The 72,089-nt window shown below is 44.0% G+C and overlaps 1 protein-coding gene and 1 long non-coding RNA gene across 2 annotated transcripts; one reads left to right on the top strand and one right to left on the bottom strand.

The window, feature by feature from the left end:
- The first annotated feature begins 49,286 nt into the window (after positions 1-49,286).
- On the top strand, positions 49,287-52,802 carry LOC125543364 (uncharacterized). Its single transcript, XM_048706690.2, has 7 exons — positions 49,287-49,924; positions 50,069-50,400; positions 50,685-51,024; positions 51,697-51,845; positions 51,925-52,018; positions 52,341-52,412; positions 52,514-52,802. Exons 1-7 carry the CDS (start codon positions 49,388-49,390, stop codon positions 52,556-52,558), a joined length of 1,569 nt encoding a protein of 522 aa, XP_048562647.1. The 5' UTR covers positions 49,287-49,387; the 3' UTR covers positions 52,559-52,802.
- A 1,369-nt stretch (positions 52,803-54,171) lies between these two features.
- Positions 54,172-57,391, bottom strand: LOC147978996 (uncharacterized). Its single transcript, XR_015618444.1, has 2 exons — positions 54,689-57,391; positions 54,172-54,569 (listed from the first exon to the last, which is right to left on the bottom strand). It is a non-coding gene; the product is annotated as an uncharacterized LOC147978996 (long non-coding RNA).
- Between the last annotated feature and the right edge of the window lie 14,698 nt (positions 57,392-72,089).

Raw genomic sequence — 72,089 nt, 5'->3', positions numbered from 1 at the left:
CAATCGAGCTCTACTTTTGCTATAAAATGTTCCTGGCAGAATGTTTACGTGTTAAGCATTTTTGCCGAGGTTGTTGTAGTTGATCCATGCATGCTATGAGGGTGTTCTTGCCATGTTTAGTTTTTGTGCCATGTCTACTTGCTGGGTGTATGCTTAGTTTGTCAAGCAATGCCTCGTGGTGAGTGCATCGAGCTCGTAAACATGCCTACTTAATATCTGTTTTGCCATGTTCCAGTTTTCTACTAAGTCTGAATCTGTTAACGAAGTTGCTATGTTCACATGGTTGCCATTGTATTTTCTGATCCTTTCTGGCTTACGGTCAGTAAGGGACTTTTGTTGTATGCTTTGAGTAGCTTCATGTCATGCCTTGCTTTGCCATGATATGTTCCTGTAGCATGTTGTTATCGTGCTCTAAACATTGCTTCCTGATGTTAAATTCCTGACATGTTGTTATTTCCACCAAGTATGTAACCTGATATCTTTTGCACTTTTGCCATGCTTGTTTGAACCTTCTATTGAGTGAATTAGCCATAGCTCAGTGTTCATATTTTGTCAAGCATCCTGAGTGGATCCCTGCCCTGTGCTTTGTTGTTATGTTAGAGTGTAGTAGCTTGTTGTTTTTAATGCATTTAGATGGCCTTGTGCTGTTAATCGCAGATCGGTGTCATATTTGTTTTGCTTGTCATTTGCAAACCGTGCATCTGTTTCCGGTGATCTTTATATCGATTTCGACCGAAATCAACTCATCTTTCCAGTGGAACTCTTGGTTTTCCAAGTTGAGGCCAGGTTCAATCTTTCATTTCCGAAACGTGCATATGCATTGCATATCACATCCCGCATATCATGACATGTTTTGCATCATGTTGCTTGTGCATTGCGCGTGGTTGATTGTGTCTCCCTTTGCTTGTGTAGAGCCGGGAGATGAGTACGTAATCGAGGAGCCCGTTGAGTACGCTTACAAGGATCAAGCTAACGTCAACTTGGAGAACTTTGCAGGCAAGATGACCATACCCTCGAAATCACTTCTATCTTTGCTTTCTAGATGCTCGCTCTTTTGCTATGCCTATGCTATGATACCTACCACCTGCTATCATGCCTCCCATATTGCCATGTCGAGCCTCTAACCCACCTTGTCCTAGCAAACCGTTGTTTGGCTATGTTACCGCTTTGCTCAGCCCCTCTTATAGTGTTGCTAGTTGAAGGTGAAGATTGGAGTTTGTTCCTTGTTGGAACATGTTTATTGTTGGGATATCATTATTATACCTTGTCTACTTTAATGCACCTATATACTTGGTAAAGGGTGGAAGGCTCCGCCTTATGCCCGGTGTTTTGTTCCACTCTTGCCGCCCTAGTTTCCGTCATACCGGTGTTATGTTCCTTGATTTTGCGTTCCTTACATGGTTGGGTTATAATGGGAACCCCTTGACAGTTCGCCTTGAATAAAACTCCTCCAGCAAGGCCCAACCTTGGTTTTACCATTTGCCACCTAGCCTTTTTCCCTTGGGTTTCACGGACTCAAGGGTCATCTTTATTTTAACCCCCCCCCCCCCGGGCCAGTGCTTCTCTAACTGTTGGTCCAACCTGAGCGATGTCCGGCGCCCCCTGGGCAACCAGGGTCTATGCCAACCCAACATCTGGCTCATCCAATGTGCCCTGAGAACGAGATATGTGCAGCTCCTATCGGGATTTGTCGGCACATTCGGGCGGCTTTGCTGGTTTAGTTTTACCATTGTCGACATGTCTTGTAACCGGGATTCCAAGTCGGATCGGATTGTCTTGGGAGAAGGAATATCCTTCATTGACCATGAGAGCTTGTGATGGGCTAAGTTGGGACACCCCTGCAGGGTTTTGAACTTTCGAAAGCCGTGCCCGCGGTTATGAGCAGATGGGAATTTGTTAATGTCCGGTTGTAGAAAACCTGAATCCTAACTTAATTAAAATGAATCAACAAAGTGTGTGGCCGTGATGGTCTCTTTTCGGCGGAGTCCGGGAAGAGAACACAGTCTCGTGTTATGCTTGAACGTAAGTTGTTCTAGGATCACTTCTTGATCTTAGTTTCTCGATCATGCCTTTCCCTATCTTCTCGCTCTCATTTGCGTATGTTAGCCACCATATATGCTAGTGCTTGCTGCAGCTCCACCTCATACCTTTTCCCTACCTATAAGCTTAAATAGTCTTGATCGCGAGGGTGTGAGATTGCTGAGTCCCCGTGACTCACAGATTACTTCAAAACCAGATGTAGGGACCGATGATTCCGCTCCAGGAGATTCGACTGAGCTCAAGTGGGAGTTCAATGAGGACTCGGGACGATACTACGTTTCCTTTCCAGACGATCAGTAGTGGAGCCCAGTTGGGTCGATCGGGGACATTATGCATTTGGGGTTGTCTTTATTTTGGTTCCGTAATCGGACCTTGATTGTATCTGGATGAATGTAATGATATTTATGCTATTGTGTGACATGGCGATTGTAAGCCAACTACGTACCTCTTTTTCCTTATTCATTACATGGGTTGTGTGAAGATTACCCCACTTGCGACATTGCTTACAATGTGGTTATGCCTCTAAGTCATGCTTCGACACGTGGGAGATATAGCCGCATCGTGGGCGTTATAAGTTGGTAATCAGAGCCTTCCCCGACTTAGGAGCCCCCTGCTTGATCGAATCGCTGGCGTTGTTGAGTCTAGAAAAATGTTTTGAGTCATTTAGGATTATATATATCGGAGAGTAGGATTCTTTTTACTCCTCAGTCCCTTCGTCGCTCTGGTGAGGCATCCTGACGTAGAATTTTGACTCTTCTCTTCTCAAATTTCACAAAAAAAATTAGGATCATGCGGGTATCTTGGAATCGTTTCGATGAATTTGTGACCGAAAAGATTCCTTTCCCGTTGAAGATTGTGTCCTCGGGCAAGCAAATGACTTCTAACAATTGCGTCCCGGATGTTACTATCACGTTGGGCGACTATAAATTTCTGTCCTCTCCAGTGGTTCTTGGTAACTTGGATATTGATCTTATTCTCGAATGGACTGGCTTTCTAAGCACAAGGCTCAACTTGATTGTGCTGCCAGGCAGATTCAATTGACACATTCGTCTGAGGATGTAATCGTCTTTGCCGCTCGTGATGATACCATTCGACTGTTTTCTCTCAACGAGAAGGGCGAGCTGGATGCCATCTCTCAGATTCCAGTCGTTTGCGAATATCAAGACGTCTTTCTAGGAGAGCTTCCAGGAATGCCTCCTCACCGGCTAGTTGAATTCGTCATCGATCTTGAGCCTGGCACGGAACCTATTTGCAAACGTCCTTACAAGCTTGGACCTAAAGAGTTGAAGGAGCTGAAGAAACAACTCGATATTCAAGAGCATATGGGTCTCATCTGACCAAGTCTTTCTCCATGGGGTTGTGGTGTTCTTTTCGTCAAGAAGAAGGATGGAACAGACCGACTTTGTGTCGACTACCATCCATTGAACAAGAAGACCATAAAGAACAAGTACCCACTTCCCAACATCAATGAGCTTTTCGAACAACTCAAAGGTGCTCAAGTATTCTCCAAGCTTGATCTTTGTATGGGCTATCATCAGATTCGCATTCGTGAAGAAGATATCCCCAAGACAGCATTCAGAACAAGCTATGGTTCATATGAATACACTGTCATGTCTTTCGGCCTTGTCAACGCTCCTCCAACATTCTCTCGCATGATGAACTTCATCTTCAACACCTACACAAACGACTTCATCTTGGTCTACCTCGATGACATTTTGGTCTTTTCCAAGAACAAGGAGGATCATGCCAAGCACTTGAGATTGGTGCTGGATAAACTCAGAGAACATCAATTCTATGCAAAGTTTTCAAAGTGCGAGTTTTGGCTCGATGAGGTTCTCTACCTTGGGCATATCATCTCCTCCAAGGGCATAGCTGTTAATCCTGAGAAGGTGTCTGCAATTGTGAATTGGGAACCACCTCAGAATGTGAAGCAACTCCGCAGCTTCCTTGGGCTCGCGAGCTATTGTCGAAGGTTCATTGAGAACTTCTCTAAGATCGTGAAGCCTCTTTCCAAGCTCCTCCAGAAGCATGTGAAGTATGTCTGGTCACCTGAATGTGACATCGCTTTCAACACCCTGAAAGAGAAGTTAGTCACTGCTCCAGTTCTGACTCCTCCTGATGAATCCAAACCGTTCGAGGTTTTCTGTGATGCTTCCCTTCAAGGTCTCGGTGCAGTGTTGATGCAAGAGAAGAAAGTTGTGGCCTATAGCTCTCACCAGTTGAAGCCCAACGAAAAGAACTACCCCACTCATGACCTTGAGTTGGCGGCAGTTGTCCATGCTCTTTTAACATGGAGACATCTCTTGTTGGGAAGGAAAGTGGACATCTTCACCGATCATAAGAGTCTCAAGTACATCTTCACTCAGCCAAACCTCAACCTCAGGCAGACTCGTTGGGTCGAAATGATTCAAGAGTATAATCCGAGTATCGAATATACTCCAGGAAAGGCCAATGTGATTGCTGATGCACTGAGCAGGAAGGCTTACTGCAACAGTTTGATTATAAAGCCCTACCAACCCGAGCTTTGTGAAGCTTTCCGCAAACTCAATCTCCAAGTTGTTCCTCAAGGATTCCTTGCCAACCTTCAAATCTCTCCTACTTTGGAAGATCAGATTCGTGAGGCTCAACTTCTTGATGCTATGGTGAAGAAGGTGAAGATTGGGATTGCCAAGAGTCAACCCAAGTACAAGTGTTATCGTCTTGATGACAAGGATACTCTATTCTTCGAGGATCGCATTGTTGTTCCTAAAGGTGACCTTCGTAAAGTCATTATGAATGAGGCTCACAATTCGCTCCTCTCTATTCACCCTAGAAGTACAAAGATGTACCATGACCTCAAGCAGTCGTATTGGTGGACTCGAATGAAGCGCGAGATTGCTCAGTTCGTGAATGAATGTGATGTCTACAGAAGAGTGAAAGTAGAACACCAACGACCAGCTGGTCTCCTCCAACCTCTTGCCATTCTAGAATGGAAGTTTGACCACATTGAGATGGACTTCATGACTGGATTTCCAAAGTCCAAGCGTGGCAATGATGCTATCTTTGTTGTCATCGACAAGCTCACCAAAGTGGCTCATTTTCTTCCTATCAAAGAATCTATCACAGCAGCTCAGTTGGCAGAGCTATATACCTCCAGGATTGTCTCTCTGCATGGCATTCCGCAGTTGATATCTTCAGATCATGGTAGCATCTTTACCTCCAAGTTTTGGGATTCTTTTCAGAAGGCCATGGGCACCAACATTCGCTTCAGCACAGCCTTTCATCCTCAAACCAGTGGCCAAGTCAAGCGAGTAAATCAGATTCTTGAAGATATGCTCAGGGCATGTGTCATTTCTTTCGGTATGAAGTGGGAAGATTGTCTTCCATATGCCGAGTTCTCCTACAACAACAGCTTCCAAGCGAGTTCGGGCAAGGCCCCATTCGAGATTCTCTATGGCAGGAAGTGCCGTACTCCTCTTAATTGGTCAGAGACTGGTGAACGCCAACTTCTTGGCAATGACTTGATCACAGAGGCGGAAGAAATGTGCAAAGTCATTCGTGAAAATCTCAAAGCCGCGCAATCGCGCCAGAAGAGTTACTATGATAGCAAGCATCATGACTTGGCTTTCGAGATCGGAGACCATGTCTACCTCCGCATCTCTCCAATGAAAGGTACTCATCGCTTCGGTATCAAAGGGAAGCTTGCCTCTAGATACGTGGGTCCTTTCAAGATTATTGGCAAAAGAGGCAATCTAGCCTATCAACTTGAGCTTCCATCCAACTTTGCTAATGTGCACGACGTGTTCCACGTATCTCAGCTCCGCAAGTGTTTCAAGACTCCTAACCGCACCGTCAACTTTGAAGAGATTGACCTCCAAGAAGACATGTCTTATCATGAGCACCCCGTTGCTATTCTTGAAGAAACTGAGCGCAAGACTCGCAACAAGTCTATCAAATTCCTGAAAGTCAAGTGATCACATCATTCCGCCCGTGAAGCCACCTGGGAACGCGAGGATCACCTCTGTTCTGAATACCCGTAGTTTTTCCAGTCCTAGATCTCGAGACGAGATCCTTTCGTAGTGGTGGAGTGTTGTAACACCCCGTATGTAACCTGCCATATTTGTATTCCAACTCTTGCCATTTCCGGCACTAAGTTATGTTATTTCCTCGTAGTCGGGTTTTTGTCTTTGTGTTGCTTTTGTATTGTCATGCATCTCATATCATGTCATCATGTGCATCTCATTTGCATACATGTTCGTCTCATGCATCCGAGCATTTTCCCCGTTGTCTGTTTTGCATTTCGGCGCTCCTATGTCCCCCGGTGTCCCTTTCTACCTCTTTTCATGTGCAGGTGTTAAACGTTCTCGGATTGGACCAAGACTTGCCAAGCGGCCTTGGTTTACTACCGGTAGACCGCCTGTTAAGTTTCATGCCATTTGGACTTCGTTTGATACTCCAACGGTTAACCGAGGAGCCGTGAAGGCCTCGTGTGTGTTGCAGCCCAACACCCCTCCAAAGTGGCCCAAAACCCACCTAAGCCCCCTCCATCACCTAGGCTGTTCGATCACGATCGCGTGGCCGCAAACCGTGCTCAATTTGGAGCCTCCTAGCTCCCTCTACCTATAAAAAGGTCCCTCCATCAAAAATCCCGGATCAAACCACCCTAACCCTAGCTCCCCTCTCCTCCACGCGGCCGGACATGTCCGTTTTCCGCCGGACGAACCGCGCCGCCGCCCCACGCTAGTGACATCGCGCCACGTGGCATGCCGGCCGCCTCCCGTGCCGCGGCCCGCCGAGCCCAGGGAGGGCCCCCGAGGCCCGGTCGCCGCCGCCACTCGCCCGAGGGACGCCGCCCCGATCCGCCTTCGCCGCCGCGCCACCGCACTATCCGGCGCCTCCGCGCGTGCCGCGCCTCGCCGCCGCTTCCCCTACGCCGGCGAGCGGAGCCTCGCCGCCCTCCGTCTCTGCTCTCCTTCCCCAGCTCCGGCCGACCTCCTCCTCGACGCTGGTGTCAACACCGGCGAGCTCCCCGGCAATCCTCGATCTGCGTGCATGAACCCTAGATCCGGATCTGAGAGGGTTGACTTTTTCCCTAGCTCCAGTATTTTTTTTGCATTCTTCATCGCATCATAACTCATCAACCGTGGCTCCATTTTGGGCGTGTAGCATGTCAAATTGTTTGTCTCGACGAGTATTTCATTTCATTCCATTGCACCATGCTCATTTGAGTTCATCTTAATGCCCTAAATGTTGTTGCAAGAGTGCTATGCAATGTTAGTTTCAGATTCTTATCAGAGATTGGACATTTGTCATTTTTGCCATGTTTAATGTGTGCCTCCTATGAACTTGAGCCCTACATGTGTTTTGAAGTATGCCATGCCATCTTTACAGGGGTGTATGCCATGTATTTTTGTGATCTCTGTGGTGACTAGCACAAGCATGCAAACTAGCTCTCGTAATGTTGCTGATTTCAGGGACCTAGAATTCTTCTAAGTCTTTGCCCTGTTAATATTTTTATGCCATGTATCCTTGTTGCTACAGAGTGATTCATGCCTCTTTCGAGCATGTTCAGTAAGGATCATTTTGAGATATTGTTGTGCTCTATCCATCAATGTCTTTGTTTGCAATTATGGAGCACCCTAGCTTGACTCAATCGAGCTCTAGTTTTGCTATAAAATGTTCCTGGCAGAATGTTTACGTGTTAAGCATTTTTGCCGAGGTTGTTGTAGTTGATCCATGCATGCTATGAGGGTGTTCTTGCCATGTTTAGCTTCTATGCCATGTCTACTTGATGGGTGTATGCTTAGTTTGTCAAGCAATGCCTCGTGGTGAGTGCATCGAGCTCGTAAACATGCCTACTTAATATCTGTTTTGCCATGTTCCAGTTTTCTACTAAGTCTGAATCTGTTAACGAAAGTTGCTATGTTCACATGGTTGCCATTGTATTTTCTGATCCTTTTTGGCTTATGGTCAGTAAGGGACTTTTGTTGTATGCTTTGAGAAGCTTCATGCCATTCCTTGCTTTGCCATGATATGTTCCTGTAGCATGTTGTTATCGTGCTCTAAATATTGCTTCCTGATGTTAAATTCCTGACATGTTATTTCCACTAAGTCTGTAACCTGATATCTTTTGCACTTTTGCCATGCTTCTTTGAACCTGCTATTGAGTGAATTAGCCGTAGCTCAGTGTTCATCTTTTGTCAAGCATCTTGAGTGGATCCCTGGCATGTTCTTTGTTGTTATGTTAGAGTGCCGTAGCTTGTTGTTTTTTATGCATTTAGATGGCCTCGTGCTATTAATCGCAGATCGGTGCCATATTTGTTTTGCTTGTCATTTGCAAACCGTGCATCCGTTTCCGGTGATCTTTATATCGATTTCGACCGAAATCAACTCATCTTTCCAGTGGCACTCTTGGTTTTCCAAGTTGAGGCCAGGTTCAATCTTTCCTTTCCGGAACATGCATATGCATTGCATATCGCATCCCGTATATCATGCCATGTTTTGCATCATGTTGCTTGTGCATTGCACGTGGTTGATTGTGTCTCCCTTTGCTTGTGTTCTTGCTTGGGTAGAGCCGGGAGACGAGTACGTAATCGAGGAGCCCGTTGAGTATGCTTACGAGGATCAATCTAACGTCAACTCGGAGAACTTTGCAGGCAAGGTGACCATACCCTCGAAATCACTTCTATCTTTGCTTGCTAGATGCTCGCTCTTTTGCTATGCCTATGCTACGATACCTACCACTAGCTATCATGCCTCCCATATTACCATGAAAAGCCTCTAACCCACCTTGTCCTAGCAAACCGTTGTTTGGCTATGTTACCGCTTTGCTCAGCCCCTCTTATAGCGTTGCTAGTTGCAGGTGAAGATTGGAGTTTGTTCCTTGTTGGAACATGTTTATTGTTGGGATATCATTATTATACCTTGTCTACGTTAATGCACATATATACTTGGTAAAGGGTGGAAGGCTCGGCCTTATGCCCGGTGTTTTGTTCCACTCTTGCCGCCCTAGTTTCCGTCATACCGGTGTTATGTTCCTTGATTTTGCGTTCCTTACACGATTGGGTTATAATGGGGACCCCTTGACAGTTAGCCTTGAATAAAACTCCTCCAGCAAGGCCCAACCTTGGTTTTACCATTTGCCACCTAGCCTTTTTCCCTTGGGTTTCGCAGACTCAAGGGTCATCTTTATTTTAACACCCCCCCCCCCCGAGCCAGTGCCTCTCTAAGTGTTGGTTCAACCTGAGCGATGTCCGGCGCCCCCTGGGCAACCAGGGTCTATGCCAACCCGATGTCTGGCTCATCTGATGTGCTCTGAGAACGAGATATGTGCAGCTCCTATCAGGATTTGTCGGCACATTCGGGCGGCTTTGCTGGTTTAGTTTTACCATTGTCGAGATGTCTTGTAACCGGGATTCTGAGTCTGATCGGATTGTCTTAGGAGAATGAATATCCTTCGTTGACCGTGAGAGCTTGTGATGGGCTAAGTTGGGACACCCCTGCAGGGTTTTGAACTTCCGAAAGCCGTGCCCGCGGTTATGGGAAGATGGGAATTTGTTAATGTCCGGCTGTAGAAAACCTGAACCCTAACTTAATTAAAATGAATCAACGGAGTGTGTGGCCGTGATGGTCTCTTTTCGGCGGAGTCCGGGAAGAGAACACGGTCTTGTGTTATGCTTGAACATAGGTTGTTCTAGGATCACTTCTTGATCTTAGTTTATCGATCGTGTCTTGCCCTCTCTTCTCGCTCTCATTTGCGTATGTTAGCCACCATATATGCTAGTGCTTGCTGCAGCTCCACCTCATACCTTTTCCCTACCTATAAGCTTAAATAGTCTTGATCACGAGGGTGTGAGATTGCTGAGTCCCCGTGACTCACAGATTACTTCAAAACCAGATGTAGGGACCGATGATTCCGCTCCAGGAGATTCGACTGAGCTCAAGTGGGAGTTCGATGAGGACTCGGGACGATACTACGTTTCCTTTCCAGATAATCAGTAATGGAGCCCAGTTGGGTCAATCGGGGACATTATGCATTTGGGGTTGTCTTTATTTTGGTTCTGTAGTCGGACCTTGATTGTATCTGGGTGAATGTAATGATATTTATGCTATTGTGTGACGTGGCGATTGTAAGCCAACTATGTACCTCTTTTTCCTTATTCATTACATGGGTTGTGTGAAGATTACCCCACTTGCGACATTGCTTACAATGCGGTTATGCCTCTAAGTCATGCTTCGACACGTGGGAGATATAGCCGCATCATGGGCGTTACATGAGGCCAAGATATTCCATTCTTACCATATGAATCTTGATCTCTAGCCTTTCCCAAGTTGCTTTCCACTCAAATCTTCTTTCCACCAAATCCATATCCTGTGAGAGAGAGTTGAGTGTTGGGGAGACTATCATTTGAAGCACAAGAGCAAGGAGTTCATCATCAACACACCATTTGTTACTTCTTGGAGAGTGGTGTCTCCTAGATTGGCTAGGTGTCACTTGGGAGCCTCTGACAAGATTGTGGAGTTGAACCAAGGAGTTTGTAAGGGCAAGGAGATCGCCTACTTCGTGAAGATATACCGCTAGTGAGGCAAGTCCTTTGTGGGCGACGGCCATGGTGGGATAGACAAAGTTGCTTCTTCATGGACCCTTCGTGGGTGGAGCCCTCCGTGGACTCACACAACCATTACCCTTCGTGGGTTGAAGTCTCCATCAATGTGGATGTACGATAGCACCACCTATCGGAACCACGACAAAAATATCTGTGTCTCCTATTGCGTTTGAATCCTCCAAACCCTGCCCTTTACATTCTTGCAAGTTGCATGCTTTACTTTCTGCTGCTCATATACTCTTTGCATGCTTGCTTGAATTGTGTTAAGATTGCTTAACTTGTCCAAAGTTGCTAAAATCTGTCAAGAACTAAAATTGGGAAAAGGATAAGTTTTTATTTGGTCAAGTAGTCTAATCACCCCCCCCCCTCTAGACATACTTTCAATCCTACAAGTGGTATCAAAGCTTTGGTCTCCATTTGCCTTGATTTTCATAGCTTTTGGAAGTCATAGCCTTGGTTCCACAACCTAGGAGAGTATGGCGTCTAGCGAGGGAAACTACCACCATAGAGGTCCTTACTTTGATGGTACTAATTTTGCTAGTTGGAAGCATAAGATGAAAATGCATATTCTTGGACATAACCCCGCCGTATGGGCTATTGTGTGTATTGGCTTGCAAGGTGAATTATTTGATGGGAGAGAACCGAATCGTGAAGCTACCGCGGAAGAGTTGAAGATGCTGCAATACAATGTTCAAGCTTGTGATATCCTCTTCAACGGATTGTGCCCCGAAGAATTCAAGAAAATCAGCCGTCTTGAGAATGCAAAGGAAATTTGGGATACTTTGATTGATATGCACGAAGGTACCGACTCCGTCAAGGAATCCAAGTTGGATGTGCTTCAAAGTCAGCTTGACAAGTTCAAAATGAAGGATGGTGAAGTGTACTCTAGGCTTGCTCTTATCACAAATGAGATCGCCGGCTTAGGAAGTGAAGAGATGACCGACAAATTCATCATCAAGAAGATCCTAAGAGCTTTGGACGGAAAATATGATACCGTTTGCACATTGATCCAAATGATGCCCAATTACAAAGATCTAAAGCCAACGGAAGTCATTGGAAGAATTGTTGCTCATGAGATGTCACTCAAGGATAAGGAGGAGCTCCATAACAAGTCAAGTGGTGCTTACAAAGCCTCATGTGAAGCTCCCACATCATCAAGTGAGAAACAAACCTTTAATGAAGAATTGAGCCTAATGGTGAAAAACTTCAACAAGTTCTACAAGAGTAGAAGCAAAGAGAGAAGTTCCAAGTCAAGGTCCTACAATGACAAAAGATCTTCTAGTTGAGAGCGAAATTGCTACAATTGTGGAAGACCCGGACACTATTCCAATGAGTGTATGGCACCCTACAAGAGAAGAGAAGATTCTCCAAAAAGAAGAAGTAGAAGAGAAGAATCACCATCAAGAGAGAGAAGGAGTAGAGATGATCGTTATGAACGAAGAACATCCCGAAGAAGCAAAGATTCGGAAAGGAAGGACAAGTCATCAAGGAGCTACACAAAATGAAGACATCAAGCTCATGTTGGTGAATGGGTATCCGGCTCCGACTCCGACAATCACTCCGAGAGAAGCTATCACTCCGACTCCGAATATACTCAAGCTGAAGGTGTTGCCGGTCTAGCACTTGTGTCAACCAACTCCTACGACATATTTGATTCACCAAATGAAGGACTTGGAAGATGCTTCATGGCTAAAGGCCCAAAGGTATCACACCCCGATTATGTTGATTTCAATAGTGATGAAGATGACTTGTTAGGTGATGATGATTTACTTGTTGACAACTGTCGGTGTCAAAACTGGCAGATCTTGGGTAGGGGGTCCCGAACTATGCGTCTAAGGCGGATGGTAACAGGAGGCAGGGGACACGATGTTTACCCAGGTCCGGGCCCTCTTGATGGAGGTAATACCCTACGTCCTACTTGATTGATATTGATGATATGAGTATTACAAGAGTTGATCTACCACGAGATCTTAGAGGCTAAACCCTAGAAGCTAGCCTATGGTATGATTGTATGTATATATCTATCGACTAGCCTGGCCTCGGTTTATATAATGCACCAGAGGCCTAGGATAACAAGAGTCCTAGACGAATACGCCAGTGGGGAGAAGTCCTTGTCTTGATCGTCAGGTCTTGTGGAATCTTCCTTGTATGCGGCAGTTGTCCGAACTGGCCCACGAGTATACGGCCATGGGGGTCCTCGGCCCAATCTAACAGATCGGGAGATGATGTGGTGAGTACCCCCTAGTCCAGGACACCGTCAGTAGCCCCCTGAACCGGTCTTCAAGTTAGGGACGCTCCTCGATTCTTCCAAACTATTCTTCATCTTCGTTCGTCGGTCTTGAAAACTGGTTCAACAAATCTTCTCATCTTCGATCTTGAGGATCGCCGAAGTGCATCCGAAGAGTTTACACGTCGGGTATCCGAGGAGCCCCTTTAAGTTTCCGGCCTTTATCAATGCCTTGTTATTTTTATGCCACACCTCGGGTTTTGAAGTTGTTCTCGGGAGGCAGTGTCCTCTTGCGTCCGAGCTCCAACGCCGGACTGCATTCGAGGTATCTTTTACAGCCGAGCACCAATGTCGGACTGCTTCTGAGCTCCAACGCCGAAATGTATCCGAGCTCCAACGTCGGACTGTGTCCAAGCTCCAACGCCGGACTATATCCAAGATGTCATATCATCTTGGTCCAAAAAAGTTGAAGGAGTTTAGCCGAGCTTAATGCCGTAAATGCCCTCTATGGAGCTAGCCGCTAGCGCCTGAGCTTTATGCCGGCTGCTTCCAAGGTGGTGCACCACCCCGATCGTGGGCTGATTTTTTGTGAATATTTTTAACTGGTGCAGTTTATTCTCTGCCGATGTATATCTAGTAGCCCTCAAGGTGTGTATCAGTCTAAAACCCGAGATGCACCTGAAGGTAAGCATAAAACCGTTGTTCCCAGTAGCCCCTGAGACTCAGTTCGATGCACGAAATCGGCCTGAGGATCAACTCCTAGCTCGGCAGCATATATAGGAATAAAAATGCAGTGTAATATATTAGAGATAATAGTGATCGGCGAACGGGCCCCTGAGGGAGGGTCGTGAGAAGTCGCCGTGATATATTAGCTTGATGCCAGATAGGTCCAGATGGTACTTATTATTGTCCGAAGACGCGCTTTCCCATAGTTCGATCAAGCCGAACACTGAGCCCTTTGAATTTTCTACATTGAATAGGCAATGCAGTAGCCCCCGAGACACTGATCGGGTGGCAACACCAGATCAGGGGATTGATGTGCCCCTTTAATATTTGTAAATAATGAGCGCAAAGCCCAGTAGCCCCCGAGCCTTAATGTGGGCACGGGTGGCCGAATTAAGGATCGATATCCAGAGTAAAATCACAGATTATGTGTAATGATTCTATGTATCCAAGTACTTTACATCATTATTTTGACTCCATTGCGACCGTTTATCAGTTGAAAGTGGCCCATCGTCGGCCTCTACCCCTTAGATACTACGCAGGGTGTTTCCGCAATAACAAAACAACCCTTAGCCGACGTCTCGGTGCCCGAAGGTGATTGTGTTAGCAGAAACGAGGCAATCAGATATGCGGGGTTTATAACTTTTGCTTAGTCATAGGATCTTTAAACTGGGGAAGCTAGCTATGAGCCCCCGGTTAGTGTTCGGCGACATCCAAGGTCAAGCCATAAACACTTCGACCAATGTTATGAACGGCCCGTCATTTAACATAATCATCGGATCGCTGACCAGTTTACGCTTATTGTGACAGTCAGTTTTCGGCTTTCTCCACTGAGGTGCTTAACCATGTGAGCTGGAAGCACAATCGCAGTGGGTCTCCCTTTGCACATCTAGCCGAACAAAGCGGAACGTAGGAGGCAAGCGCAGGAGCCGAGCAACCCAACTATTGACCGAAGACACAATTCGAAACCGATGCATATATAGCAATATCCGAGAATGTTTTTGCCGAATCTCTAAAAGTGTCTGGCGTTGCACTATGAGACTAATGCTGGAAACACACAAATAGATTAAAAGTGTCATAGGCTTGGAAAACCAAAAAACGTCAGTGAAAACCTGACGTCCGAATAAGATCAAGTGTTCGATGCCAATCTGAAAATTGGACTTTAGAAAAAAAAAGTGCTTATGTCGTGCTTTAACATGACACATCCTATCTCAAGACTTCAAGCGGGTCAGCCTACGGCTTCAACCTCCTATCCTGAAGGCGGACTACTTCTCATTAGGCCAGTTTAGCAAACTAAACTCTAGCAGCTTTGAGAGAGAAATTAGGCTCCCCGGCTAGTGACCACACACTCGTGTCGAAAAAGAGAGTGGTAAATAATAATAAAAAAACTTTGCAACGACTAAGAAGAAGAACACTTATTATAAAACGGCTCATATAAATTTAAGAGCCCCAAGTGACTTGGGTAAAAGAATTTTATGTATAATGATTCTATGTACCGAAGTACTAGTATCATATCTGTGTTCACCCGAACTTTAAATGCGTCTTAACCGACCGTCGGCTTCTCCCTCTTCGGTCAAGGACCGAAAAGTGTTATGTACTCCACCTGTCGAGAATATCAACGGTGTTTCCGATAACCAGGCAATCAGGCCATATGGCTATAACAGACAAAGCGCGCTCAGGGAACTTATGCTATATTACTAACAAAGTGTAAGAAGCATCTTCGAAGAAAATAGTACCCCCACCGATACCTTTCTTTGGTGCTCATTGTTACTATGAGACTTGTGCAATAGATTTTTTGTACTCATGAGTTCCGTTGTGTGCCGACCATAATTGAAAATAAGAGCGCTAGCTTTCGGCTTCACCCAGTCTGAGGTCCGGCTCGGATGACCCGATCGTGACAATCGCAGAGGTGCTCCCTTTACTCCCTAGCCGAACAATCGGGAACGTAGGGGTAAACACAGGAGCGAGGCAACCCAGCTTGCAAATTTCTTAAGTCAACATGGTGCATATTGTGGCGTAATAGACAAACAAGGAACGAAGCCATACAAGTATAATCATATGCAAGAGGAAAAGCTTCATAAAGGAAGCCCCCAAGTAAATGGGTTATTTGAATTTGTGTGTCACAAAAAAGTCTTGATAAGGAAATTTTTTACAAGCAACTTTTTTCCAAAAAAGTATAATGCTTGGTCGAACCGAACACAAGTTAAAATTTTAAAACTTTGAGCATGAAGGCAACTTAGCTGGTTAATGTGTTTGGTATTGATGACGCGGTCCGAGCTTGATGCGGGACAAGGTTCCATCCCCCAAGCCGGTCCCGAGGTGGCGGAGCAAAGAGCTCGGCACTTCGAAGTGGTGACATAGCACGGTCAATGCAGGCCGGCAGAGTGATGCCGAAGTCCCTGGCATGGGATAATGATGTGTTGACGAAGCCCCCCGTCCAGTCGAGGTGACGTGGTATGTCAGTACGCCGAGTTGACGATACTGCCCAACCCGGATCATTTTCATGTGCACAAAAAATAGTGCAAACCGGAGATAGTAGTAGTAATAAATTTTTTTAAAAATCGTTGCATAATAAATAATTTATGCAAAGTGAGTAATAAAAGAAATATGGCCTGGCGCCGAAGTCAATGTCGATGCAGGGCATCGGCGTGATGCGCGTGGCAAAGCCTGAATTCACAGGTCGGTCTGAGTTTTGGATGCGGCGCTCGCCGGACCATGTACGGAAAGACCGAACCACCATGCGGCCGTCGTTAATGTGGCCACCATTTGATCGACCTGTGTACATATGATGGACAAACCATAGTAATAATTCCTTAGGAACAATGAACCCAAACAAGCAAAAAATACTAGGATAATAGCACCTGGTTTATTTGTTGTAGCAATCCGAAGAAAGGTGATTCCCAAAATTGGGACTTGATCCGCACACCCATTGCCTGATGGGCGATAAAGCGATGGCATGGCGATGCTGGCAAAGGTTGGCTCGCCGAGGCAAAGCCCTCGGTCCAGCTAACATGACGGAGCTGGTCGGCTAGTGATGCCGAAGTCTCCGGAGTAGGTTGATGACGAAATAGCCAAGTCCCCGGCCTAGCCGAGGTGACGGAGTAGGCCGGCGAGGAGTTGTTGTAGTTGCCATGTCAGCCGAGGTGTTGAAGTAGTTCGGCGTGATGGACATTGGCTCAAAGAAGCAACAGTGTGGCCTTGCCAATGCAGGTCGTGACGTGGTCAATGCCGGCTTGATGAAGTGATCGTGCGGCGATGCCGGTGTGCCCGCTCCGTGTAATCCGTGGGGCGGCGATGTTGGTGATGATTTATCCTTCGCGGTGCCAAACTCTTGTTCGGCTTGCCGAGATGATGATCCGAAGAAGTTGAGCTTGGCTCAACAAAGTGACGACGTGTCTAGCGCAGGTCGGCATCCTTGGAGCAATATTGCCGGACTGGTTTGACATCAGCATGATGATGAAGATGACCTCAGGGGAGGCTTAAAATTTTACGGGCACATGTTTAGAAACGACGCACAATACCCTAGAAGAGAATTCCTCTAAAAAGGTTGTCCAATATCACGTTCGTAAAGAAATATGAATTCGGGTCGGATCCGTATTCGCGCAGAAAACATATCCGAAAATTGTTCCACTTATCGGAAGGTTCCCGGAGTTTGAACCGTCGGATCGAGCTGAAATTTGGAGGGGTGGTAGATATGGGAATTCTGCAGTAGATGAACGGTTGGATCTTCCAAAGGACCTCCGAGCTGGGCTCTGGAGACCACTCCCTAAACTCATCCAGATTCCTGTCTAGATTTGACAGGGCTCCGGTATATCGTAGATTGTCGGAGATTCCTCCATCAGAAATCGACGAAATTTTGCATGGCTGTTGTAGACGTAATTCCGCACTATTCCACCAAAGCAATCGTCAAACCGACCCTCGAGGAGGCGGTGACAGCGGATACAAGTTCGCTATCCATAAAAACAGCACGGCTGCCCGAGGGCAATGTTGACGTTGAGCCCTCGAGCTCCATGGATGATTCCTCTATGATCATGATAGAGATAGGAGTTGATGTTGAAGAAGGCCCTCATCCGAACATGATGATCGGAGATGGAGCATGGTCCTCGGTCGAGTCAAGGTGACCAGTCGAGCCGGCGACGAAGATGTCGGCGTCGCAGTTGACCTGCGGGCGAGCCATTGATCCTTTTGCCGATCACACAGCGGAACTCTCAATGAAAGCACCAATGTCGGTGTCAAAACCGGCAGATCTCGGGTAGGGGGTCCCGAACTGTGCGTCTAAGGTGGATGGTAACAGGAGGTAGGGGACACGATGTTTACCCAGGTTCGGGCCCTCTTGATGGAGGTAATACCCTACGTCCTTCTTGATTGATATTGATGATATGAGTATTACAAGAGTTGATCTACCATGAGATCTTAGAGGCTAAATCCTAGAAGCTAGCCTATGGTATGATTGTATGTATACATCTATCGACTAGCCTGGCCTCGGTTTATATAATGCACCAGAGGCCTAGGATAACAAGAGTCCTAGCCGAATACGCCGGTGGGGAGAAGTCCTTGTCTTAATCGCCAAGTCTTGTGGAATCTTCCTTGTATGCGGCAGTTGTCCGAACTAGCCCACGAGTATACGGCCATGGGGGTCCTCGGCCCAATCTAATAGATCGGGAGATGACGTGGTGAGTACCCCCTAGTCCAGGACACCGTCAACAACTCTAGTGATGAATACTATGATGAAACATCAATTAATCATGCTAATCAAGATAAAACGAATGACAATGATAAGGAGAAGATTGAGTTTCTAACTAAAGAACTAAACACTCTTAAGTTAGCTCATGAAACTATCTTAGGAGATCATTAAGAACTTTTAAGGACTCATGAGAAATTACGTTTTGAAAAGCTCAACCTTGAGAAAGAGCATGAGTTCTTAAAGGCAATCAATGATGATCTTCGCAAGAAAGTTTACTCTTATCCACTTACATGCCTCAAGTCAAGTCTAGTAACAAGAATAAGAAAGATTCTTCCTTTAGTGGTAACAATAATCATGCTAAATCTAATGTTGTTGCTTCTAGTAGTTCTCTTGATTCCACTAATGATTCTCTTAGCCAAGTTACACTTGAGCAAGAAAATAGCTTATTGAAGGGAATTATAGAGAAAGATGTTTACAAGAGCCTTGCCGGGCGTAAGCAATTCGAGGAAATTGTACGCAAGCAAGGAAGGCACCGGAAGAACCAAGGTGTTGGTTTTGAACGAAAGTCAATGCCAATGGAGTTGAGTGGGAAGAAGATCAATACCCCAAGACGAAGTTTGTTCCTCAACAATAGAAGTATGACCCTACTTCCTTCAAAGGGACACAAGCTCAAGATGATCTTCCACCACAAGACCACAAGCAAAAAGGCAAGGATAAGCTTCAAGAGGAAATTGATGCATTTGAAGAAGCACCCAAGGCCTTGGTCAAGTGGGTTCCCAAGACTACATCAAGTTCTACTTCATCAAGTATGACTACAACTCCAAGGATTCCCATCAAGATGATGTGGATCCCGAAGAAGAAGAACTAGAGAGTTCTTGAGGGTGACTCCGTCAACATACCTCACTCTTATCATTTTGGCAAGAACAAGTGCAATCAACTTGCACATCTTGCACTAGTTCAAGGAGTCACAAACCATCTTGTTGGTAAGACAAGGGACAAGGTAACCTAATGCTTTCATATACATCATCTTGTGTGTGCATCACTCTATGTCTATGGATATCCTTGTTTGTTCCTTGTGGGACTAACCCGTGTAGGTATTGAAAGTGCAACTCACTCCAAAGGATTGCTCCAAATGATCTACATCCACATTGAGCATCCACATCTTCAACACCTACATGAAGTCATCATCGACAAAACCCAAGGTTCGTTCATCCCTCTTAAGGGGGATCTCACATCTAGGGGGAGCTTTGCTCTAAAATTGAGTTAAAGCAACTCTAAAGGTGTGAACACAACAACGCTTTATGTAAAAATGGTAACCCCATTTGTGCTTAAACGATGAGTATGACCTATGATCAAATGTTCTCATATGACTCCTAAGTCAATATACTCATATATAGATGACCTAATCATCGCCAACTGCTTGATAGATGCTAGAATTGGTTGTGCATGCTTTGCCACATATTTCAATTTGCCATTTTATTGTGTGAGCATGTTGGTTGCATAATTTACTCATTTGAGGACATCCACTTGTTGTTTTAATTATTTGGTTCCTTTTTCTTTTGCCAGGTGAATGGACAAGAATGCCTAAGAACCTTCTCTAGCTATCTATACTTTTCTCGTCTCAAACTCTATTCATGCTACATCACAAAGTTTGATCAAGTCAGATTCAAACCACTCTGTGTGAGGAGCACTCGGAGTCCCCGATTCGTCATAGACTTAAAAATCCAAAACTTCTTTGTTCGTTTCGGTCTGACCCATTCATCCATTTCGGTCATACCGAGATCACTAAGTCGATCTAGGTTTTCAATCTCGGTGCAACCGATTTGAAATTTTCGGTCACACCGAGTTTCAGTAACTGCTTGCAGTTATGAATCTCGGTGCCACCGAGTTGTTCCACTCGGTCACACTGACAGAGTCAGGCTATATATATCTGCGGCCCAAAATTTGGAAAAATTTCCGAACCTCTTCACCCGCGCTCAGCCTGCTCTACCTCCCTGGGTCTCCGGATCGTCCTCCTCATCGCCAGCTGCCTCCTGTCGCTGGTCTCCGCCGCCGTCAACGGGAATCATCTCCGCCGTTGCCGCCGTAGCAAGTCCATCGCCGCACTAGGGTATGGACTTGATCCTTGTGCTATTCCCCTCCGATTCTTAGCACATTGTTTTACCATGTATCTTGCCACGATTGAGATCACTCTATCCAGCAAAATCACTCCATAGTTTAGTCGTGGATTGAAAATATAGGGTTAGGTTTCCGTCGAAACCATCTCGGACCGACCGAGTTGTTGAAATCGGTTCCACCGATTTGTCTAAGGACATTGCACATGTGATTCTCGGTCTGACCGCGAATTGCAAATCGGTGTGACCAAGTTCAATACTTTGTGAAACCCTAGCAGTCTCGATGCCACCGAACTGTGACTCGGTCTGACTGAGTTCACTAGTTTGGCTTCCAAAAGCTGCTTCGGTATCACCAAGTTTGCAAATAGGTAGATCTGAAATGCTTTCTGTGGAAAACTAAAACTAAGTTTTTAACTTATTCTTTTGCAAAAACCTCTGTACTTTGTGATGCTTATCAAATGTACCTCATCTATAATCTATTCACAGGGTCTGCTATCAGTGTTTGCATCATGTCAGATCAGAGTGACAGTCAGAACAAGTCTGAGGAGCAAGTGAACATGAGGGAGGACACTAGTCCCTCTAGCAGCTTTGATGAAGGAAGCAGGAGTACACCCAGCAACTTGCCGAAGGCAGCCACCAGGACCAGAAAGAAGAAAACCTCAATTCTGAGGATGAGGACTATGTGGTTGTTGAGGAAGAGGCCACCTCAAAGAGGAAAGTCGTGAAAAAAGGAATATGGCACAGCTGCTGCCACTAAGCCAGGAATGAAGCAAAAGGTTCCTGCCAAGAGAGTTCCCATGTCAAAAGACAGAACATCCACTCAAGAGACTTTGGGATGTGCACCCAAAGAACAGGTTGTGGCAGAAAATAAAAGGAAGGAAAGGGTCAAGAAGACCACTGCCAGAGTGCTTGGGAGATCTTCAATAATGAAATATTCTGAAGAAGAGGAAGAGGAAGAGGATGCAGCACCAGCACCCAAAGCTCAAAAGCTTATGGGAGATGCTATAAGGGCAGGGGGCTACTCCATCTAAGCCTAAGACTGCTCCTAAGACTACTGCTCCAGCTCCAAAGCCAAAACCCAAGAGGAGCACCAGGAACATCCCTGCTGGGGAGAAGAACAAGGCTCTAGTGCCTCAAGCTGCTGAAGAAGAAGATGATTATGTCGTGTTGAGAAAGTTGAAGCCCAAAATTCTAGATCACAATGATGCTCACCCAGTTGCAGAGAACATGAAAATCAGGAAGGATTCAGGTTTAAGGCTATGGAGAGAGTCTGATCCATATGCCACCAGGAGAAGGAGTGTTGTGGACTACAGGTTCCATACAAAGGAACAGCAGGACTTCTATGAGACCATCTTACTCGACAAGAAGCCCATAGTGTGTGACATGAGATAGGTTGATTGGAAATTCATTGAGGAAAATGAAGATCACTTCCCTGGTGTATATGACAGCTTCAAGGCATGTGGAGTCGATGAGTTTGTGGCTCAGAAGCTCACAAAGTGGAATAATGAGCTCATTATACAGTTCTACTCCACAGCTCATTTCTACCCAAATGGAAGGATTGTCTGGATGTCTGAAGGTACTAGGTACCAGTCAACGGTTGCAGAATGGGCAAAATTGATCAATGCTCCTGAGGAGAGTGAAGATGACTTGGATGTCTATGCCAAGAAGAAGAAGGATCACAACACCATGGCACATATGTACAAAGAGATCTCAGATGCTGCTCTTGAGACACACAAGTTTGGATCTGTACATTACCTTCTGTCAGGCTTGCCAACAATCAACTGGATCCTCAGGCACACTCTCTTGCCAAAGTCAGGTGATCACAAGATGATCAGAGGCCATGCAATTAACTTGCTTCACATATTTGATGTGCCTCAAAAGTTCAAGGTCATGAGCCTAATTGTGGAAACCATTAAGAGAACATCTGCAGATCAGAAGAGAAGTTGTGGGTATGCCCCACAGATTCAGGAGCTAATCAACTCCAAGATAGGCACTGGCACATATCTCCTGGACAAGGAACACATGCCCATCTACCTAGACTTTGAGGACAACACTGTGGTGATGGATGAAAATGAACCATCTTCTGTGCAAGCACAAGCCAAGAGGGAGAAGGCAAAGGGCTGAAAAGGCTGCAAAGATGCCAACCACTGAAGAGGCATCTCAGTATCTTCTGAAAAGCAAGCAAGATCAGCTTGGCTACTTGATTGCCTCCACTCTGAGGATTGAGAAAGGATTGGCTACCCTGACTCAAAACCAGGAGAGCTTGGAGAGGATCATGGAGTAGAAGTTCTATGACTTAGATGTGAAGGTCACTGAGATCCAGTCAGTTGTTGAGCAACTTCAGGATGAAGTGCAGAAGAAGAAGGGCAAGTCTACCACTGATGCTTTTGCTAGAGTGCCCAGAGCACAGAGATCTGCTGCAGTGTCTGTCACAGACACCAGAGAAACTTCATCTGCACCAGCTACAGCTTCAGTGCCACTAGCTCCAGCACCCACTCCACCAGCTCCATCTACATCAACTGATGCCTTCGTCCTTGGCGTGTTATCTACACCACCACCTGAAGACCAAGCCTGAGAGTCGATCTAGCACTATGCATTTTTTATGAACTTTTTGGTAACTTGTTGCCAAAGGGGGAGAAAATGTATAGATCATAGGCTTCGAGAGAGAGTGTTGCTTTTTATTCTCTCTTTTTGTTTGGTGGTTAAACTTTGTTTATTTGCTTGTTTGTGATACTTTATGCTTGTGTGTGATACTTGGATGATCATGTGTTTGATCATATGCTACCTTAATGCTTGTGGGATGACATTATCCTTTTATATCCCCATATATGATCATTCACTTTGCTTGGTATGAGTGCATGTATTTCATTATTATCATTTTGAGCGCTCCACCAAGATGTATGTGACGTGGAAGAGTAACCCATGTTCCTAACTCATTGTGCATTTGCAGTCCAAAGCAAATCTTAAACTATGCACAAATTTAGGGGGAGCTCTTGCTTTTCACATACTTATCAAAGCGACAATGTTTTTCACACTTATTATCATTTGTCGAAGCTTTGATCTATATGTTGTCATCAATTACCAAAAGGGGGAGATTGAAAGTGCAACTATCCCTAGGTGGTTTTGGTAATTCCTAACAACATATAGCTCATTGAGCTAATGCTATTTCAAGATTAATATCTCAGGAAAGCTCAATGATTGGCATGGCATGGATGAGAAAAGTGGACCCCTCAAAATGCTAAGGACAAAGGATTGGCTCAAGCTCAAAGCTCAAGACTCTGCATTTTCTATTTTAGTGATCCAAGATCACATTGAGTCTATAGGAAAAGCCAATACTATCAAGGAGGGATGAGGTGTTGCTTAATGAGGCTCTTGCTCAAAATGCTTAGTAATATGCTCCAAAACCCTCAACTACTTTCTCACATCCACATATGACCTAAACCAAAAGTCAAACTCGGCCCCACCGATTATTTCTATCCGGCGCCACCGAGTTTCAAATGTCATAGCCACTTCCACAAACCCTACGCAAATCAGTCTCACCGATAGGGATCTCGGTCTCACCGAGATGGGATTGTAATCTCTCTATTTCCCTTCATAATATTTCGGTCTTACCAAGATGAGCGATCGGTCCCACCGAGATTGCAATGTAAACTCTCTGTTTTCCCTTCGTAATGTTTTGGTCTCACCGAAATGAGCGATCGGTCCCACCGAGTTTACCTGACCAACTCTCTGGTTAGCTTATTACCAAAATCGGTCTCACCGAGTTTGTGTAATCGGTCTCACCGAGATTACGTTATGCCCTAACCCTAATCATATCGGTCCTACCAAGTTGCATGTCGGTCCCACCGAAAAACCCTAACGGTTACTAGCTTTGCTGAATCGGTCCGACCGAATTTAACAATTCGGTCCCACCGAGATTGGCAAGTTGTGTAACTGTTAGATTTTGTGTGGAGGCTATATATACCCCTCCACCACCTCTTCATTCATGGAGAGAGCCATCAGAACAAACCTACACTTCCAACTTACTTTTTCTGAGAGAGAGAACCACCTACACTTGTGTTGAGGCCAAGATATTCCATTCTTACCATATGAATCTTGATCTCTAGCCTTTCCCAAGTTGCTTTCCACTCAAATCTTCTTTCCACCAAATCCATATCCTGTGAGAGAGAGTTGAGTGTTGGGGAGACTATCATTTGAAGCACAAGAGCAAGGAGTTCATCATCAACACACCATTTTTTACTTCTTGGAGAGTGGTGTCTCCTAGATTGGCTAGGTGTCACTTGGGAGCCTCTGACAAGATTGTGTAGTTGAACCAAGGAGTTTGTAAGGGCAAGGAGATCGCCTACTTCGTGAAGATCTACCGCTAGTGAGGCAAGTCCTTCGTGGGCGACGGCCATGGTGGGATAGACAAGGTTGCTTCTTCGTGGACCCTTCGTGGGTGGAGCCCTCCGTGGACTCGCTCAACCATTAGCCTTCGTGGGTTGAAGTCTCCATCAATGTGGATGTACGATAGCACCACCTATCGGAACCATGACAAAAACATCCGTGTCTCCTGTTGCGTTTGAATCCTCCAAACCCTTCCCTTTACATTCTTGCAAGATGCATGCTTTACTTTCCGCTGCTCATATACTCTTTGCATGCTTGCTTGAATTGTTTTAAGATTGCTTGACTTGTCCAAAGTTGCTAAAATCTATCAAGAACTAAAATTGGGAAAAGGATAAGTTTTTGTTTGGTCAAGTAGTCTAATCACCCCCCCCCCCCCTCTAGACATACTTTTGATCCTACAGGGGGCTGAATCGTACTTGGACCGGGAGTCCAAGTAGGACTCCCCCCTTTGGCGCGCCCCCCTTGGGCCGGCCTTCTCTTCTCCCCTCCTTTATATACGTGGGAGGGGGCACACCAAAGGCACACCAAGTCTTCTCTTAGCCGTGTGCGGTGCCCCCTCCATAATTACACACATCGGTCATATCGTCGTAGTACTTAGGCGAAGTCCTGCGCCGGTAACTTCATCATCACCGTCAACACGCTGTCGTGCTGATGGAACTCTCCCTCGTCCTCAACTGGATCAAGAGCTCGAGGGACGTCATCGTGCTGAACATGTGCTGAACACGGAGGTGTCGTACGTTCGGTGCTAGGATCGCGAAGATGTTCGACTACATCAACCGCATTACTAAACGCTTACGCTTTCGGTCTACGAGGGTATGTGGACACACTCTCCCCTCTCGTTCCTATGCATCTCCTAGATAGATCTTGCGTGATCGTAGAAATTTTTTTTTGAAATACTGTGTTCCCCAACAAGATATAGGTTTTTGTAATCTGAACATATAAAACATCAAGGTAAATAGTAACAAAAGTGAGCAAAAACGGTATTGGAATGCTTGGAACCAAGGCCTAGGGTTCATACTTTCACTAGTTCAAGTTCTATCAACAATGATAACATAATTACATCATATAACAATCCCTCAATGTGCAACAAAGAGTCACTCCAAAGTTCCTATCGCGGAGAACATAAGATGAAATTGCTTGTAGGGTACGAAACCACCTCAAAGTTATTCTTTCCGATCAATCCATTGGGCTATTCCCATAAGTGTCACAAACAGCCCTAGAGTTTGTAGTAAAATAACACCATATGATACACATCAATCAACCCTAATGTCACCTAGATACTCCAATTTCACCACAAGTATCCGTGGGTCAATTATACGATATGCATCAAACAACTTCAGATTCATAATATTCAATCCAACACAAAGTACTTCAAAGAGTGCCCCAAAGATTTCTACCAGAGAAACAAGGACGAAAACGTGCATCAACACCTATGCATAGATTACCCCAATGTCACCTCGGGAATCCGCGAGTTGAGTGCCAAAACATACATCAAGAGAATCAATAGAACACCCCATTGTCACCACGGGTATCACACACAAGACATACATCAAGTGTTCTCAGATCCATAATAGTATTCAATACGATAATAGTGAAACCTCAAAGGTAAAACTCAAATTCATCACAAGAAAATAGAGGGGGAGAAACACCATATGATTAAACTATAGTAATAAAGCTCGCAGTACATCAAGATCGTGCCAAATCAAGAACACGAGAGAGAGAGAGAAAGATCAAACACATAACTACTGGTACATACCCTCACCCCCGAGGGTGAACTACTCCCTCCTCATCATGGAGAGCGTCGGGATGATGAAAATGGCCACCGGTGATGGTTTCCCCCTCTGGCAGGGTGACAGAGTGGGCTTCCAATTGGTTTTTCGTGGCTACAGAGGCTTGAGGTGGCGGAACTCCCGGTCTAGGTTTATTTCTGGGGGTTTCTATGTTTATAGGAATTTTTTGGCGTCGAGAACAAGTCAGGGAGGTCTACGACGCGACGACAAGACAGGGGGCACACCCTAGGGGGGCGCCCTTGATACGTCTCCGTCGTATCTACTTTTCCAAACACTTTTGCTCTTGTTTTGGACTCTAACTTGCATGATTTGAATGGAACTAACCCGGACTAACGCTGTTTTCAGCAGAATTACCATGGTGTTATTTATGTGCAGAAACAAACATTCTCGGAATGACCTGAAACTTCATGGAGCAACTTTTTGGAAAATATAAAAAATACCTGCAAAAGATGAAGGCCATGGGGCCCACCACCTATCCACGAGGGTGGGGGCGCGCCTGCCCCCTAGGGTGCGCCCCCCTACCTCGTGGGCCCCCTGGTGCCTCTCCGACTTCAACTCCAACTCTATATATTGTGTTTCGCGGAGAAAAAATCAGAGAGAAGAATTCATCGCGTTTTACGATATGGAGCCGCCGCCAAGCCCTAAAACCTCTCGGGAGGGCTGATCTGTAGTCCGTTCGGGGCTCCAGAGAGGGGAATCCGTCGCCGTCGTCATCATCAACCATCCTCCATCACCAATTTCATGATGCTCACCGCCGCGTGTGAGTAATTCCATCATAGGCTTTCTGGACGGTGATGGATTGGATGGGATCTATCATGTAATCGAGTTAGTTTGTTAGGGTTTGATCCCTAGTATCCACTATGTTCTGAGATTGATGTTGCCATGACTTTGCTATGCTTAATGCTTGTCACTAGGGCCCGAGTGCCATGATTTCAGATCTGAACCTATTATGTTTTCATCAATATATGAGTGTTCTTGATCCTATCTTGCCAGTCTATAGTCACCTATTATGGGTTATGATCCGTTAACCCCGAAGTTACAATAATCGGGATACTTACCGGTGATGACCGTAGTTTGAGGAGTTCATGTATTCACTATGTGTTAATGCTTTGTTCCGGTACTCTATTAAAAGGAGGCCTTAATATCCCTTAGTTTCCGTAAGGACCCCGCTGCCACGGGAGGGTAGGACAAAAGATGTCATGCAAGTTCTTTTCCATAAGCACGTATGACTATGTTCGCAATAGATGCCTACATTATATCAATGAACTGGAGCTAGTTTTGTGTCACCCTAAGTTATGACTGTTACATGATGAACCGCATCTGGCATAATTCTCCATCACTGATCCATTGCCTACGAGCTTTCCATATATTGTTCTTCGCTTATTTACTTTCCCGTTGCTATTTCTATCATCACTACAAAATACCAAAAACATTACTTTTACTACTGTTACCTTTTGTTACCGTTACCACTACTATCATATTGCTTTGCTACTAAATACTTTGCTGCAGATACTAAGTTTCCAGGTGTGGTTGAATTGACAACTCAACTGTTAATACTTGAGAGTATTCTTTGGCTCCCCTTGTGTCGAATCAATAAATTTGGGTTGAATACTTTACCCTCGAAAACTGTTGCAATCCCCTATACTTGTGGGTTATCAAGACTATTTTCCGGCGCCGTTGCCGGGGAGCATAGCTCTGCTCTTTGAGTCACTTGGGATTTATATCTGCTTATCATTATGAAGAACTTGAAAGATCCGAGAACTAAGATTTATCCCTCAACTACGAGGGGAGGTAAGGAACTGCCATCTAGCTCTGCACTTGATTCACCTTCTGTTTTAAGTAAGCTTGCGACACCTAAACCTGCTTCTGCTATTCGTTCTGATATGTCGCATGTTATTGATGATGCTACTTCTGCTATACATGATACTTATGATGAAACTACTTCTATGCTTGATACTACTGTGCCACTTGATGAACAACTTGCTAGGGCTAGAGAGATTGAAAATATTGAATCTGATAATACTGATGAAAGTGATGGTGACGAATCACTTGTTATTCCTGAGGGTTATGTCTTTGATCAAGAAGCCTCTTTAGCTATTTTAGCTTGCAAAGATAGATACGAACTTAAGAGGTTATTAGCTAAATGGAACAAGCAATCTCTAAATGCTAGAATGAAGCCTGACCCTGCTTTTGCTACTTCACCTATCTGTGTTATCGATAAGGATTATGAATTCTGTGTTGATCCTGATATAATTACTTTGGTTGAATCTGATCCTTTTCATGGCTATGAATCTGAAACTGTTGTGGCACATCTTACTAAATTAAATGATATAGCTACCCTGTTCACTACTGATGAGAGAACTCATTACTTTTATATCCTTAAAATATTTTCGTTCTCATTAAAGGGTGATGCTAAGATATGGTTTAATTCTCTTGATCCTGGTTGTGTGCGTAGTCCCCAGGATATGTTTTATTACTTCTCTGCTAAATATTTCCCTGCTTATAAGAAACAAGCTGCTTTAAGGGATATATATAATTTTGTGCAAATTAAAGAAGAGAGTCTCCCACAAGCTTGGGGGAGGCTTCTCCAATTACTTAATGCTTTGCCTGATCATCCTCTTAAGAAAAATGAAATACTTGATATCTTTTATAATGGACTAACCGATGCCTCCAGAGATTACCTGCATAGTTGTGCTGGTTCTGTTTTTAGGGAAAGAACACCGGATGAAGCTGAAATTCTATTGAATAATATGTTGACAAATGAAAATAATTGGACACCTCCGGAGCCAATTCCTGAGCCTATTCCTAAACCAACTCCAAAGAAGAGGGGTATTCTATTTCTCAGTCCTGAAGATATGCAAGAGGCAAAGAAATCTATGAAAGAAAAAGGTATTAAAGCTGAAGATGTTAAGAATTTACCTCCTATTGAAGAAATACATGGTCTTAATTTACCGCCTGTTGAAGAAACATATTATCTTAATACCTTACCTATTGAAGAAACTCATGGTCTTGATAACGCGACACAGGTAGTAAAGGTAAATTCTCTCTATAGATATGATAAAGCTGAAATCCCATTTACTAAGTTTGCTAGCCCATGCTTAGATGAGTTTGATAAATTTATGGCTAAGCAAGAAGATTTTAATGCTTATTTTGGTAGACAATTGAAATACAATTCAAATATGCTTGAACACTTGGGTGATTATATGGCTAATGTCAAAGGTGAACTTAAACTTATTAGTAAACATGCCTCTATGGTTACCACTCAAGTAGAACAAGTACTTAAAGCTCAAAATGATTTGCTCAATGAATTGAATAGTAAGAATAATGATAATGTTGTTAGAGTTATGACTAGAGGTGGTAGAATGACTCGGGAACCTTTGTATCCTGAAGTCCACCCTAACAAAATTGAGCAAGATTCTCAGAGAAATAATATAGATACACCTAGTCCTTCTAAAAAGAAGAAAAAGAAAAATGATAGGACTTTGCATACTTCTAGCGATCCTATTGTTGAAACACATGAGAATCCAAATGATATTTCTATTTCTGATGCTGAAACTCAATCCGGTAATGAACCTAAAACTAGTGATAAGATTAATGATAATGTTCATGATGATGCTCAACCTAGTAATGATAATGATACAGAAATTGAACCTGCTGTTGATCTTGATAACCCACAATCAAAGAATCAACGTTATGATAAGAAAGACTTTGTTGCTAGGAAACACGGTAAAGAAAGAGAATCATGGGTTCAAAAACCTATGCCTTTTCCTCCCAAACCATCCAAGAAAAAGGATGATGAGGATTTTGAGCGCTTTGCTGAAATGATTAGACCTATCTTTTTGCGTATGCGATTAACTGATATGCTCAAAATGAATCCTTATGCTAAGTATATGAAAGATATTGTTACAAATAAAAGAAAGATACCGAAAGATGAAATTTCCACCATGCTTGCTAATTATACTTTTAAGGGTGGAATACCTAAGAAACTTGGAGATCCCGGTGTACCAACTATACCATGCTCCATTAAAAGAAACTATGTTAAAACTGCTTTATGTGATCTTGGAGCCGGTGTTAGTGTTATGCCTCTCTCTTTATATCGTAGACTTGATTTAAATAAGTTGACACGTACTGAAATATCTTTGCAAATGGCTGATAAATAAACTGCTATACCTGTCGGTATTTGTGAGGATGTGCCTGTTGTAGTTGCAAACGTTACTATTTTAACAGACTTTGTTATTCTTGATATTCCCGAGGACGATATAGTATGTCTATTATTCTTGGAAGAACCTTTTTGAATACTGCAGGGGCTGTTATTGATTGCACTAAAGGCAATGTCACTTTTCATGTTAATGGTAATGAGCATATGGTACACTTTCCAAGGAAACAACCTCAAGTTCATAGTATCAACACCATTGGAAAAATTCCATCGATTATATTTGGAGGTTTTGAATTTCCTCTTCCTACTGTCAAGAAGAAATATGATATTCTTATTATTGGGGATGTGCATATCCCCATTGAGGTAACATAGTATTATTCGAAGTTTCTCCGGTTCCATGTTATTCGGAATGAGTTCATTAACAAGACTTGATCAACCTTGTTAGTGGATTCCTTTTGATGATCATGAGATGGATGAAACTAGAAGGCACAACCTGCTGTACCCTCCTTTTACTTTCTGTTATTTATATTAAATAAAATAAAAATAGTATTTTTCTGTCTGTTATCTGATTATCCGTGCAATATAAAAATACCCCGAAAATAAAAGTTCTCCAAATGCCCTGAAATTTAAATATGATTTTTTCTGGAATATTTGAGAATATTTGGCACTGAGAACACAGCAGGGGGGTCAACCACCTACCCACGAGGGTGGAGGGCGCGCCCCCCTGCCTCGTGGACCCACGGTGGCCCTCCTCCACTTATCCTTTCACCCACACACTCCTTCTTCCTTCCCCAAACACGAATATCCAGCTCAAACCCGAGTCCAAGCTCATTTTGTTGCCATTTTCGATCTCCTTGCTAAAAGCACCTCTCACAAAACTGCTTGGGGAGATTGTTCCTTGGTATGTGACTCCTCCATTGGTCCAATTAGTTTTTTTTCTAGTGCTTTATTCATTGCAAATTTTTGCTGCTTAGGTGACCCTGTTCTTGAGCTTGCATGTCAAATTTATATGGTCAAAAGTAGTTTTGATGCATGATATAGGCCCTACGCACTTGTAGGAGTAGTTGCTATCAATATTATTGAGTTTGGCTTACTTTTATTTTGAAGTTACTAAAACAATTTAGAATTTTTTAGAGGAAGAAAATGCTTAGGAAAATGTTCCAAGGTGGTTCCTCAAGGAAGCAAGGACCCAGGCTTGCAATGTGTGATGTTGATGAAGAGCCACCAAGAGACGCTCCAGTGCGTCCTTGTGAATGGCCTTCGGAAAATGTTATGGATCGAGCGGGAATTAAGTAAGAATTCAATGCATATTTGCGTAACGCTAATCTTGTGAGCTTCGAGGAAGAGAAGTGCAGCCAGTATCACAATCTCATTAGTACCTTTGTGAGGAGGTTTGAATTTTCATCTTCACGTAATTCTCCAACTGTCCTGTTTGATCTTTATGAAAATTATTACACTATGGACTTAGAGGATTTTACCACTGCTTGCAAACTTCCACAATGGGGTAGTATAAAGGATCCTCGCAAATCTAAATTTAGAGATTTTCTTGCTAGTATAACTGTGGGAGAATCTAGAGATATAACACAAGCTACCATATGGAGCATTCACTTTCCTGCTATACATTATTTTGCTCTCTTCATAGGTAGATGCATTAATGGTAAAGATGAGGCATGTCACATGTGTGTCACTGACCTCAGTATTCTTAGGAGTGCTGTGTTAGGAGATAAATCTTATAATTTGGGAGCCATTGTTGCACGTAGGTTGCATCTTAATAGATTTAATGGAGATTTCTTTGGAGGAATTTATGCAACCCGCATAGCTAATTTTCTTGGTGTAGCCATACGTGAAGATTATATTGAATTACCTCCTGCTTACCTAGACTTTAGTGCTATGGTTCACCACCAGTTTGTCGAGATGAATGAATCACCTCTCCAGTATCGACTAATCTTTGATAGACGTCGTGTTGTCCATATTACTCTCGCTGCTCCTGCTTTCTTTGATCATCAGGAAAAAGGAAGATATACTATCACCAGAGAGGAGGCAGATGAGTATGAGAGGAGAGCGGAGGCCGCTCGTCGCCATGCTGCAGCTCAGCAGGCGATAGCCGCTGCATCTCAGTATGACCCCAACTATTATTATGGATATCTGCCAGGCCAGCCGTGGCCATAAACCAACTTAGGCCAAAGGCCTAAGCTTGGGGGAGTACGTATTTCCCACCGACATTACATTTATGTTCACACACTCATTGCTAGATGTCGGTGCTCATACTTTTTCATTGCATCATCCATACTAGTTTATTTTCCTTTTTTATGCTTTCTTCTTGTGTGTTTAATAAACCTTAAGAAAAAAAATAGTTGTAGCTTTTAGTTAGTTTAATTTCCATGCTTGTAGTAGTAATTAAAAAGAAAACCCAAAAAGATTTCCTGTTCTTCTTTTACTTGTTGGGAGCTCTCCCGTGTAAATAGTTTTATTTCTTTTCTTTTCTTTGGGGGTCGATAGGAGAAGACCATAATTAAATTGTTGGAGTGGCTCTTGTACGCATACTTGTTGATCTGACAAAAGAGCCCATATTGCCTTGTCTTCTCCTGTTTATTGAATGCTTGCAGATTTCAGCTTAGTCCAATGCACGCGCACTATTATTATTATTCACATCGTTCGGTTGTGCAAGTGAAAGGAAATTATGACGATATACGATGGACTGACTGAGATGAGAAAAGCTGGTATGAACTCGACCTCTTTTGTTTTTGTAAATATGATTAGTTCAGCGTTCCTGATTCAGCCTATTATGAATAAACATGTTTGCAATGACAACTAGAGATCATAGTTCCTTGTGCCATGCTTGATTAGCTATGAGTCATAATGGTTTACCTTGCGTGCCAACATGCTATTGAGATGGTTATGATATGGTATGATAGGGTGGTATCCTCCTCTGAATGATTTAAGTGACTTGACTTGGCGCATGTTCATGCATGTAGTTGAAACAAAATCAACATAGCCTTCACGATATTTATGTTCATGGTGGATTATATCCTACTCATGCTTGCATTCGGTGTTGATTAATTTTAATGCATGTTCATGAGTGTTGTCGCTCTCTAGTTGGTCGCTTCCCAGTCTTTTGCTAGCCTTCACCTGTACTAAGCGGGAATACTACTTGTGTATCCAATCCCTTAAACCCCAAAGTTATTCCACATGAGTCCACTATACCTACCTATATACGGTATCTACCTGCTGTTCCAAGTAAATTTGTATGTGCCAAACTCTAAACCTTCAAATAAATATCCTAGTTTGTATGCTCGAATAGCTCATGTATCAACTAGGGTTGTCTGTATCTTCCATGTTAGGCGGGTTATTCTCAAGAGGAGTGGACTCCGCTCCTCACTCACGAGATAAATGGCTGGTCACCAGGATGCCCAGTCCCATGCTTTATGCAAACTAAATCAAAATAATTGCAAACAAAACTCCCCCTGGGACTCTTGTTAGTTGGAGGCACTCGTTGTTTCAAGCAAGCCATGGATTGATGCTTGTTGGTGGAAGGGGGAGTATAAACTTTACCATTCTGTTTGGGAACCGCCTATAATGTGTGTAGCATGGAAGATATCGCCATCTCTTGGTTGTTATGTTGACAATGAAAGTACACCGCTCAAAATATTATTCACCTCTGTTTCAAAACCGAGCTCTGGCACCTCTACAAATCCCTGCTTCCCTCTGCGAAGGGCCTATCTATTTACTTTTATGCTGAGTCATCATCTTCTTATTAAAAAGCACCAGTTGGAGAGCACCGCTGTCATTTGCATTCATTATTGTTAGTTTACATTGAGTATGACTTGACTGGATCTCTTTTACCATGAATTACAATGTCTAGTCAGTCCTTGGTCTTTAAAGGTGCTTTGCATTTATGTTTTGCGGTCTCAGAAAGGGCTAGTTGATTATGCTATTGATATGAGTAAACTTGAGACCTAAGCGTTATTGCAAATGTGGTTAGTTATAATCTTTGCTGAAAACTTGAGTGCTGGCTTTACATATTTACAACAACAAGAGCAAACAGAGTTTGTAAAAGTTTTTCTTTATCACTTTCAGTTTGTCAACTGAATTGCTTGAGGATAAGCAAAGGTTTAAGCTTGGGGGGTTGATACGTCTCCGTCGTATCTACTTTTTCAAACACTTTTGCCCTTGTTTTGGACTCTAACTTGCATGATTTGAATGGAACTAACCCGGACTAACGCTTTTTCAGCAGAATTACCATGGTGTTATTTATGTGCAGAAACAAACGTTCTCGGAATGACCTGAAACTTCACGGAGCAACTTTTTGGAAAATATAAAAAATACCTGCAAAAGATGAAGGCCATGGGGCCCACCACCTGTCCACGAGGGTGGGGCGCGCCTGCCCCCCTAGGGCGCGCCCCCTACCTCGTGGGCCCCCTGGTGCCTCTCCGACTTCAACTCCAACTCTATATATTGTGTATAGGGAAAAAAAACTAGAGAGAAGAATTCATCGCGTTTTACGATACGGAGCCGCCGCCAAGCCCTAAAACCTCTTGGAAGGGCTGATCTGGAGTCCGTTCGGGGTTCCGGAGAGGGGAATCCGTCGCCATCCTCATCATCAACCATCCTCCATCACCAATTTCATGATGCTCACCGCCGTGCGTGAGTAATTCCATCATAGGCTTGCTGGACGGTGATGGGTTGGATGGGATCTATCATGTAATCGAGTTAGTTTTGTTAGGGTTTGATCCCTAGTATCCACTATGTTCTGAGATTGATGTTGTCATGACTTTGCTATGCTTAATGCTTGTCACTAGGGCCCGAGTGCCATGATTTCAGATCTGAACCTATTATGTTTTCATCAATATATGAGTGTTCTTGATCCTATCTTGCCAGTCTATAGTCACCTATTATGTGTTATGATCCGTTAACCCCGAAGTGACAATAATCGGGATACTTACCGGTGATGACCGTAGTTTGAGGAGTTCATGTATTCACTATGTGTTAATGCTTTTTTCCGGTACTCTATTAAAAGGAGGCCTTAATATCCCTTAGTTTCCGTAAGGACCCCACTGCCACGGGAGGGTAGGACAAAAGATGTCATGCAAGTTCTTTTCCATAAGCACATATGACTATGTTCGGAATACATGCCTACATTATATCAATGAACTGGAGCTAGTTCTGTGTCACCCTAAGTTATGACTATTACATGATGAACCGCATCCGGCATAATTCTCCATCACTGATCCATTGCGTACGAGCTTTCCATATATTGTTCTTTGCTTATTTACTTTCCCGTTGCTATTGCTATCATCACTACAAAATACCAAAAACATTACTTTTACTACGGTTACCTTTTGTTACCGTTACCACTACTATCATATTACTTTGCTACTAAATACTTTGCTGCAGATACTAAGTTTCCAGGTGTGGTTGAACTGACAACTCAGCTGCTAATACTTGAGAGTATTCTTTGGCTCCCCTTGTGTCGAATCAATAAATTTGGGTTGAATACTTTACCCTCGAAAACTGTTGCGATCCCCTATACTTGTGGGTTATCAGCCCTCCACCCTTGTGGAGGCCTTGTGGCTCTTCTGGCCCAACTCTTTTGCTTCGGGGGCTTCTTCTGGTCCATAAAAAATCACCATAAATTTTTAGCTCATTTGGACTCCGTTTGATATTCCTTTTCCGCGAAACTCAAAAACAAGGGGAAAAAAGAAACTGGCACTAGGCTCTAGGTTAATAGGGTAGTCCCAAAAATCATATAAAATAGCATAGAAATGCATATAAAACATCTGAGATAGATAATATAATAGCGTGGAATAATCAAAAACTACAGATACGTTGGAGACGTATCAGTATGTCTTGGCACTCAACTCGCGGATTCCCGAGTGACGTTGGGGTAGTCTATGCAGGGTTTGATGCACGTTTTCGTCCTTGTTTCTCCAGTAGAAATCTTGGGGCACTCTTTAAAGTTCTTTGTGTTTGATTGCGTATTATGAGTCTGAACTTGTTTGATGCATATCGTATAATCAACTCATGGATACTCATGGTGACATTGGGGTATCTAGGTGACATTAGAGTTGGTTGATGTGTATCATATGATGTTATTTTAGTACGAACTCTTGGGCTATTTGTGACACTTATAGGAATAGCTCTATAGATCGATCGAAAAGGATAACTTTGAGGTGGTTCCGTACCCTACAAACAATTTCTTCTAATGTTCTTTGCTAGATAAGAACTTTGGAGTGATTCTTCGTCGCACGTTGAGGGATTGTTAAATTATCCAATTATATTAGCATTGTTGAGAGATTACACTAGTGAAAGTATGAACCCTAGGCCTCATTTTCAAGCATTGCAATATCGTCTGTGCTCACTTTTGTTACTTACTACCTTGCTATTTTTTATTGTTCCTATTACAAAAATCAATATCTACTATCATTACTACACTTGCATCACCATCTCTTCACCGAACTAGTGCACCTATACAATTTAGTATTGTATTTGGTGTGTCACGAGAGACTCTTTGTTATTTGGTTCCATGGTTGTTTGAGAGAGACCATCTTCATCCTATGCCCCCATGGATTGATAAACCTTAGGTCATCCATTTAAGGGAAAATTGCTATTGTCCTGCAAAACTCTATGCTTGGAGGCCCAACATGAGTCTACAAGAATAAAACTGCGTAGTAGACATCAGCGGCTATTTATAGCGAGGGGGTAACCCGACATAATTTGTCATAAATGCCCTTCTCAGACATGATCATTGTCAAGATAAGGATCCACTCGCAGCTGGCACGCGGCGCAACAATGGTCGGAAAATTGAACTCTCAATTTCGTGGGGGCACTTAATTTCCTCACAATAGGTAGATCGCACTCGGTAATGCACATCAGTATAAGCCTTGCAAGCATTGCAACTAATGAGTTAGTTGCGGGATGATGTATTACGGAACGAGTAAAGAGACTTGCCGGTAACGAGATTGAACTAGGTATTGAGATGCCGACGATCGAATCTCGGGCAAGTAACATACCAATGACAAAGGGAACAACGTATGTTGTTATGCGGTTTGACCAATAAAGATCTTCATAGAATATGTAGAAGCCAATATGAGCATCCAGGTTCTGCTATTGGTTATTGATCGGAGACATGTCTCGGTCATGTCTACATAGTTCTCGAACTCGTAGGGTCCCCACGCTTAAAGTTCGATGACGACTATATTATGAGTTTATGTGTTTTGATGTACCGAAGGTAGTTCAGAGTCCCGGATGTGATCACGTACATGACGAGGAGTCTCGAAATGGTCGAGACATGAAGATTGATATATTGGACGACTATATTCGGACACCGGAATGGTTCCGGGGGTTATCGGATATATACCGGAGTACCGGGGGGTTACCGGACCCCCCCCCCGGAGGTTAATGGGCCTCATGGGCCCAATTGGTGGAAGAGGAGAGGCGGCCAAGGGGCAGCCGCGCGCCCCTCCCCTCCTAAGTCCGAATTGGACTAGGAAGGGGGGCGCCCCCCTTTCCTTTCTCCCTCTTTCTCCTTCCCCCTCCTCTCCTACTCTAACATGGAAAGGGGGGAGTCCTACTCCCGGTGGGAGTAGGACTCCTCATTGGGTGCGCCAAGGGTGGCCGGCCCCCTCCCCCTCCTCTACTCCTTTATATACGGGGAGGGAGGCACCCCTAGGGAAACAACAATTAATCTCTTGGATCTCTTAGCCGTGTGCGGTGCCCCCCTCCACCATAGTCCACCTCGATAATATCGTAGCAGTGCTTAGGCGAAGCCCTCCCTCGGTAGAACATCATCATCGTCACCACGTCGTCGTGCTGACAGAACTCTCCCTCAAAGCTCGGCTGGATCGGAGTTCGAGGGACGTCATCGAGCTGAACGTGTGCTGAACTCGGAGGTGTCGTACGTTCGGTGCTTGATCGGTCGGATCGTGAAGACGTACGACTACATCAACCGCCTTGTGCAAACGCTTCCGCTTTCGGTCTACGAGGGTACGTGGACAACACTCTCCCCTCTTGTTGCTATGCATCACCATGATCCTGTGTGTGCGTAGGAATTTTTTTGAAATTACTACGTTCCCCAACAGTGGCATCCGAGCTTGGTTTTATGCGTAGATGTTATATGCACGAGTAGAACACAAGTGAGTTGTGGGCGATACAAGTCATACTGCTTACCAGCATGTCATACTTTGGTTCGACGGTATTGTTGGATGAAGCGGCCCGGACCGACATTACGCGTACGCTTACGCGAGACTGGTTCTACCGACGTGCTTTGCACACAGGTGGCTGGCGGGTGTTGGTTTCTCCAACTTTAGTTGAATCGAGTGTGGCTACGCCCAGTCCTTGAGAAGGTTAAAACAACACTAACTTGACGAACTATCGTTGTGGTTTTGATGCGTAGGTAAGAACGGTTCTTGCTCATCCCATAGCAGCCACGTAAAACTTGCAACAACAAAGTAGAGGACGTCTAACTTGTTTTTGCAGGGCATGTTGTGATGTGATATGGTCACGACGTGATGAGATATAAGTTGTTGTATGAGATGATCATGTTTTGTTGAAGTTATCGGCAACTGGCAGAAGCCTTATGGTTGTATCTTTATTGCATAAGATGCAAGCGCCAAATAATTGCTTTACTTTATCGCTATGCGATAGCAACAGTTGCAAGAGCAATAGTTGGCGAGACGGCCATGTGACGACACATTGATATAGATCAAGATGATGGAGATCGTGGTGTCATGCCGGTGACGATGGAGATCATGACGATGCTTTGGAGATGGAGATCAAAGGCACAAGATGATGATGGCCATATCATGTCACATATTTTGATTGCATGTGATTTTTATCTTTTATACATCTTATTTTGCTTAGATCGACGGTAGCATTATAAGATAATCTCTCACTAAATTTCAAGGTATAAGTGTTCTCCCTGAATATGCACCGTTGCGAAAGTTCTTCGTGCTGAGACACCACGTGGTGATCGGGTGTGATAGGCTCTACGTTCAAATACAACGGGTGCAAAACAGTTGCACACGCGGAATACTCAGGTTAAACTTGACGAGCCTAGCATATGCGGATATGGCCTCGGAACACTGAGACCGAAAGGTCGAGCATGAATCATATAGTAGATATGATCAACATAGTGATGTTCACCATTGAAACTACTCCATCTCACGTGATGATCGGACATGGTTTAGTTGATATGGATCATGTGATCACTTAGATGATTAGAGGGATGTCTATCTAAGTGGGAGTTCTTAAGTAATATGATTAATTGAACTTTAATTTATCATGAACTTAGTCCTGGTAGTATTAGCATATCTATGTTGTAGATCAATAGCTCGCGTTTAGCTCCTCTATTTTATTTTTGATATGTTCCTAGAGAAAACTAAGTTGAAAGATGTTAGTGGCAATGATGCGGATTGGATCTATGATCTGAGGATTATCCTTATTGTTGCACAGAAGAATTATGTCCTTGATGCACCGCTAGGTGACAAACCTATTGCAGGAGCAGATGCAGGCGTTATGAACGTTTGGCTAGCTCAATATGATGACTACTTAATAGTTTAGTGCACCATGCTTAACAGCTTAGAATCGTGACTTCAAAGACGTTTTGAACGTCATGGATCATATGAGATGTTCCAGGAGTTGAAGTTAATATTTCAAGCAAATACCCGAGTTGAGAGATATGAAGTCTCCAACAAGTTCTGTAGCTAAAAGATGGAGGAGAATAGCTCAAGCAGTGAGAATGTGCTCAGATTGTCTGGGTACTGCAATCGCTTGAATAAAGTGGGAGTTAATCTTCCAGATAAAATAGTGATTGACAGAATTCTCTAGTCACCATCACCAAGTTAATAGAACTTCGTGATGAACTATAGTATGCAAGGGATGACAAAAATGATTCTCGAGCTTTTCATGATGATGAAATCGATGAAGGTAGAAATCAAGAAAGAGCATCAAGTGTTGATGATTAACAAGACCACTAGTTTCAAGAAAAGGTCAAAGGGAAAGAAAGGGAACTTCAAGAAGAACGGCAAGCAAGTTGCTGCTCAAGTGAAGAAGCCCAAGTCTGGACCTAAGCCTGCGACTAAGTGCTTCTACTGCAAAGGGACTGGTCACTGGAAGCGGAACTGCCCCAAGTATTTGGCGGATAAGAAGGATGGCAAAGTGAACAATGCTATATTTGATATACATGTTATTGGTGTGTACTTTACTAGTGTTTATAGCAACCCCTTGGTATTTGATACTAGTTCAGTTGCTAAGAGTAGTAACTCGAAACGGGAGTTGCAGAATGAACAGAGACAGTTAAGGGTGAAGTGACGATGTGTGTTGGAAGTGGTTCCAAGATTGATATGATCATCATCGCACACTCCCTATACTTTCGGGATTAGTGTTAAACCTAAATAAATGTTATTTGGTGTTTGCGTTGAGCATGAATATGATTTGATCATGTTTATTGCATAATGGTTATTCATTTAAGTTAGAGAATAATTGTTGTTCTGTTTACATGAATAAAACCTTCTATGGTTATACACCCAATGAAAATGGTTCGTTGGATCTCGATCGTAGTTATACATATTAATAATATTGAAGCCAAAAGATGCAAAGTTAATAATGATAGTGCAACTTATTTGTGGCACTGCCGTTTAGGTCATATTGGTGTAAAGCGCATGAAGAAACTCCATACCGATTGACTTTTGGAACCACTTGATTATGAATCACTTGGTACTTGTGAACCGTGCCTCATGGGCAAGATGACTAAAACGCCGTTCTCCGAAACTATGGAGCGAGCAACAAATCTGTTGGAAATCATACATACCGATGTATGCGGTCCAATGAGTGTTGAGACTCATGGCAGGTATCATTGTTTTCTGACCATCACAGATGATTTAAGCAGATATGTGTATATCTACTTGATGAAACATAAGTCTGAAACATTTGAAAAGTTCATATAATTTCAGAGTGAAGTGGAAAATCATCATAACAAGAAAAAAAAGTTTCTATGATCTGATCGTGGAGGAGAATATTTGAGTTATGAGTTTGGTCTTCATTTGAAACAATGCGAAATAGTTTCGCAACTCACGCCACCTGGAACACCACAGCGTAATGGTGTGTCCGAACATCATAACCGTACTTTATTAGATATGGTACAATCTATGATGGTTCTTACCGATTTACCACTATCGTTTTGGGGTTATGCCTTAGAGACAACTGCATTCACGTTAAAAATGGCACCATCTAAATCCGTTGAGACGACACCGTATGAACTGTGGTTTAGCAAGAAACCTAAGCTGTTGTTTCTTAAAGTTTTGGGTTGCGATGCTTATGTGAAAAGGTTTCATCTTGATAAGCTCAAACCCAATTCAGAGAAGTGCGTTTTCATAGGATACCCAAAAGTGACTGTTGGGTACACCTTCTATCACAGATCCGAAGGCAAGATATTTGTTGCTAAGAATGGATCCTTTCTAGAGAAGGAGTTTCTCTCGAAAGAAGTGAGTGGGAGGAAAGTAGAACTTGATGAGGTAACTGTACCTGCTCCCTTATTGGAAAGTAGTTCATCACAGAAATCTGTTTCTGTGACTCCTACACCAATTAGTGAGGAAGCTAATGATGATGATCATGTAACTTCAGATCAAGTTACTACCGAACCCTGTAGGTCAACTAGAGTGAGATCCGCACCAGAGTGGTAAGGTAATCCTGTTCTGGAGGTCATGTTAATTGACCATGACAAACCTACGAACTATGAGGAAGCGATGATGAGCCCAGATTCCGCGAAATGGCTTGAGGCCATGAAATCTGAGATGGGATCAATGTATGAGAACAAAGTGTGGACTTTGGTTGACTTGCCCGATGATCGGCAAGACACAGAAAATAAATGGATCTTCAAGAGGAAGACGGACGCTGATAGTAGTGTTACTATCTACAAAGCTAGACTTGTCGAAAAAGGTTTTAACAAAGTTCAAGGTGTTGACTACGATGAGATTTTCTCACTTGTAGCGATGCTTAAGTCTGTCCGAATCATGTTAGCAAATTGCCACATTTTTTGAAATCTGGCAAATGGATGTCAAAACTACATTCCTTAATGGATTTCTTGAAGAAGAGTTGTATATGATGCAACCAGAAGGTTTTGTCAATCCTAAAGGTGCTAACAAAATGTGCAAGCTCCAGCGATCCATCTATGGACTGGTGCAAGCATCTCAGAGTTGGAATATACGCTTTGATGAGTTGATCTAAGCATATAGTTTTATACACACTTGTGGTGAAGCCTGTATTTACAAGAAAGTGAGTGGTGGCACTACAACATTTCTGATAAATATATGTGAATGACATATTGTTGATCGGAAATAATGTAGAATTTTCTGGAAAGCATAAAGGAGTATTTGGAAGGAGTTTTTCAAATAAAGACCTCGGTGAAGCTACTTACATATTGAGCATCAAGATCTATAGAGATAGATCAAGACGCTTGATAAGTTTTTTTAATGAGTACATACCTTGACAAGTTTTTGAAGTAGTTCAAAATGGAACAGTCAAAGAAAGAGTTCTTACTTGTGTTACAAGGTGTGAAATTGAGTAAGACTCAAAGCCCGACCACGGCAGAAGATATAAAGAGAATGAAAGTCATTCCCTATGCCTCAGCCATAGTTTCTATAAAGTATGCCATGCTGTGTACCAGATCTATTGTATACCCTACACTAAGTTTAGCAAGGGAGTACAACAGTGATCTAGGAGTAGATCACTGGACAGCGGTCAAAATTATCCTTGGTGGAATAAGGATATGTTTCTCGATTATGGAGGTGACAAAAGGTTCATCGTAAAGGGTTACGTTGATGCAAATTTTGACACTGATCCAGATGACTCTAAGTCTCAATCTGGATACATTTTGAAAGTGGGAGAAATTAGCTAGAGTAGCTCCATGCAGAGCATTGTTGACATAGAAATTTGCAAAAATACATACCGATCTGAATGTGGCAGACCCGTAGACTAAACTTCTCTCACAAGCAAAACATGATCACACCTTAGTACTCTTTGGGTGTTAATGACATAACGATGTGAACTAGATTATGACTCTAGTAAACCCTTTGGGTGTTGGTCACATGACGATGTGAACTATGGGTGTTAATCAGATGGTGATGTGAACTATTGGTGTTAAATCACATGGCGATGTGAACTAGATTATTGACTCTAGTGCAAGTGGGAGACTAAAGGAAATATGCCCTAGAGGCAATAATAAAGTTATTATTTATTTCCTTATTTCATGATAAATGTTTATTATTCATGCCAGAATTGTATTAACCGGAAACATAATACATGTGTGAATACATAGACAAACATAGTGTCACTAGTATGCCTCTACTTGACTAGCTCATTGAATCAATGATGGTTATGTTTCCTAACCATAGACATGAGTTGTCATTTGATTAACAGGATCACATCATTAGATAATGATGTGATTGACTTGACCCATTTGTTAGCTTAGCACGATGATCGTTTAGTTTGTTGCTATTGCTTTCTTCATGACTTATACATGTTCCTATGACTATGAGATTATGCAACTCCCGTTTACCGGAGGAACAGTTTGTGTGCTACCAAACGTCACAACGTAACTGGGTGATTATAAAGGTGCTCTATAGGTGTCTCCGAAGGTACTTGTTGAGTTGGCGTATTTCGAGATTAGGATTTGTCACTCCGATTGTCGGAGAGGTATCTCTGGGCCCACTCGGTAATGCACATCACTATAAGCCTTGCAAGCATTGCAACTAATGAGTTAGTTGCGGGATGATGTATTATGGAACGAGTAAAGAGACTTGCCGGTAACGAGATTGAACTAGGTATTGAGATGCCGACGATCGAATCTCGGGCAAGTAACATACCGATGACAAAGGGAACAACGTATGTTGTTATGCGGTTTGACCGATAAAGATCTTCGTAGAATATGTAGAAGCCAATATGAGCATCCAGGTTCCGCTATTGGTTATTGACCGGAGACATGTCTTGGTCATGTCTACATAGTTCTCGAACCCGTAGGGTCCGCACGCTTAAAGTTCGATGATGGTTATATTATGAGTTTATGTGTTTTGATGTACCGAAGGTAGTTCAGAGTCCCGGATGTGATCACAGACATGACGAGGAGTCTCAAAATGGTCGAGACATGAAGATTGATATATTGGATGACTATATTCGGACACCGGAATGGTTCCAGGGGTTATCGGATATATACCGGAGTACCGGGGGGTTACCGAAACCCCCCGGAGGTTAATGGGCCTCATGGGCCCAATTGGTGGAAGAGGAGAGGCGGCCAAGGGGCAGCCGCGCGCCCCTCCCCTCCCAAGTGCGAATTGGACTAGGAAGGGGGGCGGCGCCCCCCTTTCCTTTCTCCCTCTTTCTCCTTCCCTCTCCTCTCCTACTCCAACATGGAAAGGGGGGAGTCCTACTCCCACCGGGAGTAGGACTCCTCATGGGGCGCGTCAAGGGTGGCCGGCCCCCTCCCCCTCCTCTACTCCTTTATATACGGGGAGGGAGGCACCCCTAGGGAAACAACAATTGAACTCTTGGATCTCTTAGCCGTGTGCGGTGTCCCCCTCCACCATAGTCCACCTCGATAATATCGTAGCAGTGCTTAGGCGAAGCCCTCCGTCAGTAGAACATCATCATTGTCACCACGCCGTCGTGCTGATGGAACTCTCCCTCAAAGCTTGGCTGGATCGGAGTTCGAGGGACGTCATCGAGCTGAACGTGTGCTGAACTCGAAGGTACCGTACGCTTGGTACTTGATCGGTCGGATCGTGAAGACATACGACTACATCAACCATGTTGTGCAAACGCTTCCGCTTTCGGTCTATGAGGGTACGTGGACAACACTCTCCCCTCTCGTTGCTATGCATCACCATGATCCTGTGTGTGCGTAGGAATTTTTTTGAAATTACTATGTTCCCCAACACAAACCTCATAGGTGGCTGAATTGAGCAACATTTTTCAATGTAGATTTGCATGGGTGTTTAGCGTATCGAGGTAGAATAACCACCCAAACACCCGAACCCTGCATGGCACACGTTATTCCTAAAATGAATGATAAGATTGGGTCGAAAAGTTGCGATCCCCCTCACAAGCTCCTTTGGTGCCGAGTGCCTCCCTATTTAGGAGTGTGAGTATTTGAAGCATCCACCAGCTACACACCATGTAACAAAAGTCTCAAGGAAGCAAGCTCATCGAAAGTAGTTAAGGTTAGTCAGCTACGCATGCCCAAATCTATCCCATCCATCAAAATATTACCTATGATGGCAATGAGTTTAATATAGTTGGTGAGCGAGGCATGGTAAGCAATGCAAATGGGCTCAATAAGAACCCATGTGTCTAATGAGAAGAAAGTTGATAATCCATCTCCAATTGACACTCGGGAAATTCCTCTAAGAGCATTTAAGTGTTTGAAAAATGCCTTGTCAAGGAAGAAAGCATTTTATACCTAAATCTAAGTGAAGTGGAGAGTGGTTAAGTATCCAATCCTTCCATGTCATTTTTTTGGAGTGTACGAATAATCATCATTTGACTAGAAGAAAATCCGACTATGTTTGTTTATTTCCTCGATAATGCTTTTTGAAAGTGTGAAGCAAAGCATGAAGTAGGCAGGGAGACTATCGAGAAGGGCAAAGAGGAGGATGAGACGACCATCGCGTGATAGTAAAAGGCACACCATCCGGTGAGGTAGATGTCACAACGGTTTATATCTGGTTGAAAGGCCATGGCAGGAAGTTTGTGCAAGGAGAGAGGGAGACTAACGTGATTCTGGGAAAGGCCACAATATTAGTGCCTAGATCAGTTGACATGATAGTGGATTGGTGAGGGCGATGTTGAGATAGACAAAGGCATATTTTTCAAATTGATCAAGAGGCCCTTTAACAAGGCCAAATCATCAAGGATGGTACATATTGTTGGGGAACGTAGTAATTTCAAAAAAAATCCTACACACACGCAAGATCATGGTGATGCATAGCAACAAGAGAGGAGAGTATCGTCCACGTACCCTCGTAGACCGTAAGCGGAAGCATTATGAGAACGCGGTTGATGTAGTCGTATGTCTTCATGATCCGACCGATCCAAGTACCGAACGTACGACACCTCCGAGTTCAGCACACGTTTAGCTCGATGACGTCCCACGAACTCCGATCAAGCAGAGCTTCACAGGAAAGTTCCGTCAGCACGACGGCGTGATGATGGTGATGATGTTGCTACCGACGTAGGGCTTCGCCTAATCACCACTACGATATGATCGAGGTGGATTATGGTGGAGGGGGGCACCGCACATGGCTTGGAACAATTAACTTGTGTGTCCTAGGGTGCCCCCTACCTCCGTATATGAAGGAGCAAGGGGGAGGCCGGCCGGCCCTTGCAGGGCATGCCAGGAGGAGGAGTCATCCTCCTAGTAGGAGTAGGACTCCCCTTTCCTACTCCTACTAGGAGGGGGAAAGGAAGGAGGAGAGGGAGAAGGAAAGGGGGGCGCCGCCCCCCTTCCCTAGTCCAATTCAGACCAGAGGGGGAGGGGGCGCGCGGACTGCCCTGGCCGGCCCTCTCTCTCTCTCTCCACTAAGGCCCATGTGGCCCATTACTTCTCGCAGGGGGTTCCGGTAACTCTCCGGCACTCCGGTTTTCTCCGGAATCACTCGGAACACTTCCGGTATTCGAATATAGTCGTCCAATATATTAAACTTTATGTTCGACCATTTCAAGACTCCTCGGCATGTCCGTGATCACATCCGGGACTCCGAACTACCTTCGGTACATCAAATCACATAAACTCATAATACCGATCGTCACCGAACGTTAAGAGTGCGGACCCTACGGGTTCGAGAACTATGTAGACATGACCGAGACACGTCTCCAGTCAATAACTAATAGCGGAACCTGGATGCTCATATTGGCTCCTACATATTCTACGAAGATCTTTATCGGTCAAATCGCATAACAACATACGTTGTTCCCTTTGTCATCGGTATGTTACTTGCCCGAGATTCGATCGTCGGTATCTCAATACCTAGCTCAATCTCGTTACCGGCAAGTCCCTTTACTCGTTCCGTAATACATCATCCCGCAACTAACTCATTAGTTGTATTACTTGCAAGGCTTATAGTGATGTGCATTACCGAGAGGGCCCAGAGATACCTCTCCGACAATCGAAATGACAAATCCTAATCTCGATCTATGCCAACTCAACAAGTACCATCGGAGACACCTGTAGAGCACCTTTACAATCACCCAGTTACGTTGTGACGTTTGGTAGCACACAAAGTGTTCCTCCGGTAATCGGGAGTTGCATAATCTCATAGTCGTAGGAACATGTACAAGTCATGAAGAAAGCAATAGCAGTAAACTAAAACGATCAACTGCTAAGCTAACAGAATGGGTCAAGTCAATCACATCATTCTCCTAATGATGTGATCCCGTTTATCAAATGACAACTCAAGTCTATGGTTAGGAAACATAACCATCTTTGACCAACGAGCTAGTCAAGTAGAGGCATACTAGTGACACTCTGTTTGTCTATGTATTCACACATGTATTATGTTTTCGGTTAATACAATTTTAGCATGAATAATAAACATTTATCATGAAATAAAGAAATAAATAATAACTTTATTATTGCCTCTAGGGCATATTTCCTTCACATATATATTTTGCGACCTTAGGATCAAATTTAACAATGATTAAAGTGTCATCGACGTAATGTAAAATAGGTCAGTGTGGTTGATGGCTCGATATTTTTTCACTTTTACAAGGGTATTTTAATGGGGTTCTCAAAAGATTTTCGTTAATTCTCGTATTTTCTAAGAGTCGTGCTACGCGTCGGCCGACTGATCTTTTCAAAAGACCCGCCGCCTCCGCAGCAGTAAATTTGGCACAATTCATTGCAACAAAACGGAGTGTTTCATAACCTTTTGCAACATAACTTATGTTGCAGAAACAATTGAACAGAGATTATGTTGCAGATTTTTTCTTCTTCACTTTTTTGTAACATAGATAATGTTGCGAAAAGGACTTCTGCAACATGGACGTTGTTGTGAATTTATTTGCAATGAAAGATGATGTCGCAACAACACCGCCCTCGTTGTCGTTTCCGTTTTGTAACTCCGTTGTTGTTGCAAAAACTTGTTGGCATGCGGCGGCACAGTCGGACAAGGGCAACTTCCGCCGGTAATGTTGCAGATTCTTTTCGTTTAACTTTTTTGCAATATGAGAGTTGTTGCGGAAGAAATTTCGCAATACAAATGATGTTGCAGAAAACTTTCTGTGTCGCGCGCACATGATCGCACGAAACTGCTAGAACTAGTACTAGATGACCCGTGCAAGACATGTGTCGCAAGTAGGAGGTGACGGACGCCTCACATGAGACACGTCGGCAGAAACCAACCATTTCCTATTTTCTAATGCTAATCCTTCGAGAAAGAAGAAAATATATTTTTTCTAGCGATCTGCAGAAATGTATAATATATTGGGATCTCGCTTCAAGTGGGCCGAAAGGGGCCAGCTCCGAGAATTCCTGAAGCCCATGCAACCGATGAAAACCCGTAAAAACCCGTCAACACAAGCAAAACAAAGACAAAGGCCATACCAACAAAGCGCTCCCCTCTGAAGCCTCCTCCCACCCCCCTCACGCCGCCGCCGCAACCCCGAAACCCTAACCAAACCCCCCCAGCGCCACACCATGGCGTCCGCCTACGACCGGGAGGACGGCCTCGCGCCGCCGCAGCAGCACGGCGGCGGCCCCGCCGACGCCTACGATCCCAACTACGTGCCGGACTCGGTGAAGACCTTCGTGGTGCACCTGTACCGCCACATCCGCGACAAGAACGTCTACGAGATCCACCAGATGTACGAGGGCGGCTTCCAGCGCCTCTCCGACCGCCTCTTCCGCGACACGCCCTGGCCGTCGGCGGAGGCCGTGGCGCCCTACTGCGACGGCGACCACGTCTTCCTCCTCCTCTACCGCGAGCTCTGGTACCGCCACGCCTACGCGCGCCTCTCCCCCCTCACCGCCAGCCATCGCTCCGAGTCCTGGAACAACTACTGCGACCTCTTCAGCGTCGTCCTCCACGGCGTCGTCAACATGCAGCTGCCTAACCAGTGGCTGTGGGACATGGTGGACGAGTTCGTCTACCAGTTCCAGAGCTTCTGCCAGTACCGCGCCAAGCTCAAGAACAAGACGGAGGACGAGCTACAGCAGCTAAAGCAGTTTGACAAGGTAATAAATAAACGCTTCATTTTTATTTTGCTTTGCTAGATTTAATTTATCAGAGGCCGGGGGCAAGCCTCCTTTTCCAAAAAAAACTAGATTTAATTTATCCGGCGATTTTGCGGCTGATAAGTTCTTTCTGTTTTTTTGCAGGCATGGAATGTCTATGGGGTTCTCAATTACCTGCAAGCACTCGTCGAGAAGTCCATGATCGCACAGATTCTGGAGAGGGAGAAAGAGGGGCTGGAGTCGTTTACTGCCACTGATGGGTATGACTACCAGGGTGGGAGCAATGTGCTCAAGGTCCTGGGTTACTACAGCATGATTGGGCTTCTCAGGATACACTGCCTTCTTGGTGATTACCACACTGGCCTCAAGTGCTTGGCACCGATCAACCTTAACCAGCAGGGGGTCTACACCATTGTGATTGGGAGTCACATCTCGACAATCTATCATTATGGATTTGCAAACCTTATGATGCGCAGGTACAAAAGCATCTGCCTTTTTTGGGGATTACCACACTGGCCTTATGCATTTTTAGCTTCACTTTCTGCTGCTCCATACACACATAAGCAGCATAAGATGCTTTGCTAGCATCTCTATAATTGTCCAATAAATTCTATTATGTCATATAACTTCAACAAAGATCTCATGATTCTCTTATGTAAATCCAAATATGTGAAATTTATTTTGATTCAGCCATCTTGAAATTTCCAAAGCTGGGATTCAGTTCTTTTAGCTAATAGACTGTATTCGTTTGTAAACCTAGGTATGTCGATGCTACCAAGGAATTCAACAAAATTCTGCTTTACATTATAAAGTATAAGCAGTACCATCAGAAATCCCCTCAGTACGACCAGATTCTGAAGAAAAATGAGCAGATGTATGCGCTGCTGGCAATTTGCCTATCTCTGTGTCCCCAGAACAAACTCATAGATGAAAATGTTAGCACCCAGCTGAAAGAAAAGTACAATGACAAAATGACAAAGATGCAGAGGTTTGATGATGAAGCATATGCTGCCTACGATGAGCTATTTTCGTATGCCTGCCCCAAGTTTATTACCCCATCACCTCCAGTTCTGGACCAGCCACTTACAAATTATAACCAGGTAATGTTTCTTGTGGACAACCATAATGGCGATCTATTTCTTTTCAGTTTCTACAGGCAAATTCTACCGTGTAACCCTACTTGTTTTAGTCATCACAAAATAGTAGTGAAAAAGAATCAACCCTTTGGTAGTTGGAAATCCATATTTCAGAGTCCTACAATTCCAGGGTGAGGTTTTTCTTGTCCTATTCAACATAAATCTCATGTAGTAGTCAAAACATCTAGGGTGAGGTTTTTCTTTTTATATTTATTCAAAGGTTTCAGTGCTTTAGTTTGCATTTTTTTTTAGTTTCTATGTAGTATGTTCAAATATCATTAGCACATCTTTTCATTAAGGGTAATAAACATACATACAAGAAAGGTATATCAGGAACAAGACAGTTGCTAAAAGCAGCCCATGAAGTAAAGTTGATGCATAAAGAGGCTAGTTTTCTTATCAGTTAAGCAGCTAGTATGTCGGTTGCAAATGCTCAGATGGAAGCTAGTATCACTCGTCTATTTGTGAACAGATGTACTTCTGAACATTTTTGTCGGTGTACCTGTACTGCATATGTTTTGAGGTTCTTATTCCTTGAGAATTACTTCTATTTCCTTGACTTGTAAATTTCCCCCAAAAAATCAAAGAGTAGACATGCAGAATAAATTGTTGATTATTTTTCTTGTTATGTGACAGGACGCCTATCGGCTTCAATTGAAGCTGTTCCTGTACGAAGTGAAGCAGCAGCAGCTGCTTTCTGGGATCCGGAGCTATCTAAAGTTATACTCAGCAATAACCATCACCAAACTTGCCCAGTATATGGAAATGGATGAGGCAACACTTAGGTCTGTGTGAGCATTAACTTGTGTTGTTAGTTTTTTTTATTGGTCTGTATGCATAAGAAATTTTCAAACATTTGGACAGGTCTATCCTTATGACGTACAAGCACAAAATGCATGCAGTTGACAGTAATGGGAAAATTGTATCCAGTGCAGACTTTGATTTCTACATTAATGAGGTAATGCCGATTCTCCTTTCTGTGGCTAAGATAAGTTTTTTGCATCCGCTTATTATGTTTGTGTCGATTTCTTTATTACGAGTTGGTGCTTTCTGCTGTATCTTAGAAGTTAATATCTTCACTATATCAATTGCTAATTGAGGCACTACATTGAGCTGCTGTAGTCTGTAGATAATTGGAGCTCCTTCCTGGAATGAATTTTGTGTAACAATATAGATTCTTTAAGTTCAACCATGATTGTGTTAACTTGTGCCTTCTCAAGTCTGTTGCCTACTTTGTCAATGTATGACTAATTACATATGAACTATTTGCAATCATTCAGGATGTTATTCATGTCGTAGAGTCGAAGTCGACCAAGCGCCATGGTGACTACTTTTTGAGACAGATTTTAAAGGTACCTGAGTCCCCACTTGACGATACCTCCCCCCTTTCCTTTTATAGATAGCACATCGTTGCTAGACCATAGTCTAAACTTCCTTTGTCAATATCCTACAGTTTGAAGAAACCATTGCTGAATTGGACAAGGTACAGCTTGACTGAGCATGGTAGAGATCATGGAGGAGAGAAACGTCCCAGGATCCTGTTTTCCTTTTCTTTTTTCCTATTGTGAGAGGCACTTGTGATGACTACTGTTAGCAGAGCATTAGTTGTGCCTTCTGGTACACTTTTTGACTCAGTGAAGCACTGGCAATTCACTGTATTATCTCGTTTCTTGTTCCTGTTTGCTATTTGATGAGTAATCTGTCAGTTGCTAATTGAGAACTTGAGATACCTTCCGTGTTTATCCAACTGGGTGGGCACATTTTTTAGCTCACAGGTAGTAGATCTGGAGGCTGATTGCATGACGCTCATCAGTTGCCTTGCATTCTTGCCATATGTCCCTGTGGGCTCAATGCATTGCTCCTTCTGATCTTGACCCTAGTCCGCTGCCCAACAACGTGGCTCCTGAAGCGGGTGAGAAAAAGGGAGGCACCTTCCTTGTGGCCTTGCGGTGGGTGCTGTGAAGGGGATGGTTGCTGCTGCAACGATGAGGTGCCCCAATGACGATGGTGGGCCGTGGATCTGTGGACAGCGAGGCTCCCTGCAACATCTGTTGTGGGGAAAGGGGTGGATGTTGCCCTTGGCGAGGTGCTCGTAGCATCGCCTCCATTGCAACATCCCATGTGTTGCAATGAGCAACCATAAAATGTTGTTCGTGTTTGCAATGGGTGATTGCAATGTTGTCCATGTTGTGATAGGTGTGCGCAACATTACTCATGTTGTGATGAGCGACCGCAACATTGTTCATGTTGCAATTGTAGCCTTCGCCGATGACTATATGGGGACAGGCCCAACATTGTCCATGTTGTGATAGGTGAGCACAACATTACTCGTGTTGCGATGAGCGACCGCAACATCGTTCATGTTGTGATGGTAGCCTTCGCCGATGACTACGTGGGGACAGACCCAACAGTTCACAACGATGCCAACGTTTGCCAAAGATCAGTTGGATGATGTGCAACATGTGTATGTGTTAACACATGTCAATATTAAGTACTAAGTACGCCCTAAAAAGATATGAAGTCTCTAGGTTCCGGGTTGCTGAATTTTACCATGGTGACACGTTACCATCTTCCACATGTCTTGTAGTATCCCCCACGAGGCTGTTTCAGCTCCCCGAGTGACACTTTGGTTTATTGGGGAGATGCTCAATAAACTAAATTTCTACTCTCTCTCTGTACCGAAATACTTGTAGTTTGGAGAACTTGTACTAGTTTCTCTAGCTACAAGTATTTTGGTACAGAGGAAGTATAATACAAGGTTTTCAATCTCTCTCTAGGCATGTTATAAACACCATGACAAATTCCATTTCTCATCACAGCAATTCAAACCAACATGTTTCTACTGCACATATAAACATCATTTAAACCCACAATTTTGAAATCTAAGTTCAAATTCAAGCATAATATATGGTCCAAATGCTCTGAAACATAGAGCAATGTGTTAGCATTAGTGTAGCTGTGTAGGCACATGCTGGTTTGTTAATTGTTAGGATTAAATTAATAGGTTAATTAAAAGGATAATCCTCCTATTGTAATCTGTATGCCGGTTGCATTGGCAACCGTCGCACCTCTCCCCTTTGCACCTCTACAAACAGTCGCATTTCTCTATCGTGTCTGTGCCCCTTGTATATATACCAAGAATCATTCAATGGAATTGATAGTTCTATCATTTATTCGATTGTCTCTCGCTTGCTCTCCTTTACAATTCAACACGCTATCAGCACGCTCCCGGCGGAGCCATTCCATCGGCCTCACAGCGCGACGCGGAAGACCAAGGCCGGCGACGTCCAGAAGGCCAGCCCCGTCGCTCTCCAGCGGAGCGATCTCACGACGGGCTTGCCCGCGAGCAACACCGAACCGGTGGCAGTCCACGCCTCTGCAAAGCGGCAAGGCGGCGCAGGTCTCCTGCCGGTACGTGACCGCGTGGCCTCAACCTCACGCACCAGCCCGAGGCGTTCACGAGGCAGGCGCGGCGAGTCTCTCGATCTGGGACGAAACGAGGAACCAGGCTTCCAAGAACAAAAAAAAGAAGAAAGAACAGGGAAGTTGGCATCCATTGATCAAAGATTGAACGACTCAATCAAGAATTGTAAGCACCAGTGTGTTCGTCAATTCTCAATGTTCTTACCTTTTTATGGCATTAGCACAACGGGACGGTCCTGGGCAACCAAGGCTTCAACGCATGCGGTGCACGCGACCACGCCTGCCACCGCTCAGCGTGCCGCCGGCCTCGTCGGCTCCCGGCCTAGAAGCGACCGAGACAGCCACCCTTCACAGACAAGCGGCGCCCGCACCCGCGGCTCCCGGCATCCGGCGCGTGGAGACGCGCTTCGCCGCGGCGGCGGCACTTCCCGCAGGCATGTCCCTTGGGGCAGCTATGCGCAGCGACGGCAAGGAAGCCCAGACGCGTTGGCTAGCGTGCGCCATGACGCGGCTACGCAGCGGTGTCGACCTGGCTTCCAGCGCTCGGCCCCTGCGCGCCCACCCGCGTCTGCTGTTCCGTCGTCCAACGGCCATGGCCGGTGACGGCTCATGGAGCCTTGCGGCGCTCGGGCTCTCGAACGGCGTCGCGCTCGGAACCCACCCCCGTGGTGACTCCTCCTCCGAGAACGAGCGCGGCGGGAGTTCTTCTCGCCGCCGGTAATGCGGCCGGCCGGCCAGCCAGCCGTGGGAGTCTCTGCCTGTTTCAGTCTTGTGAGGACTGGGGATCGAGTTGCTGGGGATTTCTTTCCCTTTCTCTCTCCTTATCATTTCGATTGACTGGACTTCCTCGCTTGCGTGGCCATGTGCATGCGATGGAAATTTAGGCAACCGGCAGGCGTTGCTTTATTTGCTACTCCATGAGTATTTGCTACTCTGATTGAGCACAGTAGCAGATTATTAGTGTCCCAACACACTTCTAACAGTGATTTCATTCCTGTTAAAATCAGTACATATATTTTAGTACTATTTTCTGTTGAGTACCGTGGTATTCCAGATCTTAAGTTGATGTAATATATTTCCACGTTTATCACGTGTTGAGATTAATTACGTTCATTTGCAATTGAGATTATTTCATCTCTTGCGTACACAATTTTAGTACCTCTATGGTGCTGGTTTGCGATTGAGAATTTTCTTTTCTCATAAAACAATCTCATTGCGATTAAGATTAATTTTTCTCTCGCAAAATATTAATTCACTTTGCTGAATTCTCTTGCAATTTGATACAAGATCATCTCATTTAATTTGAGGTCTATACAATTCAAGTTTTTTCACTTGAACATCAAGTTTGTAACATCATTACTATCATTACAATAGTAGTGTATTTCTGTTGAGTACGATGTATTCCGGAATGTATTTATCTCCATGTTCGCTACATGTGGAGATTAATACGTCTATTTGCAATTGAGATTTTTAATTTTTGCAAATATTGAATGCAAAATTCTAAGTGTTGTTTTTCAAATTGATGTATTGGGATCACAAAAGTCATATGGATGTACTGCTTACGCAGATTATCGATAACTACTGATAAAGCCTACATTTTATCATTTTGATATTGTGATTGCTTTACAAAGTGCTCTCCCACACATTTTATTAAGTCATGACATAAGGCATTACGAGTGAGTATCTACTGATTTCATCAGATTATACTCCCTAGTGCTGTGAGATCTACTCCATTTTGGAGATTATTTCAAGGTGTCGTATTTAGCAATTTGAGATTCACACTTATGGTTCCAAGGTAACTTCTTGAAATACCCATTGATTTTGCTAAGTTCATTACAACATCAACCATGATGGTCTTTAATTTACTGAATGTAAATTGATTATGTCTGGCTTACCCATAGCGGTAACATATGGCTATATAATTTGAGGCATTCGCCCTCAACGGCCACCACTGCCCTATCTGGGCCATGGACATCATGATTGCTCTTTGTGTCTCGTGGGATAATGTGTGCAATCCAGGATTCACTTCTGGTCAGGATCACACCGCTAACAGAAAATTATTGTCTTATACATTATAAGGCATTAGATTCAGATCTCAGCATCTGATTATCCTGTATCAGCAATTCTTGGGACACAATGAACTCAAGGGCAAAGGTTTGAAGCTCACTTCAACCTTTAACCCGACATCACCAGTGATGACGGGATCCTATGGACACAGAGAACGTGTGGTTGAATATGACTCAACTAACATGTTTGAAGACATTGTTTGGTCTCTCAATCTCCTGAGTGGTCAGCATAATTTATGTCCATTTACGATGTTATAACAACAACATAAGTATTGTTGTCATCATATATTGTATATCACAATATATTGTATCAGTACTTTGGTACAAATACATTTGTATGTATTCTATATATCTGACAGCGATTTTCATATTGAGGATCTGCATGTCTATATATAGATTTCTACGGGGGTCAATCCGATGAAAGATGATATGTGCCTTGTGGACATATGCACCACAAACTCTATACTCAGGGACGTCCAATGTTTTCACTCTCGTTGAGAGAAAGGAGATATTTCAAAATCGCTCGACGCGATAAGGTATTTTTTTGGCTCAACTCGGGTCATATTTACTATCCCACTGGGTACTCGAGTAACGTAAGGATGCTTTATTGCTTCCCGGTTTAACTCATACCCTACTAAACTATAGAGGTATCCGTCAAAACAATTTCCATAGCGAAACTTATGATGACAACAAAGAGAAATAACTTCTCTTTACCATATGCAACAGATATGGCAAGCACATTCTCTATGTACCATCTGGATTGTACTACACATACTACAAAACCCGTAGCACATGTTGCGCCCAAGATAGTTTTCCAAAATGTCTTGTACATGACAAACTTGGCATACACGCCTTGGTCATCGAGACATTGGGTTGAAACCGGAACTATGCTCAATTCCAATAGTTTATGATTATTATGATGCTAAATTCTAATAACATTTGGATTTTATGTGCACTACAAGTGACACAGGAAAGCTAATTTTAAGGCTCGCACACCTTAAAGTCTAAGCTGAACCACTCAGACTCTTTGAATGCATCAAGTCGAGGTAAGTGGCTCTTCCCAGCCATTGAGTAGACTATTCAGGGATTCCATGGTTCTAAAAGACATATCTACACGGTGGTCTTAAGTGTGTGCTTTACTCACACGAAACCATTGGCTCATTATCCTGACATCGATTTCAAGCAAATCAAATGGATAACATTGCAGAATTCTCCTTGAAGGCCTTCTCTATGACATTTGGATTGAAGTTTAGCAATTTTTCCTAATGTCTAGACTCAAAATGGTTTGGTAGAATCCTATCCAAAGAGTTAAGCTCATTGGATTATCTTTACTTTGGAATTGCAACTTACTACGTTGGAGTCATGCAGTTTTACATGCTCATAACAGAACTGCATAATATTATTCCCCTCTATCTTTGATATGTGGATATCTACCAAGTATTTCCTATCTGCGGTAATTCGGTTGCACACCGATATTACCATCCGGCATACATCATTGGCCCCTCAACATAAAGTTGGGATATATGTGAGGAATAACTGTATTTCCGTCGATACCTCAAGCCCCTCGCATGGGGAGTTATTCAAGGCCAGTATGCTGATTCAATGAGGAACATTTCCAGGCATTAGGGGGAGATTTCAAGTACCATAAAGAATGCCAGAAAATTAGTGGAATGTTCAACACATTTCTGCCTCAAATCCACGTACTCAAAGATCTGAACCATGCGTTCAGAAGATTTGCAACACATTGCAAATAATCTGCCAGATTCATTTACTGACTATAAAGGTGTCACATAATCCTACAATCCTGCAAAAGTATGCCTGAATGAGTGGAGGTACCAGCAAAATCCACTCCACTCCCCGTTTAAAGCAACAGGGGGAGATGTATGGCAGAAATACATCAGGATTCAGCTTCTCGCAAGCAAGAATATCAAGGCCCGCGAATCAGTAAATGCAAGTCAACTTCACGTTGACAGACACCTAATGGGTAGTATACACCCAGTGGACGGGAAATCTCCACCAACCCAGGTCATAGTGCACACAATGACCGGGACATCGGAATACCCGACTCAATCGCATTGGGAAATCGCGAGCAGTCACCATGGGTAACGATATTTCCATCAACTATATATTGATATATAGATTCTGGAGAAACATATAACCGGAAGTCTAAAATTGTCGACATACGTTTCTCAACTAGATTGAAAAAACCTTTCAAGTGATTCAGATCCAAAGACCATGGCCATGGCAAAGTGTGAACAACACTCAGACTGAACTCAAGCAAAGGGTATAATCTAGGTAGAAATAATATTGCTCAATAATGGGAAGGTATTCATAAGTAATACCTACACCAGTTTTCTTCTGGAAACAGAATTGAGAACAATGAGGTGGTGAAACATAAAGCAAGTATTGTAGCACAAGGGTTCACGCAGATACCCAACTATTCTCCAGAGGTGGAATCTCTTTCCGATAACTTATATCATTGGCAGTACAAAATCATCTATCTGTGCAGTTGATAGATGTAGTGATTACATATACATGTGGATCACTAGATTCAGGCATATATGATTGATTCCCGATGGAATCTCACTTCTGAATTGAAATGCAAAATGCAATATACATTGTGTAAAAATCAGTAAGTCACCATACGACTTATTGTCGGTACATATGGTACAACCGACTTAGTGAGTTTCTTATACACAAGGATTACTCCTACAATGATGATTATCCATGTTTGTGTGTCTTCAATGACGACACATGTAATCATCTAAATGATGGAATTTAAAATGAAGGATTTGGGTAAACCAAAATACCCCTCATTACTACAAATTGAGCACCTTCATTCATACATTATGGTATACTATGTTGTCTATATCCAAAATATATTGGAGAAATTCATTGTGGACAAATCTTATCCATTCATAACTCTCATGGTAGTTCATTCTCTAGACGTAGAGAAAGATCTATTTAGACCAAGAGATGATGGAAATGAGATATTGGGACTCAACGTTCCATAATGCCATTGGATCCACCAAACACAATTGGTTGGTACACAAGAATATCTTTCAATATCTTCAATGCATCAAACATCTTGTCCTGGTTTTTCAGTTTCACAGAAATGTGAACACCGATATCGTTGGATACATCGATCAGATCCCTACTGTGTCAGATCGTAGACAACCTTAGTCTTCCTCCTAGGTGTAGTAGCCCTCTCAAGAGAAGTCCTCGAAACAGACCTCATGGCTACATCCACCAATCATTATCTCAACGATAATGTTTCTTATGTTGCCCAGATGCAAACATGTTACATAATAAGCAATATCACTATATTGCATATCTTGCAAGTCAAATCATGCGATTGATTTGTTCATCGGGTTTCTACCAACTTCTATATTCCAGAAATGTGTTCGTGGAATTGGTAGGTGACGGCTTCGAATTTTGCAAGATCAGGGTGGGGGGGTATCTTCCTGAATTGTTCCTATTCAATGCATCATATTATACTCTTTTTCCCTTCATGAGTTTACTTTACAGGTTCTCATAGAGGTTTTTAATGAGATAATATCAACATGAGATCATATGTCATACTTTCAGTTTTCCCCACCGAGGTTTTTAGGAAAGTATATACGACATATTTATTGTCCTCTGAACTCTATGGGTTTTATCGTATTGAGTTAAAAGAGACAATAACCATTATATGTTGCACCATTTTCTCCTTATTTTTCCCACTGGGTTTGAAGGAGTTTTGGCAACATATCATACTACAATACTTCTCATATTTTCCCACAGGGTTTTTGAAGAAGAGTTAATTTAAGGATGATTCCAGATATGATCGGTTGCAAGGACAAGAAAGGATTAGGGGGAGTGTTAGGATTAAATTAATAGGTTAATTAAAAGGATAATCCTCCTATTGTAATCTGTACGTCGGTTGCATTGGCAACCGTCGCACCTCTCCCCTTTGCACCTCTACGAACAGTCGCATCTCTCGATCGTGTCTGTTCCCCTTGTATATATACCAAGAATCATTCAATGGAATTGATAGTTCTATCATTTATTCGATTGTCTCTCGCTTGCTCTCCTTTACAATTCAACATTAATTACCACATGTTACTTAATGAACCGTCATTAGGACTTGTCACTAGACGAATATAGATGTGCCCATCACCGGTATGTACGCGCATATTTTTTTTGAAACTTCACAGCAGATTCTGCGTGTTGCATTAAGAAGGAGCGGCTGACAGCCGTACTGTACAGAGGTTCAGGAGAACCAAGAGGAAATAAAAGAAAGGAAGAAGGAAAAGAAACCAAGCAAGGCCTACTCTCAATTTCAATTTCAAAAAAAGCAAGGCCTACTCTCAGAACATAAGGCGGAGAGCGCACGCTAACACCCAACAGTAGAGCTCATCCATGAAGTTTTGGAAAACTGATGCTACGCGGAGCTCAGCATCTCTGAAGATTCTCTCGTTGCGCTCCCGCCAGATGAACCAGATAGGCTAGCGACCTAGCTTGCTTGCGGGAGGCCGGATCGGAAGAAAGGCCATCAAACCACTCACCGAGAGACGCCTGAGGAGCAAAGTCCAGTTGGCCGGGGAAAATGCAGTAGTTTGGAACCTATCCACCAAGAGCGACCAAAGCCGACGGGAGCGGGACCATGGGCGGCTAACCATGAGATGCTCAGCCATTTCAAGATTACGCCGGCAGAGAGGACAAAAATATGAGTACGACGTCCATTGGCTAGCAAGTAGCTTGTCTGCCGTGAGCAGTCTATTCTGCACAAGCACAAACAAGCAGCCGAAGAAGTGACATTTTGCCGGTGCCCAGGCCTTCCAACTATGCCAAGGTGCCGAAGTTCAGTGGAGCCAAGGAGCATGAGGCGGTATGCTGAACTGACAGAAAATTCTCGGCTAGTAGAAAGACGCCACGAGAAGGAGTCAGCAATGCCAGGTGTGAGCCGCACACGCTGGATAGTTGTCCAGAGCATGACAAACTCAGGTAGGGTGTCGGCGGTGACCCTTCCACATAGATCCATGACCCATCTGTTGTTGTCCAGTCCAATGCTTCGGAGAAGGAGCGATGCTCGTGAGAGGAGGCTAGGAATATGACCGGTGCAAGAAGGAAGGGAGCCTTGCCATCAGTCCAACTGTCGAACCAAAATCGCACACGAAGCCCATCGCCGACCACCGTAGCAAAAACCGCACGGTTGCTGTCTCACAGAGGTTGCGCTTGCGCGGGATCGGGAGGCCGTACCAAGGCTTGGAAGGTGATAGCCGCTCATGCGAGAGCCATTTGAGGCGAAGAGCGGTGCTGAAGAGTGTGAGGTCGATCACCCCAAAGCCGCCAAGCTGCTTAGGATGGCAATTTTTGGTCCACACCACCTTACAGTTCCCACTGCAATAATGCTACACCTACAGATACTTGGTTACTGACCAGCGTCAGGCCCACGCCAGAGCCAGGCGCGCTGAATGCGGCCGATCTCCTAGCGCAACCAACAAGGCAGCTCAATTGTGGAGAGCCAGTAGACGGCAAAGGCAGAGAGAACAGAGTTAAGCAAGACCAATCTTCCCGCCGTAGAAAATAGCATAAGCTTCCAGAAGGCTAGCCTGGTGCGAAGCTTGTTCAGGAGAGGCCGAAAGTCAATCTTCTGTGGCCTACGCAGGGACAATGGCAAAGCAGGGAACTTGCAAGGCAGGGACGAGATAAGGGCATCCAGGGGCCGACAATGAGGTTTTTTACGGTACCCTGGTACTCCATAGTGTAGAGTGGGAGTACCCATCATATCCATCCGCTCGTCTGCAGAGTTAGTTTAGTCCTTTCTCCTGCTAAAGGAGCGTTGTCTTCCAATCTTTTGTCTAGGTTCCCAGATATACTAGCCTAATCAAGCGCATGCCACAGCGCAGCCGCCTTTGGAGGCACTTTCATCACCGTGCGACCAGGAACAAATCAATCATGTGTTTCTTCAAAAAACAGAAAATTGATCGCCATAGGATGTATGGTAATTTGAGGCGAACAAACCTGTTGTAGTGTGCAGTTTTCATCAACGACGGAATTTCGTCTCCGTCAGAAAGATTTAATTTAGGGATTAATTACTGATCATCAGAAGAGGAAGATGATGACCTGCACAGGAATTCCTTGCGGAAGATTCGGATGGGAAAGAATTGTCGCTCGGGAGATTCGGATGGGAAAGAACTTAAAACGAATTCAGACGAGGAATATGATGATCTGCGCAGGAATTTCTTGCGTAATCTACGGCTCCATCGGCCATGGCTCTAATGCATTCATGCCTACGGGCATGCAGGTTGTGGCTTCAGCGCTCGGAGCCTGTGGCTGCCATCCCATTCCCGCCGGCGGCCGAATAGCCGGCGCATTGCCACCACAGAACTTGCGCATGAACTTAGGATCAGGAAATTAGATATATTTGCGAATTACTATTTTAACCCTCAGGTCATGGTACTCCCTTCTTTTTTGTGGTGGTACTCTCTAACATTAGAACTGGAGTACCAGTCAATCTAAACCATTGGATTAGGAGAAATGAACGGTCGATATTAGTTTGAGGGTACTGTAAAAGAGCTCGTGACAATATCCATCACATCAAGCTGCTCGCAGCAGATAGGGACCTCCTCGAAATTCTTCAGGATGCCTTTGAACGGCTCGAAGCTCCGACTTGATGGGGTTGAGGAAAACAACCACGTCATCCACATAGAAAGAGATGCGTAAGAGCATCTCTAACAGACTCCTTACTAACGTGTAAACTATAAAAATTCGGCGACTATACGGGTTTGGCCCTTTTTTGGGCCAGACCAGAGCCCATATAGTCGCCTGGCTCGTAAATTATTTTACAGTGGCCCGGAACCCCCCTCGCGCAGTATAACTACGGGTTTGCGGCGAGTATACGGGGCCAAACCCTATCCTGACTCCAATCAGCCGCCGCACTCCACCCTGTGGCGCGGGATGTGGAGCTTGGGCCGCCGCACCGGCGGTAGCGACGACCCTGAGCGGCAGCGGTGCGTCAAAGCCGACGCTGTGAGGAAGCAAGCCACCCGGAAGTACACGAACCACGGCCTAGAGCCGCCGCCGCTCCTTCGCCGTGAGACGGAGGAGTACGACCACATACAGGTGCGGTTGACCTCCAACGCGGGTAGCTCTGCCAGGGGGTTGAGCTCCCATGCGCCCCTCACGCTGGTGAAAGGGGAGCCGGAGAAGCTCCTGCCGCTCCGCGCGGTGAAGAGGGAGGTGGAGGCGGAGGCGAAGCGGTGTGGCGGTGGCATCATCGGGCCGAAGGATTTCCTCCCTCGACGGAGGCGGACGTCTTTGAGTCCGTCATCATTACGCGTAGTGTGTGGGAGGAGGAGGAGGAGGCAGAGCAGCGTTGTAGACGGGAAGCCGACCTCGATGCAGTCCTCCTCGAGCAGGGGCTTGTGAAGGCGTAGGAGTTCAACGACAACTTGGACGCACGACGCCGCGATGCCAAGGCACATGACGACATCTACGTCGACCGCGTCTCCGATGACGATGACTGGCGATGTCCGTCGCCGCAGCGTGGCCACTGCACCTATATGGCTATTTGGCAGTAGGGTTTACGGTGGCCACCTCTCCTCCGATTTATTTTGTGCAAATAGGCTATGTATGAAATATGTATGATGATCAAGAACTATGAACACTTATAGGTTCACTTTCAGTTTCTGTTCTGTCTGAAGGAAATATGCCCTAGAGGCAATAATAAAGTTATTATTTTATTCCTTATATCATGATAAATGTTTATTATTCATGCTAAAATTGTATTAACCGGAAACATAATACTTGTGTGAATACATAGACAAACTAAACGTCACTAGTATGCCTCTACTTGACTAGCTCGTTAATCGAAGATGGTTATGTTTCCTAACCATAGACATGTGTTGTCATTTGATTAACAGGATCACGTCATTAGGAGAATGATGTGATTGACATGACCCATTCCATTAGCTTAGCACCCGATCGTTTAGTATGTTGCTATTGCTTTCTTCATGACTTATACATGTTCCTATGAATATGAGATTATGCAACTCCCGTTTGCCGGAGGAACACTTTGTGTGCTACCAAACGTCACAACATAACTGGGTGATTATAAAGGAGCTCTACAGGTGTCTCCAAAGGTACATGTTGGGTTGGCATATTTCGAGATTAGGATTTGTCACTCCGATTGTCGGAGAGGTATCTCTGGGCCCTCTCGGTAATGCACATCACATAAGCCTTGCAAGCACTGCAACTAATGAGTTAGTTGCGAGATGATGTATTACAAATGAGTAAAGAGACTTGCCGGTAACGAGATTGAACTAGGTATTGAGATACCGACGATCGAATCTCGGGCAAGTAACATACCGATGACAAAGGGAACAAAGTATGTTGTTATGCGGTCTGACCGATAAAGATCTTCGTAGAATATGTGGGAGCCAATATGAGCATCCAGGTTCCGCTATTGGTTATTGACCGGAGACATGTCTCGGTCATGTCTACATTGTTCTCGAACCCGTAGGGTCCGCACGCTTAACGTTACGATGACAGTTTCATTATGAGTTTATATTTTTTGATGTACCGAAGTTTGTTCGGAGTCCCGGATGTGATTACGGACATGACGAGGAGTCTCGAAATGGTCGAGACATAAAGATTGATATATTGGATGGCTATATTCGGACACCGGAAGTGTTCCGGGTGATTTCAGAGAAAACCGGAGTGCCGGAGGGTTACCGGAAACCCCCTGGGAGAAGTAATGGGCCTTATGGGCCGTAGTGGAGAGAGAGAGGGGCGGCCAGGGTGGGCCGCGCGCCCCCTCCCCCTCTGGTCCGAATTGGACTAGGAGAGGGGGGGGGGGCGGCGCCCCCCTTTCCTTCTCCCTCTCCCCCTTCCTTTCCCCCTCCTAGTAGGAGTAGGAAAGAGGGGAGTCCTACTCCTACTAGGAGGAGGACTCCTCCTCCTTGGCGCGCCCTAGGGACGGCCGGCCTCCCCCTTGCTCCTTTATATACGGGAGCAGGGGGCACCTCTAGACACACAATTTGATCCTCGTGATCATTTTCTTAGCCGTGTGCGGTGCCCCCCACCACCATACTCCTCGATAATATTGTAGCGGTGCTTAGGCGAAGCCCTGCGATGGTAGAACATCAAGATCGTCACCACGCCGTCGTGCTGACGGAACTCTTCCCCGACACTTTGCTGGATCGGAGTCCGGGGATGGTCATCGAGCTGAACATGTGCTAAAACTCGGAGGTGCCGTAGTTTCGGTGCTTGATCGGTTGGGCCGTGAAGACGTACGACTACATCAACCGCGTTGTCATAACGCTTCCGCTGTCGGTCTACGAGGGTACATAGATCACACTCTCCCCTCTCGTTGCTATGCATCACCATGATCTTGCGTGTGCGTAGGAAAATTTTGAAATTACTACGTTCCCCAATAGTGGCATCCGAGCCTAGGTTTTATGTGTTGATGTTATATGCACGAGTAGAACACAAGTGAGTTGTGGGCGATATAAGTCATACTGCTTACCAGCATGTCATACTTTGGTTTGGCGGTATTGTTGGATGAAGCGGCCCGGACCGACATTACGCGTACGCTTACGCGAGACTGGTTCTACCGACGTGCTTTGCACACAGGTGGCTGGCGGGTGTCAGTTTCTCCAACTTTAGTTGAACCGAGTGTGGCTACGCCCGGTCCTTGCGAAGGTTAAAACAGCACCAACTTGACAAACTATCGTTGTGGTTTTGATGCGTTGGTAAGATTGGTTCTTGCTTAAGCCCGTAGCAGCCACGTAAAACTTGCACCAAACAAAGTAGAGGACGTCTAACTTGTTTTTGCAGGGCATGTTGTGATGTGATATGGTCAAGACATGATGCTAAATTTTATTGTATGAGATGATCATGTTTTGTAACCGAGTTATCGGCAACTGGCAGGAGCCATATGGTTGTCGCTTTATTGTATGCAATGCAATTGCGCTGTAATGCTTTACTTTATCACTAAGCGGTAGCGATAGTCGTGGAAGCATAAGATTGGCGAGACGATAACGATGCTACGATGATGATCAAGGTGTCGCGCCGGTGATGATGGTGATCATGACGGTGCTTCGAAGATGGAGATCACAAGCACAAGATGATGATGGCCATATCATATCACTTATATTGATTGCATGTGATGTTTATCTTTTATGCATCTTATCTTGCTTTGATTGACGGTAGCATTTTAAGATGATCTCTCGCTAATTATCAAGAAGTGTTCTCCCTGAGTATGCACCGTTGCAAAAGTTCTTCGTGCTGAGACACCACGTGATGATCGGATGTGATAGGCTCTACGTTCAAATACAACGGGTGCAAAACAGTTGCACACGCGGAATACTCAGGTTATACTTGACGAGCCAAGCATATACAGATATGGCCTCGGAACACGGAGACCGAAAGGTCGAGCGTGAATCATATAGTAGATATGATCAACATAGTGATGTTCACCAATGAAGCTACTCCATCTCATGTGATGATTGGACATGGTTTAGTTGATTTGGATCACGTGATCACTTAGAGGATTAGAGGGATGTCTATCTAAGTGGGAGTTCTTTAGTAATATGATTAATTGAACTTAAATTTATCATGAACTTAGTACCTGATAGTATCTTACTTGTTTATGTTTGATTGTAGATAGATGGCCCGTGCTGTTGTTCCGTTGAATTTTAATGCGTTCCTTGAGAAAGCAAAGTTGAAAGATGATGGTAGCAATTACACGGACTGGGTCCGTAACTTGAGGATTATCCTCATTGCTGCACAGAAGAATTACGTCCTGGAAGCACCGCTGGATGCCAGGCCTGCTGCTGGAGCAACACCAAATGTTATGAACGTCTGGCAGAGCAAAGCTGATGACTACTCGATAGTTCAGTGTGCCATGCTTTACGGCTTAGAATCGGGACTTCAACGACGTTTTGAACGTCATGGAGCATATGAGATGTTCCAGGAGTTGAAGTTAATATTTCAAGCAAATGCCCGGATTGAGAGATATGAAGTCTCCAATAAGTTCTATAGCTGCAAGATGGAGGAGAACAGTTCTGTCAGTGAGCATATACTCAAAATGTCTGGGTATAATAATCACTTGATTCAATTGGGAGTTAATCTTCCAGATGATTGCGTCATTGACAGAATTCTTCAATCACTTCCACCTAGCTACAAGAGCTTCGTGATGAACTATAATATGCAAGGGATGAATAAGACAATTCCCGAGCTCTTCGCAATGCTTAAAGTTGCGGGGGTAGAAATCAAGAAGGAGCATCAAGTGTTGATGGTCAACAAGACCACTAGTTTCAAGAAAAAGGGCAAAGGGAAGAAGAAGGGGAACTTCAAAAAGAACAGCAAGCAAGTTGCTGCTCAGGAGAAGAAACCCAAATCTGGACCTAAGCCTGAAACTGAGTGCTTCTACTGCAAGCAGACTGGTCACTGGAAGCGGAACTGCCCCAAGTATTTGGCGGATAAGAAGGATGGCAAGGTGAACAAAGGTATATATGATATACATGTTATTGATGTGTACCTTACTAATGCTCGCAGTAGCACCTGGGTATTTGATACTGGTTCTGTTGCTAATATTTGCAACTCGAAACAGGGACTACGGATTAAGCGAAGATTGGCTAAGGACGAGGTGACGATGCGCGTGGGAAATGGTTCCAAAGTTGATGTGATCGCGGTCGGCACACTACCTCTACATCTACCTTCGGGATTAGTATTAGACCTAAATAATTATTATTTGGTGCCAGCGTTGAGCATGAACATTATATCTGGATCTTGTTTGATGTGAGACGGTTATTCATTTAAATCAGAGAATAATGGTTGTTCTATTTATATGAGTAATATCTTTTATGGTCATGCACCCTTGAAGAGTGGTCTATTCTTATTAAATCTCGATAGTAGTGACATACATATTCATAATGTTGAAGCCAAAAGATGCAGAGTTGATAATGATAGTGCAACTTATTTGTGGCACTGCCGTTTGGGTCATATCGGTGTAAAGCGCATGAAGAAACTCCATACAGATGGACTTTTGGAACCACTTGATTATGAATCACTTGGTACTTGCGAACTGTGCCTTATGGGCAAGATGACCAAAACACCGTTCTCCGGTACTATGGAGAGAGCAACAGATTTGTTGGAAATCATACATACAGATGTATGTGGTCCGATGAATGTTGAGGCTCGTGGCGGATATCATTATTTTCTCACCTTCACAGATGACTTAAGCAGATATGGGTATATCTACTTAATGAAACATAAGTCTGAAACATTTGAAAAGTTCAAAGAATTTCAGAGTGAAGTTGAAAATCATCGTAACAAGAAAATAAAGTTTCTACGATCTGATCGTGGAGGAGAATATTTGAGTTACGAGTTTGGTGTACATTTGAAACAATGCGGAATGGTTTCGCAACTCACGCCACCCGGAACACCACAGCGTAATGGTGTGTCCGAACGTCGTAATCGTACTTTACTAGATATGGTGCGATCTATGATGTCTCTTACTGATTTACCGCTATCGTTTTGGGGTTATGCTTTAGAGACGGCCGCATTCACGTTAAATAGGGCACCATCGAAATCCGTTAAGACGATGCCTTATGAACTATGGTTTGGCAAGAAACCAAAGTTGTCATTTCTTAAAGTTTGGGGCTGCGATACTTATGTGAAAAAAACTTCAACCTGATAAGCTCGAACCCAAATCGGAGAAATGTGTCTTCATAGGATATCCAAAGGAAACTATTGGATACACCTTCTATCACAGATCCGAAGGCAAGAGTTTTGTTGCTAAATTCAGAAACTTTCGAGAGAAGGAGTTTCTCTCGAAAGAAGTGAGTGGGAGGAAAGTAGAACTTGATGAGGTAACTGTACATGCTCCCTTATTGGAAAGTAGTACATCACAGAAACCGATTTCTGTGACACCTACACCAATTAGTGAGGAAGCTAATGATGATGATCATGAAACTTCAGAACAAGATACTACTGAACCTCGTAGATCAACCAGAGTAAGATCCGCACCAGAGTGGTACGGTAATCCTGTTCTGGAAGTCATGCTACTAGATCATGATGAACCTATGAACTATGAAGAAGCGATGGTGAGCCCAGATTCCGCAAAATGGCTAGAAGCCATGAAATCTGAGATGGGATCCATGTATGAGAACAAAGTGTGGACTTTGGTTGACTTGCCCGTTGATCGGCAAGCAATTGAGAATAAATGGATCTTCAAGAAGAAGACTGACGCTGACGGTAATGTTACTGTCTACAAAGCTCGACTTGTTGTGAAAGGTTTTCGACAAGTTCAAGAGATTGACTACGATGAGACCTTCTCACCCGTAGCGATGCTTAAGTCTGTCCGAATCATGTTAGCAATTGCCGCATTTTATGATTATGAAATTTGGCAGATGGATGTCAAAACTGCATTCCTGAATGGATTTCTGGAAGAAGAGTTGTATATGATGCAGCCAAAAGGTTTTGTCGATCCAAAGGGAGCTAACAAGGTGTGCAAGCTCCAGCGATCCATTTATGGACTGGTGCAAGCCTCTCGGAGTTGGAATTAACGCTTTGATAATGTGATCAAAGCATTTGGTTTTGTACAGACTTTTGGAGAAGGCTGTATTTACAAGAAAGTGAGTGGGAGCTCTATAGCATTTCTGATATTATATGTAGATAATATATTACTAATCGGAAATGATATAGAATTTCTGGATAGCATAAAGGGATACTTGAATAAGAGTTTTTCAATGAAAGACCTCGGTGAAGCTGCTTACATATTGGGCATTAAGATCTATAGAGATAGATCAAGACACTTAATTGGACTTTCACAAAGCACATACCTTGACAAAGTTTTGAAGAAGTTCAAAATGGATCAAGCAAAGAAAGGATTCTTGCCTGTGTTACAAGGTGTGAAATTGAGTAAGACCCAATGCCCGACCACTGCAGAAGATAGAGAGAAAATGAAAGATGTTCCCTATGCTTCAGCCGTAGGCTCTATCATGTATGCAATGCTGTGTACCAGACCTGATGTGTGTCTTGCTATAAGTCTAGCAGGGAGGTACCAAAGTAATCCAGGAGTGGATCACTGGACAGCGGTCAAGAACATCCTGAAATACCTGAAAAGGACTAAGGATATGTTTCTCGTATATGGAGGTGACAAAGAGCTCATCGTAAATGGTTACGTTGATGCAAGCTTTGACACTAATCCGGACGATTCTAAATCGCAAACCGGATACGTGTTTACATTAAACGGTGGAGCTGTCAGTTTGTGCAGTTCTAAACAAAGCGTTGTGGCGGGATCTACATGTGAAGCGGAGTACATAGCTGCTTCGGAAGCAGCAAACGAAGGAGTCTGGATGAAGGAGTTCATATCCGATCTAGGTGTCATACCTAGTGCATCGGGTCCAATGAAAATCTTTTGTGACAATACTGGTGCAATTGCCTTGGCAAAGGAATCCAGATTTCACAAGAGAACCAAGCACATCAAGAGACGCTTCAATTCCATCCGGGATCTAGTCCAGGTGGGAGACATAGAGATTTGCAAGATACATACGGATCTGAATGTAGCAGGCCCGTTGACTAAGCCTCTTCCACGAGCAAAACATGATCAACACCAAAGCTCCATGGGTGTTAGAATCGTTACTGTGTAATCTAGATTATTGACTCTAATGCAAGTGGGAGACTGAAGGAAATATGCCCTAGAGGCAATAATAAAGTTATTATTTTATTTCCTTATATCATAATAAATGTTTATTATTCATGCTAAAATTGTATTAACCGGAAACATAATACTTGTGTGAATACATAGACAAACTAAATGTCACTAGTATGCCTCTACTTGACTAGCTCGTTAATCGAAGATGGTTATGTTTCCTAACCATAGACATGTGTTGTCATTTGATTAACGGGATTACATCATTAGGAGAATGATGTGATTGACTTGACCCATTCTGTTAGCTTAGCAGTTGATCGTTTTAGTTTACTGCTATTGCTTTCTTCATGACTTGTACATGTTCCTACGACTATGAGATTATGCAACTCCCGATTACCGGAGGAACACTTTGTGTGCTACCAAACGTCACAACGTAACTGGGTGATTGTAAAGGTGCTCTACAGGTGTCTCCGATGGTACTTGTTGAGTTGGCATAGATCGAGATTAGGATTTGTCATTCCGATTGTCGGAGAGGTATCTCTGGGCCCTCTCGGTAATGCACATCACATAAGCCTTGCAAGCATTACAACTAATGAGTTAGTTGCGAGATGATGTATTACGAAATGAGTAAAGAGACTTGCCGGTAATGAGATTGAACTAGGTATTGAGATATCGACGATCGAATCTCGGGCAAGTAACATACCGATGACAAAGGGAACAAAGTATGTTGTTATGCGGTCTGACCGATAAAGATCTTCATAGAATATGTGGGAGCCAATATGAGCATCCAGGTTCCGCTATTGGTTATTGACCGGAGACATGTCTCGGTCATGTCTACATTGTTCTCGAACCCGTAGGGTCCACACGCTTAACGTTACGATGACAGTTTCATTATG

The sequence above is a fragment of the Triticum urartu genome, chromosome 3A (assembly GCF_056163025.1).
Source record: "Triticum urartu cultivar PI428250 chromosome 3A, HENAU_Tu73, whole genome shotgun sequence".
NCBI classification, from domain to species: domain Eukaryota; kingdom Viridiplantae; phylum Streptophyta; class Magnoliopsida; order Poales; family Poaceae; genus Triticum; species Triticum urartu.
Note: the sequence above shows the minus strand (reverse complement) of the source record. Positions and strands in the feature narration are given on the sequence as shown.

What these genes read in the sequence shown, in the direction of transcription:
- LOC125543364 (XM_048706690.2), top strand. Translation starts at nt 49,388, where the DNA reads ATGGCGTCCGCCTACGACCGGGAGGACGGCCTCGCGCCGCCGCAGCAG. An exon ending in AGCTAAAGCAGTTTGACAAG is followed by an intron (nt 49,925 to 50,068) that starts GTAATAAATAAA and finishes GTTTTTTTGCAG; the next exon opens with GCATGGAATGTCTATGGGGT. An exon ending in CACTTACAAATTATAACCAG is followed by an intron (nt 51,025 to 51,696) that starts GTAATGTTTCTT and finishes GTTATGTGACAG; the next exon opens with GACGCCTATCGGCTTCAATT.